The sequence below is a fragment of the Papaver somniferum genome, chromosome 5 (genome assembly GCF_003573695.1).
Source record: "Papaver somniferum cultivar HN1 chromosome 5, ASM357369v1, whole genome shotgun sequence".
Lineage (NCBI taxonomy): Eukaryota > Viridiplantae > Streptophyta > Magnoliopsida > Ranunculales > Papaveraceae > Papaver > Papaver somniferum.
The window spans coordinates 189332616-189404704 of NC_039362.1; the positions used below are offsets into that span (position 1 = coordinate 189332616).

The 72089-nt window shown below is 37.4% G+C and overlaps 2 protein-coding genes across 4 annotated transcripts; one reads left to right on the forward strand and one right to left on the reverse strand.

Moving 5' to 3' along the window:
* Positions 1-15156: 15156 nt before the first annotated feature.
* LOC113284022 (adenylylsulfatase HINT3-like) lies at positions 15157-18667 on the forward strand. 2 transcript variants are annotated; one of them, XM_026533412.1, is made up of 7 exons: positions 15157-15556; positions 16156-16211; positions 16660-16717; positions 16810-16876; positions 17417-17472; positions 17591-17647; positions 18211-18667. In XM_026533412.1, exons 1-7 carry the CDS (start codon positions 15350-15352, stop codon positions 18322-18324), a joined length of 615 nt encoding a protein of 204 aa, XP_026389197.1. In that variant the 5' UTR covers positions 15157-15349; the 3' UTR covers positions 18325-18667. The 2 variants fall into 2 exon arrangements, with proteins under 2 accessions (XP_026389197.1, XP_026389198.1); XM_026533413.1 differs by having other exon boundaries at positions 15159-15556; positions 17594-17647; positions 18211-18435.
* Positions 18668-21324: 2657 nt separating this feature from the next.
* On the reverse strand, positions 21325-24975 carry LOC113278357 (AP2-like ethylene-responsive transcription factor AIL1). 2 transcript variants are annotated; one of them, XM_026527219.1, is made up of 10 exons: positions 24603-24975; positions 24329-24494; positions 23798-24238; positions 23539-23621; positions 23397-23405; positions 23211-23299; positions 23048-23121; positions 22913-22963; positions 22516-22592; positions 21325-22425 (listed from the first exon to the last, which is right to left on the reverse strand). In XM_026527219.1, exons 1-10 carry the CDS (start codon positions 24844-24846, stop codon positions 21575-21577), a joined length of 2085 nt encoding a protein of 694 aa, XP_026383004.1. In that variant the 5' UTR covers positions 24847-24975; the 3' UTR covers positions 21325-21574. The 2 variants fall into 2 exon arrangements, with proteins under 2 accessions (XP_026383004.1, XP_026383003.1); XM_026527218.1 differs by having other exon boundaries at positions 23798-24494.
* Between the last annotated feature and the right edge of the window lie 47114 nt (positions 24976-72089).

Below are 72089 nucleotides of genomic sequence, written 5' to 3' on the forward strand. Positions count from 1 at the left end.
ATGCGTACTTGTATGCTAACTGTTGCAATTTATTCCAAGTCCGAGAACAATAGTATGCATACCCGTATGCGTACTGGTTGGTTATTTGAAAGTCCGAGAACTTAGTATGCATACCCGTATGCGTACCTTCGTGGAAGTTCACGTCCGGGAATTCAACTGAGTTTGGAGGTATGCGTACCCGTTCGCGTGCTGGCAAACCCAAACCAAGTACGGTCACTTAGGTATGCGTACCCATTTGCATACCTGAATAGGTTATGTTTTAAAATCGGTTTGTTCGTGAACTAATACATTTATATATTAAGGAATGCAATCTTTTGCAAACCGTGGCTATAATGTTCATGAATTGATTCGAGCGAATCAAAATCAATTTTGCTTCAATTGTGTCTTGTATACTTCTATGAGAATATAAACAATTGAACAACTCTAGAACTAGTTTCATTTGAGTCATTTGAACTAGTTATGGTTAAGATGAACAAGGTTGATATGAAAGTGTTCATATGGCTAACTTCGATTAACTATTGTTAAGCCAACAAGGTGTACACGTTTAGGTATGGTTACTCATATCTAAATGAAGCCACTTTTCATTTGTGTGTAACAAGCTAAGTTCGATCTAACAGTTGAAAGATATTAGCTTGAGTCTAATCAGGTTTTCATCTAACGATGAATATTGAATGCTTTGTTACCAAGGTAACATTGATTGCAAACCATGATTTGAAGACTATATAAGGGAGAACTCTAGAAACTGGGAAAACTAATCCCCACACCTCTTGTGTGATACTAGTTGTGACTAGAGTCGATTCTCCTTTAACCTTAGGTTTTTTCCAAAACCCTGTAGGTTAACGACTTAAAGACTTCATTGGGATTGTGAAACCAGACCCAACTATTTTCTCTGTAGTTGTTTGTTCTGATCTTGATGTATTCTATCATATTGAGTATTATCTTCTCTAATATTTTCTCGATATTTAATCTCCGATAGGCAAGATAAAAATTAGTCACAAACATCTTCGTCTCATCGTTTGTGATTCCACAATATCTTGTTTCGCTACCATACTATAAAGATTATTGTGAGGTGATTGATATTACTAGGCTGTTCTTCGGGAATACAAGTCCGGTGTATCAATTGGTTCCTGTTCGCCTTGATTTATTAAAAGACGGAACAAAACTTGTAGGTATTTCTGTGGGAGACAGATTTATCTATTCGATAGACTTTTTTGTGGGAGACAGATTGGTTTATCAAGTCTTCGACTTTGGGTTGTAGCAACTCTTAGTTGTGGGTGAGATCAGCTAAGGGAATCAAGTACGCAGAGTCCTACTGGTATTCAGAGGCATAAGGAACGCAACTATACCTTGATCAATGTGATATTAGTTAGAGCTCAACTACATTCCAGTCCGAAGTTAACTTGGAGTAGGCTAGTGTCTGTAGCGTCTTAATACAGTGTGGTGTTCAAATCTGGACTAGGTCCCGAGGTTTTTCTGTATTTGCGGTTTCCTTGTTAAAAGAATTTCTGGTGTCTGTGTTATTTATTTTTTCCGCATTATATTTGTTTTTTTAATTGAAATATCATAGGTTGTGCATAGTCCAATCAATTAGATAATCCAACCTTTGGTTGTTGAAATAGAACACTTGAACCTTGGTATTTGGTACCGTTCAAGTTGTTTCACATAATAATCAGGCTCGCGAATTTCTATCTGTTTGATTTTCTGATTAAATTGTGAAATAGAGATACTAGTCTTGGATATATATCAATTGATTGAGCCTGACTGTCTAGTTGCTTCTCTTGGAATTATATTGGAGTTTTTCCATATAGATTTCCTAAACGAAATATTGGGTGAGGTTATTAGACCCCTGCTTTTTCAGTTTTATTTGCTGATTGTATTGAGAAAGAGATATACACTCTTTGATATAATTCTTGATTGAGTCTCGCTTTTAAGTTGGTGCTCTCGGAATTAAATTGGAGTTTAGTCCATACAGATTTCCGAATGAATTATTAGGTGTGGTTGTTATACCCCTGCTTTTTCGGAGATGAATAAGGAAAGATAAAGTTCAGGACTTACCAAGGATGCCTCAATCAAGAACGAAGGATGAGTATCTACATCAGCAAACTCAAGATCATCAGTACTTAAGATAAATTTTATATCATCAGTTTGAAGATTAATATCGATCATTTTCAAAGACGAGCTATCGCCTAAGAAAATGAAGATGTTATCATCCAGAAACATTCATTCCATGATTAAAACTCAGGGATCAAAAATTAATTTCAAGCATCAAGTACGGGTTTCCAACAATGCCAATTCTATTTGAAACAGAAAGAGGAATTATACTCAAATAAGGAATTATAATGCAAGCGGAACTCGTGGAAGAAGGATAAACGGGCTTCCATACCTAGTGCACGCCAAATCGAGATGAAAAAAAAGTTCTTTTTTCAATTCTATCTCAAAAAGGAAGCCCCGAAGCAAAAAGCAAAAGAAATCAGAACTAAAAAAAAAAAAGAAAATTAAAGGAATTTGGCTCAAATAAGGAACCCTAGGGTTTTTTTCCTTCGAAAACTCCTCCAAGCCGTGGCCAAGCCCCTCCCACGCACATGGATGATCTCCGGGACGTCAATTATGCATTTTGTGTCTCGTGGTGTCAATAATCTTACTTGTTGTAAGTATTGATTATCAGTGTTTATTTCTAGGTCGTATCACAAAAAGTGGAAATGTGCAGTTGTATGGTTGGACATGCTTAAGGTCGTGTTTGGGCCCTTGGAAATGCCTATTTTAGGTTGGGTTATCGAGAAAATACATTTAAATTATGTTTGTCTTGTTCTAATTCTAGTTTAGGATATGAACAATTAAATCTTCCTTGATTTTAGGAAGCTAAAAAAGCAAGATTATGCTATTCTCCAAAATAGCCAGGATACAAATATCCTTGTCTGGGTTAGACGGTTATAGAGGTAGTTATTTTAATTAATCAAAATATTTTCAATTTTTTTAAATTTATTGTTATGTTTTTATTTTTTTCTCCGATAATTTTATCCATAATACATAATTATTTTATAAAAATACATATTTTAAATATGGAGAGACAAACATAATACATGATAAACCCGTGATGGATATAACGGAAAAACAAACATCATCTTTATTAATGCATCTTGAGATAATCCTGTTCAAGTTAGAGAAAAAAATTCCCTAACTAAGCTTTATGTAGTCAAAGCTCCCAAACACGGCCTAAGTTTATGAAGGAAACAAGTGTCCAAGAAGTGAAAGAATGCAACTGTTCTTGTGCTGAGCATATACATATAAGCTAGGTATAAGTGCTTAACACCCAAGTGAACCGCTTCTACATTTGACTTCCAAATTTAGAGAAAACTCGTCTTCTCCATTTTGCTTCACCCAAACGAACACCGACCACAGTACAATTCCTCTCTACTCCCAAACCACCATCATTAGCGACCACACTCTGCATCTCTCTATTGTTACCATCTCTCTTTCTCCATTGTACTTTCTCTGCCAAAACCATCATACAACCACCCCTCTTCTCTTGCTCTTGTGCCCATTTTTGACGTAACTCTATATTATATTAATTGGACAACAATAGGGTGGCTATGGTGAACACAAGCAGCAAGTGTTGTCAAATTAGGTTTGAATTTGATTTTCTTTCAACACCGACATCATCTGAAATGAGTGAAGACAATATAATGACAGTACATGATGAAGAAGTCTACATCGATAGTGAGTTTCAAGGATATCAATTTCCTAAATTTCTTCTTGTATAATTATTGTCAATGGGATTGAATAGTTGGGGGAGAATCTTGGATAAATAGGGTTGCAGTAGTATTTTGAAACCAAGCCCGGAGTAGCCGGTGCAAGTAGTAGTAATTAGGTTTAATTTCAAAACCAAGCTCGGAGTAGCCGGTGCAAGTAGTAGTAATTAGGTTTAATTTCAGTATTTTTCATGTTTTAGTTTTCTAATTTGGGTTAAGATGAAACCCCTAAAAGATTAGAATTTCTCGGTTTGATTTTACTTGTTCTCCATGAAATTTTATTGGAAAACATGATTTGATTTCTGAATACTAGAAAATTACTTTCACCTTGTATATGAAACATCTGTGGTAGTTAGAATAATCCTTTGTTATGTATTCAAGCATATTTAAACCGATTTAGTTCAATTTGTGATTAATGCCTTAATCATATAGGTAATTCTAGGAATTGACATATTTTGCTGAGATCAAGTCATCATACTTGTGCAAGTGATTATATCACATCTTCAAGGTAGTTAGAGGCCAGCGTCTCTATGTCTCCTTGATTAAAAAGAGAACCAACATATCAAACTAGGGAATTTCTATGCATTTAGGTGGTGAATTCGAAGCCCTTGTCTATTTTTTGTGTTTGTTTTAATCTTGCTTGTGTAGTGTAATCATTCATATCTAGTCGTATCGAGAAATCCCCTGTTTGATCTAAATTAGTAGAAGTAGAACTTAGAAGTTTATTTTACCAATACAACTAGGGTTGACCCATATTTTCCGTTATCTATGTTATAGACACTATGCGCTTCCGGTTTTATAATCGTAGGTTTCTAAACCTACCAAGTTTGTAGCACAACTGCCGGAGAGTTGACAAACGGTTTAGATTAATAGTTTTTGGTTTACTAGTTTGTAGTTAGGACTTAGGAATTATACATATTCTTTGTTTTCTTATATATATAAAAAAAAGATTTTTTGGGTACTGATCCAATCTGCATCTACGTTTTGCTTTATCTTTGTTTCGCAGTTAAGCTTGTTTGGTTCTGTAGCTTTGTTACTTTTTTAGCATTTCTGAACAAAGTTTTTACTATCTTGCAGTTAAGTGTTAAATTTGTGTTTTAGTTTACTTCCGTCCTGTAGCTTTGAATTTCGTTTTTAATATAGATTATTAATTATAACTAGTACTCCTTCCGTTTTTTTTAATAGGCTGGTTTTTATAAATAAATGTTTCAAAAAAATATGCTGGTTTCCTAATTGAGAAAGTCAAATATTACTTTAATTTTTTTAGGACCACTTTCTCTTAATTTTTTTTGATGACAAGTGTCATGTGGACCATTTCTCTTTACTTCTTTTGATGAGAAGTGTCATGGGGATCATTGCACTTCACTTCTTTTATTGATAAGTGTCATGAGGACCACTTTCAATAATTAATTCACTTAATTTTCTCTAAAAACAAAATCAGCCTATTAAAAAAGAACAGAGGGAGTATGATAATTGCATTTTGATTGTGTCTAAGAAAACAAAAAAAGATAACCAAAAAGATGTTTGTTGTTAGAGTAGGGATTGTTTTTCATTCTTTGCACATGTTTTGGTTTGCTCTTGTTTCATTAATATCCTATTCAGCTAGTGCAGAATTGCCTCTTCTTTTTCGGTGTTCTCTTTGTGTGCTTAGTTTCTTTTTGTTGGCGCTGATCATTTTTCGGTGTCCTGCAGCGGTTTGTATTGCGTTAGATAACTAGGCTGTCATTAAGTTTTTTTGTTAGTTTAGATAGATTTGTTGAGTCTTATTTGCATTCGTAGGTGTTAAGTAGCTTGTGTCCTTTAGATTTTGATACCTCTTGGTCATTTTTTTTTTGTTTAGATTTTTAGGTGTTTTTTTATACCCTCTTTCTTTGATTTTAGTATACTTTTTGCTACATTTTGAAATTTGTAGGTTTCGAGTAGGGCAGTGGTATTTGACTCCCTAATTTCCATCTCCCTATTCTTCTCCCTATAATCTAAACCCCACATTAAGGAAATTGTGATTCTTTATTTCATGTTTTCTATGTTTGATATCCGTAAAAAAATAAAATAAAATGAATTCTACGTAAATAATATCCCGCGAAGATAAGATAATGTTTCCATGAAATAAGTTAAAATCATATTTTAGGCCACTCGTTGTTTAAATATGATCTAAAATTTTAGATATGTAAACAAACTTATAATTAAAAGATGGAAAATATTTTTATATACATGGAAAGATGGTCAATTTCATGGAATTGACTGTTATAAAAAATAAGCTAATTAGATTTCCTTCGTAAAAATAAAAATAAAAACGTTGATCTTAATATGTTACGAGATCTAATGGGACTGGAAAACAAGCAGATTTCCCCATTTTACACCCACAGTAAAACTGACAAACAAGTAAAATGGATGGACAAACTCTCAAAAGTGTATGAGGGTTTTTCCATCGAGTCTCAGTTTGAGCCGACTGTCTCAAACTAAGCTGAGCAAATCAACTAGGGGTGGTCGGCCTTATGTGAGCCGAGCATCGGTTCAAGTGGAGACGACCTTCGTCTCACCTTGGCGTTCTTGATTGAGCCGGCAACGGATACAATCATCTAACGGCTCTAGTTCCTTTCCCTGTAAATTCAACCAATTTCAATTCCAAAATCACACCTTCTCCACGTTCTACACACCAACTTTCTTATAATTTCACTTCAATATTGATCTTTCAATCTCAAAATACTAACCTCAAAATTTGTAGAATACAAATTTCACAAACAAATGGTTCCCAGAGTTCGTGGTCCTAAATTTACTGAAGAAGAGGATTTAGCTCTTTGCACAACTTATATTTTTGCAAACAAGATATTTTATCCATAGTAATTGGGTTTTTTCTTAAACAGCTTTTTGGCATAACGTTTTTGCAATGTTTGTTGCACAATCGGGAAACCTGAAAAAACAGTGATGTTCATGGATTGTCGAGTCGTTTTCAAGCAATTAGTTGTGTTTTCAACCAATTTCTTGGTCGTCTAATGCAAATTAATTGAATAGATTTAACAGTGAAACTGAAGATGAAGTGATCCAAAGAACTCTAGCGGTATAGCAACAAAGTAACAACGAACCTTTTTTTTTACGAAGCTTGCTTCAACATCTTTAGAGATCTTTACAGGTTGAACCCCTTCTACCTTCTAGATGCTCCACCATCCGGTCCACCAGCCGCTCCATGATGAGGTTGTTTATTACCTCGCTTTTATGGTTTAATAGTAATAATTGAGTGTAATGTAATTTTATTTAATCTAATGTGCTTTGATTTAAAAGAAGAAATGTTCAAATTAGTTATGCTAGTACAAAGATGGTGCAAATATAAATATATTTCTATTAAGTAAACTCTGGACAACATAACGATGGTGAAATCAGTTCATACACTTAATCAGTCCACTCCAACATAAAAAACGATGGATATTTCCAGAAGTATTTTCCATATGCGTCTTCTTCAGTAGAAGTGCGCAAATGTAGTAAGTATAGCTTAAGAAAAATGAAAGTCTAATTTAAGGTCTAAATATTTTCATTAATTAATATTACTACCACTTCTTTTACAAGATATAAACTTAGGAAATAATAAGAACCTATATAATGACTTCATTAAAAATCTAATACAATCTTTGGCCGTTGGTTTTCTTCATTTGATGTATCTTCCATTCAACACGTTCATGAACTGTTTCTCTTTTGTTTTTGAAACATCATATGAAAACTTTCAAAATTGGAGCTTTTCTTTGCCTTTTAGCATAACAGTTTTCTGGATTAACATCTAAAACTTGCACATCTCTTTCCTTTTTACCATTTTCGATTTTCTTTTTTAAATTACTACATATGTTATTTACATTATCCTTAAATTTGGCTTCACAAAAAAGAGAAATGGCCTTATTAGTCATTTTCAAGAGAAAGGTTTATACTGGAAAAAATTCAAGAAAATATTAAAATTTGGTTTGAGGTGAATGTTTGGATGGATTGGTTATTTATAGGGGGGAAAGTATCCGTCGTAAAACGACCTTTGTCGGATCAATATGGGACGGTCGTCCCATATTCACCTCGGCTTAACCTGTTTCGTGGAACGTTTTCCCCACCGTCCAGAAGTTAGTTTGTCCATCCACCTAGAAAAGCAAGCAAACCAACAATTTGATGGTGTCTATTGGAGTTACCCTAAGAGATGTATATATTCAAAAAACCGAAAACTCTAGGGTTTCACGTGGGAAGCTCCGGTTTTTTCTCCCTCCCTTTTCTCTTTTGCGTTCTTTAGGTTTCTTTTGATTTTGCGCTCTAATGGCGCAAAATCAAGAAAATAATCCGCCTGTTTTGAACAATCGTCAAGATAATCAATCTAAAAGGATATGGAATCAATCTCGATCAAAAAGTATATATATATCCCTAGGAATAACACTGCAAACCCTAATTTTATGAGACCTAATTCATCCGAGTTTGGGAGGCAGCACGAAGATGGCAATCCTAACGCGTTTAGGAATCTGAAGGAAGATGGCAATCATAACACGTTTAGGAAACCGCATGAAGATGGCAATCAAGGCGTGCATATGGAAGGCTCTTATGCGGCTATATTAAAGAAGAGAACACATGTTTTATCAAGGATTGATGCTGAAACACTCTCTCATCCTCCAATTCGTTCTACAACAAACAATGATGTTTTGATTAAGATCCTGCGAGAGACTCACGCAAGGATTAAGGATGTGTGGAGATTTAGTTTGGTTGGCCGTTTGGTATTTTTCAAAACCCTAAAATTTGAAGATGTTAAAAGAGAGTTATTGAATCAATGGAAGTTATCCGGTTCTGTTCAATTTATTCCATGGAAGAAGGGATACTTTGTTATTAAGCTAGACAATGAAGATGATCGAAAACGTGTAAGCTACGATGGTCCGTGGAAGATTAAATTTGCAACAGGATTTCAGCAGCTTAAAATTCATCCATGGACGTCTATGTTTGATCCTGGGAAAGATAAGATTACTAGAGCTGCAGTTTGGGTTCGTTTCACGGATTTTCCAATGGAGTTTTGGGATGAAGAGACGATTTTTAAAATGGCAAGAGGGCTTGGTAAGACGGTTTCTGTTGATCCGCGTACTTTGCGCCATGAATATGGTTACTTTGCTGCTGCTTTGATTGACATAGATTTCTCTCAACCTATAGGAAGGATTTTGATTGATGGTGAAGAGAATGACGAAATCTTTGTCCAAGATTATGAAATTTTAAACAGGCCAAGTTTTTGTGATTACTGCAAATCTATCGGCCATAAAAAATATGATTGTAGAACAAAAAATTTTGATGATTTGAAGGACAAGGCTGATGTAGAAATTGATCCTGAGATCAAAAAATCAATTGAAGCTGATATGGATGATCTTAAGAATTTCTGGCAAAAAGAACGAATTCCTAAAGGTAAGAAGAACGTGCCAGATGATACTCCAATCTTGGAAAAAGACCAACCTAATAAGCCTGGAGATGATCCCAAAACTATGAAGACGAAGAATTCAATTATTGAGATGGCTACTGGTAAACGCACAATTTTTCCCGAGCATAGTGATAGTTCTGGTGGATAATTGGGTGAAGATGGTAATGACTCGGAGATGCATAATGATGGTGCAGCATCGTCCGTGCCGCATAATGATGGTACTTCATTAGCTGGAGTTCGCAATAAAAGTGTTGTCCATTCCGTGCAGCTCATTGATGGGGGTGGTCATCCCAAACAATGCAGAGATGATGCAAACGATGGTGGTGAGGCTTTGCCTGGGATGCATAATGATGATGCGGAATCTGTCCGCAATGAGGATGCTGAATCAGTTTTGCGTAGTGTTGGTGCGGAACTTGCGGAAACTGTGCACGATAATTTGTGCAAGGAGGATGATAACAATTTGGAGATGCAAGAGATGGAAGCTTATAGGAATTATGAGGCCATGAAAGAGACAGCCAGGCAACGTGAGGTTGATGCTGAGGTCGCCAAAATTCAACAAGATATTGCTAAAACAAGGCTAGAGAATTTGAGGAAGAAGGTTTTAGATTTTCAACATTTCCCAGTTAATAATCCGACTCCTATGGATGCTCATGATGAAGCTAGTTTTAGTGAAGCCACTAAAACTTCAAGAAGATCTACTCCAGCTAAATCTTTAGAGAACTTAACACTTTCTAATAGGTCTGAAACTGGGACCGAAGAAATTGATAATGTGGTTATTGAAACTGATGACGAAGTTGCAGATGCGGTGGATATGGTAGTAACAAACACTTCCAAGATAGTTGAAGAGGATGCAAGAAATTTGGAGTTACTTGCTGATAAAGAGCTAGATGAGCGTGAGAAGAAGGAATTGGCTGACAAAAAGAAAAAATCAAGAGTTCATAAGAAGAAGACAATTACTGTGGAAAATGTTAGTCAAGTTCAAACACGAGGCGGAAAATCTTCCAAACAGGGTTCGGCAAGCCCTTCGAAGAACAGAGTTAATTAATGCGTGTCTTTTATTGGAATGCTCAAGGCTTGGCTAAAGATGGTGCAAGGGCCAAGTTGAGTGAGTTATATAGCTTGCACAATCCTGATGTTATTTGTATTGCGGAGCCGCAGGTTCGTTGCACTACACGTTTTGTTAGGAACTTAAATTTGCTTGATTTTTGTGAAGATGTTATCACTAATGAGGTGCATGGTCAGAGAGGTAACATCTGGGTCTTTTGGAGGAATTCTCTAGCAAGGCCGAATGTTTTATCTTCTTCAAAACAGGCTATCACTTTAGATTTTTCTGGTAATTATATCACGGGTGTGCATGCTTCTTCTGATGCGGTGGCAAGGAGGTCTCTTTGGCGGCAACTGGGGCTGGGATTTATTTCCATTCCGTGGTTGGTGTTGGGTGATTTTAATTGTGTTTTGCATTTAGATGAAAAGAAGTGTGGAAGGCCGATCAAAGAAATTTTTATGAATGAATTTAGAAGCTGGATCTCTGACAATGGCTTGGTGGAAGCAGATGCTATTGGGAAGAAATATACTTGGTCTCATTTTCGGAGTGGAATCCATAGAATTATTTCTAAACATGATAGAGCTGTTATTAATGATGCTTGGTATGATAAGTTTGCTAACTGGAGGTGTAAAGCTATGCCAAGAATTTGCTCTGATCATTCCCCTCTTTTTGGTTTTGCTTTTGATAGTCCAAGGCCAAATATGGCTCCTTTTAGAATTCAGAAAAATGTGGATTTCTCACCCATATTTTTTGGATTTTGTAAAGGATAATTGGAGTGCCAGGCAGGATGGTGCGCCTCCTTTTGTTTTCACGTCTAAGCTGAGGAGACTGAAAGATGCGTTGAAGATTTGGAATAGAACGGTGTTTGGAGATGTTCGGTTTCGCTTAAAACAAGCGGAATTGAATCTTGATAAGGAGAATGATATTTTGGATCAGAATGTTAGTTGTGAGATGCAATTTTTGAAGGTTGCTGATGCTAGGAAAGCTGTTGATGAGGTGCGGACTGAGATGGCAGTTATGATTAAGCAAAAATCGAGAACTAGTTGGTTGGAAGATGGTGATCAAAACACTCGGTTTTTCCACAACTCCATTCGTATGAGGAGGAGACAAAATACAATCTCTGAATTGAAGATTTCTACTAACTCTACTTTGTTTTTTCATGATGAAATAAAAGATTACATTTTCGGTCACTACCGTGCAAAATTCAATGGTGGAGCTGTGCACATAGATCCAAAGTTGTTTGATTATGAACATGAAAGCATCTCCGCTGCTGAAAGTGATTTTATGGATGCTATTCCATCTTTGGATGAAGTTAAGGAAGCTGTTTTTGATCTGGGCGCTGATTCTGCTCCTGGACCTGATGGTTTTACAGGTTCTTTCTTTAGTGTCTGTTGGAACATTATTTCTAGAGATCTTTTTAATGCTATTGCAAACTGTTGGGCAATGCGGAAAATTCCTAACGACATTAACTCTAGTTTTATTGTTCTAATCCCCAAGAATAATAAATCTGATGCTATTAAGGATTATAGGCCAATTGGTTTAAGCAACTTCTTCTTCAAGATCATTACAAAGATTATGGCTACCAGACTTGGTACAGTGCTGAATAAATTGATTTCTGAAGAACAAGTGGCGTTTATGAAGGGAAGAAACATTCATGAAAACATAGCTTTGGCGTCGGAACTGATCAATGAGATTAGTGTGGAAAGGAAGCATGGTAATGTTGGCCTCAAACTGGATATATCCCAAGCTTTTGACACGGTTAGTTGGGAGTTTGTTGTTGAAGTTTTTCGTCAATATGGTTTTTCTGATGCATGGTGCTCGTGGCTGCTTAGTATTATTAACTCCGCTCGGATTTCTATTATGATTAATGGTAGTCCTGAAGGTTTTTTCAGTATCACTATAGGGCTGCGTCAAGGTGATCCTCTTTCACCTTTAATTTTTGTTCTTATTGAAGATGTCTTGAGCCGCAATCTCTCTAAGTTGTTTGCAGCAAGAAGTATGCACCATATGGTGAGCAAGAAAGGAGTGGCGCCAACTCACTTGCTCTTTGCGGATGATATTCTTATTTTCTGTAAAGGTAATCTTCACAGTTTGCAGCATTTGAAGGAGATGCTTGGTATGTATCAACTTGCCTCTGGGCAATATGTTAGTTATGCCAAAAGCAAATTCTATTATGGTGGAGACAGACATTCTAGTGCTGTTGCTATTGCAAATTTTATGGGCATGGAAAGGGCATTATTCCCAGATAAATATTTGGGAATCCAATTAAAACCTGGTATTGTGCGTCATATTCATGTTCGACAAGTAATTGAGAAGATTATGGATAAGCTGGCAGGTTGGAAGGGTAAGCTTTTGTCCTTTCAGGCTCGGCTAGTGTTGATTAAATCAGTGATTTCTAGTTATTTGCTTCATTCCATGGCTGTGTATAAATGGCCTTGCACGGCTATCAAGACAGTTGAACGAGCCATTCGAAATTCCTTGTGGTCTGGCGATGCTGAAAAGCGTAAATACTTTACGGTTCTTTATGATGATCTTTGCCGTTCTAGGCGTGAAGGTGGGCTTGGTATTAAGAAATTGATTGATGTTAATAGGGCCATGCTTATGAAGCTGTGGGTTTCGATTCGTGACTCGGATAAGACTTGGCAAGATTCTTGAAGCAAAGTATTTCAAGGTTAATGGCAACTTGATTGATTATAAGTTGGGTTCTTCGGTTTTTCCAGGAATCAGATTGGTGCATAATTTTGTGCAAAGGCATACACGCTCAATTATAGGTAATGGTGCTAATACTTCCTTATTTTTTGATAATTGGTGTGTTGATTTTTCAATTGCGCAAAGACTTGGCATCACTAATAAAAGGCACTAATGATTTTAAGGCCAAGGTTAGTGATATTATTGTTGATGGCTCATGGGTTATTCCTCCAAAGACTAAGGAATTGATGATAAGATGCAATATTGATGTTGATAACTTGCCTCTTATTGGTGGTGGAGATGATTACAAAATTTGGGAGTTGGACAGAAAGGGCGTGTTTTCTGTTAAGTCGGCTAAGGATGCCATCAGGGGGCCTGCAGAAATTTCGCCAGCTGCAGCTTTATTCTCGAGAAGTGTTGTGCATCCTACTTTAAGTGTTCAGTACTGGAAGTTATTTCATAAGCAATGTTGTGCTACTGATGATAATATTATGAGGAAGACAGGTAGGGAGATGCCTTCTATGTGTCGCTTGTGCAGGGAGATTGTGAAGATGTCAGCCATATTACTTGGCATTGCAAAATTGCTAAGAAGATTTGGAATTGGGCAGCTGATATTTTTAATCTTTAACCGAAAGAAGATCTTGTGGCCTCTTACAAGGTTGCAAAAGGGCGGAGTAGGATGATAAAGGATCTATGGCTTGTTGCAAATCTAGCAATAGTTACGGAATTATGGAAGTTGCGCAACAAGGCTTATTATGAGAACATGCGGGTCCGATGGCTTGAATTTAAGGGACGGGTTCATCAGGTAATTCGTGATAACTCAATTAGAATGAAGGGCCACATGTATAATGCCTTAGACGATTTGCGAATTTTGAATTTCTTTCAAGTGAAGCATAGGTCTTGCAAACACTTAGTTCCAATTGAAGCTACTTGGACGCCACCTAATCCAGGTGAGCTTATGATCAGTTGTGATGGTGCATCACTTGGCAACCCGGGCCAAGCTGGGTCTGGTATTGTCTTTCGTGATTCTAGCTCGGCAGTTTTGGGAGTTTTGTGCGTTGGGCTGGGCTGGCAGACCAACTTCTATGCGGAAGTTTGTGCGGTTATCTACGGTGCAGTTTATGCTCAAAGATGGAATGTCAAAAATCTTTGCGTCAGATCGGATTCGATGAGTTGCATTTTTTCTCTTCAAAAAGGAGAGTTGTCGTGGCAGCTAATGCAGAAGTGGAGAATGACGAAGAGTTTTTACAACAATATTAGTTATGTTCATAGCTACAGAGAGGCAAACTTTTCAGCTGATGAATCTGCCAAACAAGCTTGTTTGTTGGCTGAGGACATTTATGAGTTTTATGAGGGTAGGCCAGGCTTTATTCATTCTGTTGAATGGCCTGGAGAGGTTTACTTTCGTTTTAAATAGGTTCTATTAGCGTGCATCCTTTTGGCTTAGCGCTAATTTAACCTAGTCCCTGTACAGTTTCTCTTTTTTTTATTCTATTTTTGTTGACCGAGTAAAAAAAAAAATTCTATGTACCAGCTGTCGGCACCAAATTCTTCGTTAACAAGAAAAAGAGAAATTTATACCCAAGGTATAAAACTAGAGGATCATTTCTGATTCCCTAAAGAGAGAATGTTATAAATACCCTCCATTTTAGTTGACCTTGCACAAATATCCCCGAGGGATAAAAATTAATATTTTTTGGAGTCAATTTGAAACAGTTGTTTCGATTTTTGGAGTCAATTTGAGTCAATTGGAAAAACTTGTGCTAGTTGTTTCCACTTTTCGGAACAACTTGTGCTAGTTGCTTCCACTTTTATAAAGATAAGACTATTTTTAAAAATTCAGTAAGGATATTAAAAGTTGAATAAGGATATATTTTAAGAGGTGGGTTTTGATGGATATTTACTCCCCTGTATCACATATATAGGCGGAGTGGTCAAAATCTCTTAAATTAAGAAATTTCTTTGATTTTGTAAATTTCAATGTTTTTTTTTATTTTTTCCTTAATTATATTTCCAATATTAGGACATGCACTCAGTTGTAATGATTCCCAAACAAATAAATAATGGTAGTAGTAGTAAAAAATTGTGTTGCGAGCAAAAATGTAAATTCCTTAGGTAGGGAGGGAGTAAATAAGTTTTCCCGAAACCGGGGCGCTAAAACAGTTTCCTTTCAAAATAGGACCCCTTCTTCCACTTATCCATCCACCTCATTAACAATTATTCTTTTAAATTATTGAAATAATTTGCCATGGGAAAAAATTTGTGTCGTTTCAAACCCAACCAAACCCAACAAAAGCAGGTGACAAACGGCCATAAATCTCTGAACCTAATCTTCCCTTCTGCACCACCAGTTCTTACTCCCTCGTCGTGTCAACTCCATATTTTCATAAAAAAATCAAAAAAAATGCCCAGAAAAATATTAACAGTAAAATCATCATCAAATTAATTTGACAAATGGAATCAAGAAGACTAGCAATTCTCTGTTCTCATCTTCGTCCACAAAAAAGACCAGATTTTTCATGGGTTTCAGCTTCAAATTGTGTTTCTAATGGTTGTGTTGATGATGATAAGAAGAAAAGTATTAAAGAAATAGAGAAGGAGAAAGAGGAAAAAGATTGTATTTTTTGTAAGATTATTCGTGGTGAAGCCCCTGCATTCAAGGTATTATTGGATTATTATACCTCAGCAAAATTAAAATTTTGATCTTTTTTTCGTTTGGTTTATTTTAGTTATTAGATTGAACTTTTGAGGGGTTTAGTGTTGAATTTCTTGTTTGGGTTTGGTTGATTTTTTAGTGTAATTGGTTTTGGAAATGATTGACTTTGATTTTACATTCTGGGTTCTTCTCTGATTCACTAATAATCTGTTATTGATGGCAGAGTTTCAATTTCCATTGTGTTTGATGTTCAATTTTGAATAGATATGAGCTTACTTGGTGGTTTTTATGCCTATGAGTATGACGAATTTTGATTTTGTGTTGGATTATTAAAGTTAGTTCTTAAGAATTGAATGGTCAATTTATAGTTGTCATCCGAATAGTACATTTCGATGTCGAAGTATTGGGTATGAACACATTTTGTTTCAAGATAAGAGAGCAGCATGAATAAGATTAAGGAACTTCGAAGTTCGGTTTTCTTTCCTTTTTTGGTAATTTTGGTAGGTCAAGTGATACTTGCAACTTGTTTTCGTAGGATAAAAGTAGAAGTTGTTGTGTAACTAGTACATTGGTTGTCTAATGCCTATGTTTGATTATCATACAGCTTTACGAGGATGACGTATGCTTGTGCATATTGGATTTGAATCCTCTGAATCATGGGTAAGGGTACCTACAATTAGAAATGTGATTACTTTATGTGACAAGATGGTAGTTTCCTTATATTGGCTAATTGACAAATTAAAACCGTTGTTGAAGACTCTAAGTAGATAATTGATAATTCAGATTTATGTCATGGTGCACATACCACATAGGGAGAAATGAAAAGAAGAACAAATTTAAGTACTTAATAACGGTTTGAAAGCCTTTGAACTCCTTAAACTCCTTGAATTTCTGGAACTGTTTGTTGAACACCGTAGGTGCTTAAAAGCAAATCATGTTTGAAATGATGGGGCTCATCTAGTGAGCCATCTCATGTTGCTTGTAGGATAAAAGCATAAAATCTTTGAAGGCCAAGCTTGTTTTAGATTAACCGTTGAACCAGTCTCAAGTTTGCTGGCCTTAAATCATCTTTTATCATTTGCCTACTTATCTCTTCTTGTTTTTCTAGGCACTCCCTTGTCATTCCAAAATCTCATTATACATCCTTGGAAGCTACTCCACCCTCTGTAAGGTTCTTTTTGGTTGATAATCCATAAGCTGCCATCATGCTGTTGTTAAAAAATAAAGCTAATACCATTAACTTGTCAATGTCATGCAGGTTGTAGCCTCCATGAGTTCTAAAATACCATTTATGAGCAGTGCAATTATGAAAGCAACTCATTGTGGTAGGTTTTTCAATTCTCTACAAGATTCTTTCGCTATAATTCATCATATTGTATCAGCTGTCGACTTGGCTTTTGTTATTGTTGTCTCCTAGTTGAAGAGTGTTCTAATAATTATCGTCCTACTAATTTGTGAGTTGCCCATATTCAATAATTGTTCCATTAAATTACAAATCTATCATCCATGAAATAACTCATTTCATACGTCTAGTGAGATGAATTAGTTTTCTCTTCTTTTGGATTTAAATGTTGCCCATTTTCAACATCAAGTACCTGCAATTAACTAACAACATATGCTATTCTGCTTGATTTAGAAGCAAGATAAAAATGAGGAATGTGTAACTGATGATTTTTAATATTTTGTGAGAGAATCAAACAATGAAAAAAGAAGGCTTCCATAGGAAATAAAATGGTCCAATATTGCTTCTTTGTGACGTCTTCTTCTACTGTGAAAATGAATACGCTGATTTGGGTTTTCATTTGTTAAAACAAACAAACTGTACCTTATACTGACTGCTTACATGGGAAGTGTGAATACTGCAGACTCATTCAACTTGCTGGTTAATAGTGGTTCAGCAGCAGGACAAGTAATATTTCATGTAAGTCTCGTTCCTTATATTTTGTTCTAGATTCCAAAAGTTTCTCATTAGACCAAAAGATTTACCCCTTACTCGGTTACTTAAAGTGTCAAGTCTGATTTACTTTGAAATTTCATAGCAGACGCATCTCCATATAATTCCTCGTAAAGCAAGTGACCACTTGTGGACATCCAAGGTAAAACCAAAACTAACCCTTACCCCATGTAATCTTTCTAGACACCATTGTCGTATGTGTTATTATGGTGCTGTCAGTGACATGCACGAAATGCGTTACTCCCTCCATTTCAGAAAGGTAGGCTAGTTCCTAGAGTAAAAACACATGAAACAAGCCTATCTTTATGAACGGAGGTAGTATTAAGTTTCCGTATTTGCTGCATAACAGTTTTCATAATTGGATCTTATACATAATTGAGCCGTATCACTTCGAAGTTCCATGTATCTAGCGGCCACATAGATTGATTTCAGTGGAAGAGATATGGCGCCCACTTAGAATTTGAACGAAGGCCTGACTTATGTGAGGATGTTCTAGCCATTATCTAGGTCACTCGCCATAAGAAGCTTCTGTCTACTGCTTGTATTTAGTGTGGTGTTAATTAATTGAAAAGTCACATATGTTGGTTTCGGAATCCTTTCTTGATTCCAATCATGTTGGTGTTTCTATTTGGAATAGCATATGCAACAATATGAAATTTCTGTACTTTCTGAAACTGGTTTCTCTAAAACTATATTTTTCTGCAGGGAATTAAGCGGCTGCCCTTAAAACTAGACCAAGAAACAACTGATCTCATTGACAGCATTCGAGAACAATTGTCATCCAAGAACCACAGCTCTGAAGAAAAAACTGCTTCATAAGGACCTTGATTTGCATTTTGAGAATTGATGGGATCTCACTGGACCTGTTTGTTGTATCTTATGTCTATTATTGTACTAGAACTAAGTAGAGTTGCTTCTTGTAATACATTCAATTACAGATTGTAGAATGTACAGAAGATTCAATATTCTTAGGTGGTGTTTGTTTCCTTTAATGAAAATTGTGTCACCCTTGTTTGAATGTTCTCTGTCTCTGGGAAGAGTTAGAATTTCCAAAAATTGAAATCGGGTTCAAATGTAGAAATATTCTGTATGAGAGTCATGGATAATTTTGCTACATAATTCTAGCCTTTTAGATAATGGGTAATGCATGAGGATTTCAACACATGCATTATACTTTATAGAGTGATACTCATCCATAAATATGCATTCCAAAACCGTGATTTATTCTCTCTGTCTGTATAAAAGATGTAGCTCATTTTCAAATCATATTCATATTACAAGTTCAATTTTTCCAGAGTTCTTTTCTTGTTTTCTTCACTTGTTTGCAACTGAATCAATTATGGTGGCTGACAACTTTAGACTTGTTTGTATGTGTTGTGAGATGGTGGTGAAAACTAAACTAAATTTCGGTTGTTTGATTTACCTTATGAGCTTCATAGGAAGATACAATAAAGCAAGCAATGCTTTTAGGGTTGCTTGATTTACCTTATTAGCTTCATATGAAGATAAAATGAAAGTTAGCAATGCTTCTAGGTGTGATTCTTGAAAGACTCCCCAAGCAAGCAAAGCTTCTACTCCTAGGTTGCTTCTTGAAAGACTCCTAAATTTTTTTTCTAAAATTTGAAAGATTTATATAAATGATAGACGACAAACTTGTAAATGGCAGGAATAATTTTAAGAGGTGCCGAACATCATTTTTTTTATTTATAAATCGCCAAACCTTAGATCAAAATTACTAGTACTGCGAAAACAATCATCAAATTCGGCAATCCACACGAATAATACGGTGACTATTTATCAATATAGGCTTTGGTATTTAATTGACAAGTGAAGGTGACTGTCTCCGTATGTTCATACCTCGTATAATTCAGGTGCATGATTACACTAGATTAGTGAAATTTTGACGTTCACAGTTTGCAGGGGGGAAACATTTGTATCAAATTTTTTTGCATCCCAAGAAATAACGAGATTATTTAAGGTTCTATCAGAATACTGTGTGAGATAAGACTGACCCTGAAAAGAAGTGATTGATAGAGACGGGAGTGCTGTTTATCTCAGAGCTCGAAATACAGTGACCGTACAGACACCCTGAGGGACGTGTGGGACCTGCGTTATGTTGCATGCTGCTGCTCTTGCTGATGAGGTAAGAAAAATTCTTCAGACCAAGGTAGGACCGATAAGTGGGTCCATCAGCCGAAAACATGGGACCCACTGCAATGTGGTGATTGCAGAAGCTCTTTTAAGGGCCGTATGCCACGAGGCCAGGCCTTTTCTGATATGTACTAGCCAAAAATGAGTTAGATTCCACGATTCAGATCCTACAAATGAGTCAGAAAAGTCAAACCAAAAGTGAGCAAGTCTTCACTTCTACTATCTCTTGACACAACTTTCAATGTAAAAGATGTACGAATTTGGGAGGGGGTTAATTCAAAATTACGTTACCGAGGTGAGCGTGGTAACAATAAATACTACTCCTTGTCAGCTTCTGGTCACTTTGGCAAACATATGGAATCAACTTCGTAAATGTAACACTATAACTTATTTATTACCATCACCCACAAACCCTGTCTGTCTCACTTGCGATTCAATGCGGCCCTAATACTTCCCAAATGGTCCTCCTCTGACCCTAGTTTCTCCTCATAAAACCAACAAGGCCGATTCAACTCGATTGACTAGAAACCTGATTCTCATTTTTGAGGTCTGCGGATCGAGTTTCCACTCGGTAGTTTTAAGAATTTCATGGAAGCGTATTTTAGCTATAATGTCAAAATGATCAGTTTTGTTTCATACATTTGAAAGAGAAAGTGTAGTATTATGAAATCTGGGTTGAACCACGTAAAATTTCTGTCATTCCAGTATCTAAAACATATTTTGGGTGGCTTAGTGGAAATTCAAGTCAGGAAGATAGGGAATAATCAGAATAGGAAATTTTGAGAAATTCTTGGAATATTAACTCTGGCATAGTAAAAGAAAGAAAGGAGAATGGGATAAAATGTGCAAACTCTATGACGAAGAGGAATATGGTGACATTCTTGAGAATCGCCATATAGAAACTTGCATCTAAAATAGTACGTCCTTAATAGAATTTCTAAAAAAATTTATTCATAGGGATTAATTTTTCTCTCAAAATTAGGAACTAATAGATCTAAGTTTGTGATTTTTAGAAATTACATTGAGGGGATCCCCTGAACTAATCTAATATGGCCAAATTGTTTCCCTTTTGGGTATTATGTTTAGAGGAATATGTTGTTTTTCCTTCGCTGACAAAACAAAAACCTGCAGTAAGTACACACACTGCTTTTTTAGGTCTTACAACCCCTATTATTAGATCCACATATCAATGCACATAAACCAGTTAATAGGGTCCATGTAATCATTTTGGGACACATCAAACATTATAATAATCAACTACTAGGCACTAGCTCAGTTGTTAGCTATATTAGACTCCATTAACAGTTTTTCAAATAAACATGTGCTAAATTTGAATTCGTTCAGGCAGCTCGCAAGATCTGCCATGACTCAACTGTCCAAAGCCTAGCTAGAAGCAGGCTACACCTTCAAATCACTAACATGCCCGTTCTCTGTCTTTGAAATACTGAGTATTAATTTATCAAAGTTTTATTGTAATTAAAAATCTCTTACAAAGTGAAATTAACTTTGCTTGTACCATCTACCGATGATCTGGTAAGAGTTTGAATTTACAAAGCATGGCGTGATGTTAACAGACATAGTAAAAAGATAATGTACTAATTTCCGGAAAAGGATTCCATTCAACTAAAGTTCCTAAAATTAATAGCAAGTGATAATGAGAATTTGAAAAGAAAAAAAACTAACTTGAATTCTTCCTCTTATCACTCAATGCTATTACCTGAACTTCAGCTAAAAACCTTTAGACATAGACCCTAAACTTTTTCTAGATGATCAGAAAAAAGAAAAAAAAAATTAAAATCAGGAGTTAAGCTGCTGTATACATTCTTTTCTATTTCCCCTTTACCCTACTACCCCTCCTATTTCCTTACTTTCACTTCCACATTCTATTACCACTATCAACCTTTCATTATCATCCATATTATGCATCATTCCAAACCGTAAATGTCGACGGAGCACCATGACAAACAGCGAGATTATTAGACCTCGGTGCTAAAGCTTGAACTCCAGTAGGCATCCAGTTATTGCAAGCCGGAGGTGATTGTTGCGACATGTAATAAGCATTTCTTCCTTGACTATAAGGATCTGTACTGTTGGAAGACATAATACTATCATATCCCATTTGTTGTTTCAAGTCATTCTCCACGAAACTACTTCCAGTTGGATTGTTCTGATGCTCACTACTCATAACCATTCCCATTGGCAGATAGCCATTACTTCCACCCATTTGATAACTCCCATTACTTGCACCACTTCCAGTTCCACCTCCGCCATTATAAATAACAGAATTGGAACCAGAACTATGTTCCAGTGAAGAGGAATCTTGGCTCATGAGATTATGAAGAACAGAAGGTTGAAAAAAGTTATGATGGGTACTACCCAATTGAAGCTGATGAAGATCTTGAAAGCTATGAGCAGCAGCAGCCGCTTCTTGTTCCTGTTTACACCACCCAGATCTTTGTTGATTGTATGGATACAGCATGCTAATAGGCTGAGCTTGTTGGAAAGCAATAGTTGGCCATCCGTAGTTGTTGATTCCGTTGGTTAACTGTGAAGTAAGGTTATCACTCTCTGCTCTTCGAGCATCAACACTTGCTTCTGCAATTTGCTCAGCTTCTTTTAAACGTTTTGCAGCGCCTCCGATCGGCAATGTACTACTTTCCATGATGCTACTTACATCGTATCTGCTCATATCGAAATTTGTTACTGCATTCAAACCACGGAACTTAATCGCAGCTATGTCGTAGGCCTCAGCTGCTTCTTCTTGGGTACCTACAATAATAGAGATTAACAAAGTTAAGAATTTGGTATGTATGCTTGACTAGGGGTAGGTCTGCTTTTGCAAGGTAGAGAGTGACTTACTGAATGTGCCCAAGTACAAATCCTTGTTCCCTGCAACCCTTCCAATTCTTGCTTGCCATCTACCGTGCTGATGGTGCCTGTGACAAATCCAGACAAAACTATTACAAAAATCAAACAAGAATCCGTTGTTTCAGTATGGGTACATGAGAATGATTAGCCACACATAACAAACAACTAGATGAATTTCTAATTACATGCCCTTCCGGAGTACCGACGAGGAAGAGCTTCTGCAAATAACAACACATTTACCATGCCTATAAATATTTGGATAACTAATTTTGAATACCGTAACATTCATAAAATTAGCAATAAAAAGTGAAATTCTATTCTCTGACCAATTCATTTTCGCAGCGAAATTACATCCCTAAAGATTAACAAACATTAACCATGTCTATACCTGGTGACACCGCGATAAATTGATGCTCCACGAGAAAAACCACTGCTTTTCCTGTATATATAGAACCATTGAAAATGTTAATAATACATGGAGTTAGCATTAGAATTCAAAAAATTAGGAATAATGAGTTAGCACCTTCTAAGTGATGCTACATATTCCTGTCTAGTCATGTTCTTCATATCTTCCAACTCTTGCTCGTAATTAGCAATCTGAAAAAGAATTATCCAGTTAATCATATAATCTCATGGAAGTCTAATATTTTAAAGCTACTGATAGGATCGGAAAGTAATGTGCATACCGGAAAGTTTGTAGTGGTGGTTGATCCCCAATATTTCAAGGCAGCCAAATCATAAGCCCTAGCAGCCTTATCTTCTTTGTCATAACCACCTAAAGTAGCAAATACAAGAAAATATGAATGCAATATAAGATACAATATGATGACCAAATCAGAAATGAAAAGGAATACCGCAAAAAGGTAACTTACCCAAATAAACTGCAACAAGGTTGAAAGAGACGCACATCAAAACATACAAGGAATGCCACAAAAAGAAACCAGGTTAAAAATGAATCTAAAAAAATTGTAAATGCGCAACAGAAATAAGTAATGTAGTACATGCAATATATACCTTGTCTACCCTTTCTAGTCTGACCTTCTCTTCTGCAACTATTATCCCAAAGATGGGCTTCATATCTGCCTGTCCATCTATGCCTGCATGTATATCAAGACAAATCATAACTTATTTGTGCAAGTATACAATGAGTTGAAACCATTAAAACTCCTTATAATGTAACAGAGACGGAATGGTTTTCGATCATTAGGGGTTTTTATTTAATCGCCTCATTTTTCTCTATGAAATGAAAGGAATGATATTTAATTAAACTAACCTAGTTACACCTCTGTAGATAGAAGTTCTCTGTCCGAAAGTATCAATTGATTTCCTTGGAACTGCTTCTACTATTGCACCAGCAGTAGGACTATCCAGAGCCGTAGTAGTACCATTAGTCTTTTGCTTGTTATTCTCCGACGAAGAACTTTCAGCACCACCACTACCACCACCACCACCTGTAACAACCGTTGACGCGGTCGTTACAAGCGGCAAAGCTGGAGAACTAGATTGTGATCCTGTACTCATTGATAAGGATAGTGTTTGTCCATTACTTCCCACCACACCATCACCAACACCACCACCGCCACCACAAGTACTATTTCCAACCTCATCTTTGTTTTCTTGTTGGGGCGGTGCAGGTTGATTTCTTAACCAGGTTTTGATCATTGACAACCCCAGGGAACCATTGTTATTATTGTTGTTGTTGTTATTGGCAACACTGCCACCATAACCATTTGAGTTACTTACGGTCGCGGCCGGTAACTGCAATGAACAGTTTGAAAACATGTAATCACCACTATGATCATACCCGTGAAGTTTCTGTTGATCATGGTCAGAAAAAGAATGTCCTCCTAAGAAATCTTCTAACTTTGGTTCTTCTTGATGACTCAAATGATGCTGATGCTGATTATTATTAGATCCACCCATTAACATAGAAAGTTCAGAACTTGACTTGAAGTTATTGCCGCTCCAATCTGTTCAAAACAAGCATTAAAAACCAAGTTAGAAAATGAAAAGATCATCACTAAATGGATGCAGGGTTAGAGAGGAAGATGGATAGAGAGATAATGACAACGACTAACCATGTTGTTGCTGATGGTTTCTGTTAAAAGCTTCTAAGATGCCATAAGCACCGGTTGGACCTGAAGAATCGTGAGAACCAAGATCGAAACAATCACTAGATACAACTTCAGAACCAGAAACTTCATCAGAGTTAAACCCATGTCTCGAGACATTTGATGCATGATGATGAGTTTGTGATTGTGTTGGTACTACTTCTTGCGGAGATAATGAAAACCCTAACCAGTTGTTCATTGAAGAAGCCATTTTTTTGTTCTTTGTGTTCTTGTTTTTGATGATCAAACTTTGAAAATGATGATGATCAAAGGATATATAAAAACAAGTTTAGGGTTATAAGTTTGAGAGATCAAGAGTTACATTGGAGTTTGGACATAGTTTTTGGTAGATATGGAAACATTTCTTTCTATGCAACCACATGGTATATATATAAGTCTCTCAAATTCTTCTACTGGAGGGTGAAAACGTAAAACTGCTAAAAAAATTTAAAAAACTCTTGGCTTTAGTTTAAATATATTTGGTGACCCTTCAAAACTATCTTTTGAGAAACTTACAAGATTCATTGTCTTTAAGAGAGTAACCAAAACTTAATTGACTTCGAAAGAGAAAAAAGAGGGTAAAAGCCAAATAGTTACATTGTATGTGTTCATATAGATAAGGGTAATTAACAAACTTTGATTGAATCTTAAATGGAGGACTACCCTAAAAGTAATTACTACTTAACAAACTTTTTTTCTCTTGAAAATATAAATATGAAAATAGTTGAGGACTTTGCATTTTCAAAATGAATTTGAACATTAAGAATGATCATATTATTTCATGAATGTTATATTGTTTTATGAATGAGTGAATCTATCTTACGCAACAAATTTATATTTGGTGTTTTCTTTTGTTTGATTATAATTTTTTTTTTAAATTTTAGTAATTACCGGAACAAACACTTCTAAAGCATTCAGCTAAAATAGGATGCCAATTAATTTATTTAGTCACTATAATATTGTGAGGGTGAAATATCACCAACATTGATGATAAGCAGGGAAATGCAAGTATTACGGCAGAAAGAAACCCAAGAATCGCAGCATTTTCCTATTCGCTTCCAGGACTGTGTAATGTACACAAATAAAACATGTTGATATAAATTTCCTTTTGACGAATGGGTTATTTTTCATTTTTTAAGTTGTTAATCAACCTTAGAAACTAAAGATGAACTTATAGATTATATCATCATCTACGCTCTGTTATCTCTCTCATATTACAAGCAGCTACCTCTCTGTCTATGCCCCCACATACACATGCACAACTGAATGAGCTGATGGCTCTGACAAAATGTGACAAAAAACACACTAACATCAGCCCCCTCTCCACACCTATTTATTCACAAATCGGGAGAAGAGGAGGGTCTTTTCATTGTCAGTAATAATATCTCCCCTCTGCCCACACAATAACCAAACCCCCTTGTCATTGGTTTCTTCTATAGACGGACCCCTCACCCCTCTTCTTTTGGTGTAGCTGCTTTCTTTCTGATCAAAATCCTTAAACACCCATCACTTTCTCCCATTCCATCCATCATCTTATACACTTGTACCCCATTTTTATACTATTATTTCTGTAAACTCTAATCATCAACCTGCTCCCCTCCCGCGTTGCATCCGGGGGGTTTTCTCCCTCTTCTCACTGACTTTTTCATGATGTGCCCATCACTGTAATGCATTATGCAATACCAGTTTATATGCATGCATGATATATAACTTGAGAAAAAGAATACTTTAATAATGCACGGCATAGGGGTTGCTAACTTGTGATTTGCTTACTTTGAACCCCTATATGAGGACATGAACCCTTGTCTTACGGGTATTTAAGGCTCATTCTTAAGCATTTATAAGTTCTTTACCCTATTTAATTTAATAGCAACGAATTGGAAGAGGAAATCTAGTACAGTACTAACTAAAAATTTGAAATATTTAACTATAATTTGAATTAATATAGAAAATGAAAAGAGTGATTTTATTCTTGCATACTCCTGTAATTATATTCATCTAATCGTCTTGTCTCCGCCAACTCATGCAAGATAGGTTTGTAAGATCTGAGAACTATGGCCAACTCGATCAACCCACATGTACCTGACTCTGTGATCATATCTCCACAAATTACTTATACGTATAAATGAGTATTATATCGGATGAAAAAACTTAGTTTTTCCGATAACCGAAATTGTCATTGCTGTTGAAACTAGTCTATAAATGATTATTGTATTTGTTGCTCTAAGAAAATAGTTAGTATTAGAATATTAGAATGTTTTTGGTAAAAGAATGAAGAGAGAGGAGAGAAGAGGAGTTTAACCTCGGTGGAAGCGATAAGAGTTTGACCGTCAAGAAAGGAATCAAAGAAGGTAAAACACATGGCTCTTTCATTAAACCATTTTATACTTTAACTATTTGAAAGAAAGCCTGTACTTGCCCCCCTGCAAAATTTACCAAATGTTCTCTACTCTCTTCAACTCTCTTGGTAATGTAATCATATAATCATGGCTTATATTGCAAAAGATCCTAGAGAGAAAGAGAAAGTGGCCGGTGAGAAAACAAAACAGTATGTAGCTATAGTTGTAAAAGGAAGAATTTAGAGAGAGTGAAAGCAAGAAAAATGAAATTTCTAGGGGAGAAAGAGAGGGATGGTATTATGACTTTTGACCTTGGGAAACGTCTTTTGAGTTTTACTTAAACCTGCTTTTGTCGTGTGTCTTATCCTTGTAGAGTTAAAATTTTGGATTCTTTTTGGTTCAATGTTTACTGCTGGATTTTGCTCTAGTACTCTTCTACTTTTACCTTAAACAGTGTGGTAAGAGCTTCAAGTGAAAGAACTTTGTTGCTTAAAAGGAAAAAATCTGCTTTGTTCAGAAATTCGTTTAATTTTTTTTGAACTGACTGACTGATTGACTGGCTGGATCAAAGTATCAAACAAAATAATGTTGCAGGAAAAAAAATAAAAAATAAAAGCTAGCAACAAAGAAGAAAAGGTATAGTATGGTTTGGGTGCTTAATTATACAGAACTACTATTAGGTTAAACACTTTAAACAAAATACTTAGGTAGAAGAACAATAGAAAAATCATGTTAGTTTATAGTATAAGTGTTTTATCATCAACTTACTATTCTTAGTATAACAGTAACATTGGTCAAATGAAGATGGGAATCCAATAATCTTATGATCAACTGCAGGGAGGGAAGGTTCTTGATTTTTGAGTTCACATGTACCTAGCAATTAAATACAATGTGAAACCCCTGCTTATATATTCTTCTTTATGCAATCCCTGCAACAAATTTGGTGAACTGAATATATATATATATATATATATATATATATATATATGAATTCAGGCCTAACTTGACGTCCAAACTAACCAGGTCAAATGCTTACTGCAGCTCTAGCACTGAACTAAATACATATACCCCATTTTATTTATTTTATTTTTTCAAAAGGGAAAAATCAGAAAATAATTATAGTTTAACTACGCTATATATGTTGACAGTTATGCTAATACCATCCAATAAACCCTACATAATCCTGAATAAATGAAATAAAACAGTAGGTGCTAATAGTACTGCATGCGTCAACTTGCTGTAAAAATCTGTACGTGTTGTTCAACATGAAAGAAGCTGGAATTGTGGCAGTTTGTTTGATGCAATATATAGGCTGAGCGGCTGAGCCACCACTACATTCGGAATAGTAATAATGGTGGTGGTAGCTAGCTAGGGTCCTAGGGTTAAATATTGGGTGGTGAATAGCGGTAATAATGGTGGTTGCCGGATATCAAGCAGGTAACAAGCCAGATAAAATTAAGCATGATTTTGGGATTAATTAATATTAATAATATCACTGATAAATAAAAAAAAGAATCACTGGGTAACACCAACTAGTTACCGACTGGTGGTTGTTGGTCGGTTCATGGTCGTCTAATCTTCATTGTTAATGGCCAACCGAGTGTGCCTGGGAGATAACGACTCAAAGTGATCCAAAGTAAAACACAATCAAAGGTAAAATTAATTAATTAATCAAAAATGTTAAATAATTAGTTAAGTTATTTTACTATTATTATAATTCATATATATATATATATATATATATATATATATATATATATATATATATATATATATATATATATATATATATATATATATTCTGATGAAGAAGGACAGTCTTTTGTATGTAAAAACAACTGTACACATAGTGAGGATAAACGACACGACCTGCTTCAACAGAAATGACACGTTTTAAAAAACCCCACGTGTACTAGAAATTCTAATGATACGGTATGATTTCTGTCCTCGAAAAACACTGGTTGTCAATTCTATTGCCTAGGCTCTAGTCTAATACATGCAAGAAGTTAGGGCTCGTCGCTTGCCATGGACTCACTTACATGTCAGGTGCCAGAGTGGTGGAACTAATCCATTTGGTTGAACAAGAACAAACCAGTGTTTTGGTTCGATACTAGACTTACTCGAAGTTGACAAAGCTCACTTTAAAGAAGTTTACTTGACAAAAACGAAGTATGTACAACGTAGCAAGGATTTAATTATGTTCTCGGATCCAAACTAATTTGTTACTAGCTAGTAGGGCTCGGATCTGTTAATACAACTCGAAAACTAGATCATTTAGACATTTCTGAGCTTGGACATTGAGCCTTCCTCAGCTCACTACTCATATATTGATGACAGTTAAACCACATGAAGTACTGTAACATTTAGTATTGAAGTTCATAACTTGTCTGCAATTTTAACCCAAGCTCCAAATCAAAAAGAGAGATCATCCCATATTTGTCCTCCTTTAATTTTTTCTTTTTGTGAAGTTTTTCTTTTCTTCTTTGTCGTTAAACATTAGTATGAAATCGTATAAGCGTACGTATAAAGATGATAGTTTGAATATTAAAATGATAAAGTATTTAAAAATGGAACTAAAGTACTGATTAAGGTCCCTTTTGTAGTTACACGAGAAGAGAGAAAGCAATATTCAAAGGCTTTACCTAGGAGAAAACGGCGGAGTGCCCGTGCCTCCTCGGAAATAATATACGTAGAGAGTGAATATTGCCATGCACACAGATCGAGTGAGTTAAAAGGAAAAGTGTCAAAGACTGATGAGTGCACAGCAGGCAGAGAAAATAGAAAGAAGGATAGCTGAATGGTGGTGGATAGTGGTGGTTCTGGGGAATTACAAACACCATGCCAGGTTTTGTTGAATTATTTAAAAACACATTTGCATGGTCAAGCACAGTGTTAGAGAAATATGAGTATGCTGCTTAACTTTGGGATGTTCAAAAGATTTTTATTTTTGTTTGGTTGTTTTTCCTCATAAGCATCAAATGCAAAAACCTCTTGGGATGGTAAGTGCATTTGTTATGGGGTTACATAAATTAATACAGTAGGTTAAAAATTGGGATTCACAACCACTACCACTCCTAGCTAGCTCATAGTCACTACTAGAGATTAGACCAATAAATTCATTTTGATTGTCAAATAAGTAAGACCAAGGGAGAAGAAAGACTAGAAGAGAATAACCCTAAGTTCTTGAAACTTGTTCTGTGTTGATACTGATCATTCTATGCACACGTACGTGCCCATTTTTTTACACCTTCCCATGTATTGAATCTATTGATCAATTGTATTCATTTACTACATTAGCTCACCACAAAATATACATGTATGGGTTTGATATTTGTATCATTCTATTTAGTTATTATAAGCTCCATATATATTCGCTCTCCGTCACATTATCGTTTCATGTGCATAGACAAATACATAATCGACTAGACACGCAAGAATTTATCTCGGCAGAACATGACTAACTTAGCGAAGACTCAAACTCTTCTTTCTAGCCTTAGCTAGGCCCTGTCATTGGTTATTGGGTATTACAAGAGTTATGGTTCATGTTGATTCTATGCTCTTCTCAGATCGGCTATCGAAGCAAGAGTACGTGAAGGAAGGGTGGGGGTTGTTCTGTTTGTCTCAACAGAAGATGTTCTACTTATTTTTGTCCTTTAATCCTGATTCCGTCATCAGAGATACCAGCTGATTTCCTAAATTACGAAATCGTTATCCTGTAACAATAAACGTAAATAAATGAGCAAGAGGGGAGATAGTCTTTGAGTAGATGAGAATGCAAATACAATTTGCATGCTTTTCCCTTTTGTTTGCTTAATCATGATTATTGGTTTACTTTTTTTGTGTTTATTTGACCTTCCCTAAACCCTATCTTTGACTGATATTTCCCATTCTTAATATCATTTTTAATTCAATTTGATCAAATTGAAAAAGATACTAGAATAGATACAAGGGAAGAAGACAGTCACGTGACAACATTTCTTTCTTGTGAAGGTAGAAATTAGAAAAGGACAAAAGTGAAATTTAATAATAAGATAAGAAAGTAGATTTTTCAGATGAACCGGCTGGCATGCATACAAGATCTCTCTAATGAGTTTAAGTCTACAGAGATGCTCACTTATCATCTAAACTAAAGTTTTAGGGTTTTCATTAAACAATTGATCTATATACATATAGACCGTGGAGTACTAACTTATATGGCTTTGGCTTCTAGTCTACTTGTATGTTTTCATATGTTTGGATAAAGATGTCTAAAGCAATCCTTTATCTAAGGTTTGGGTGACAGAAAAAAAGATTTGTACACAAATGGGTTCCCCACTTCATTAACAACAATTATGTGTGCAAACAGTAAAATTTAGTATGCATGGCCAATGAAATTAAACTACTTGTAAATAACTAACGGAGGGTTTGAATTTAGAATTTTAAGTGTGGGATTTATGCATTTAGAGGATCCGGTGAAATTATGTTTCCTTCTATACGTTTGGTTATCAAAATCTCTGGATCACGTTTTCCAAGAAATTAGTTTTCCAGCAAATCTTCCGTATTTATCAAGGAATTTATGGACCCATTTTTTTAACTATAAATCTCATATATATATATATATATGTAATTTTAAGATTTAATGGGTAATGCCAAACTATTTATGTATTTTAAAACAAGATACTTCTATGAATTTTAGGAATTTTAATTGAGTTACCAAACACATAAGGGATTTACATGAATCCCAAATTTGTAATCCCATACAATTATGAATCCTCGAAATCATGAATTCTGCAAACAAACTTACCATAAAATACATTTAATTTTGAAAAACTACATCCAATTTGATGGTTAGATCGGTTTTCATCTAATTTGATTGACATTGGTCTGGATAGTTTAGCAAGATCAGTGCAAAGGCGGGAGTCATTATAGTACAGTGGCAATGACTTGTGGATAATGATATCATTCACCTGAATTTGAATTTCGCCACCATCAAAAAATTTATTGATCGAAAAATAAAGAAAAAAAAAGTTCAAATATTAACTCCAGTGTCCAGTACAAGACGAGGGAATATATATTTTGTTTGAAACTACAAGATATTAGCCTTAATGGGGATAATAAAAAAGAAAAGAAAAAGTTGATACGGAGTGTATATAATAGCATCACTAGAGATTACAAGTCCTAAAAGGTATAAATTGAATTCTAATTAACTATTCAATTTCGATGATTTCGTTTAATTGGAATTCTCACATAAAGTATTATGTTATCAAATTCGATTTTTTATAGATAACATCCAAATCGGTATTATTGAGAAGAAAGAAAAATCCAAATCAGTGCATAATCTAACTCGTCTAGTTTGGATGTTGTTGGATTGTTGGATCATTCAGTTTCGACTTGGATGATTTATGTATTATTTATTTGGAAAAGAGGTTAGATCTCACTCATTGATCTGAATTTTTAACTCCTCGAAAGAGAGGAGTAGAGTTAGTTACATTTTCATACCAAAATTGGTAATGAAGATTGTTCAACAGGACTCTACGATTATTTCCCGACCAAGTATTGTTAATAGCTAATCTATTACAATAGTCTGAAATAAGAGCTGCTTCGAAAATATTAAAATTGCTTTTCAAAATAAAATGCTATACTTTCAAATTGATTTAGTCTTTTGCATTGTTAAAAAAATCAATAATGAGATATCTATTTTCCCTTGCTCTTGTATACATTCCCATCAACAACAAGATCTAAGATTCAGAATCAATTTGAAAAGTGATATTGTGCCATTCTATTTTGTTGCCCATTTGGAAGCAGCTTCCACTCGTCTCAAGTCAAGCTCTTCCCTGGTACCACAATTGGCATAACTTCTTCTAGTTATTCTTGGTATATGTAACACCCTGTGTTTTTAGCATAGCGCATGCTAAAAGATGCACCATGGCCCGAGATGAAGCTTCTTCAAAAGCTTCCGTTGCGTAGGAAAAAGAAGCATTGTCCCTTGCCCAATGCGTTGACAATCCATCATGGCTTGACATCGAGTTGGCAGCGGACAACCATCATGACTGGACATCGGGGTGGCAACGGACAACCATCATGGCTGGACATCAGATTGGAAGCGGACAACCATCATGGCTCGACACCGGGTTGAAAATGTTCAGCCATCATGGCCGGACATTGGAACTTGCCTGTGAGCCAGAATGGAATGTACATCCATCTTGGCCGGTTATTTAGAAATATATAGCAACGACCATGAATAGTAAAAGTGACACTTGGTGAATGATTTTTCCTCCTTAATCAAAGTTGTAAAATGTCAAGTTAACATAGGGATGGGTACTTGGTTGAAGGTGCATATGCAGACCATGCACTAAGTAAGCTTCATAGCTTAGCCCGAACGGTGTAAATGATGCTTAGGCCTCATTTATAGCTGCGTAGCGTTGCCAATGGAGCATGTTAAGCATAGGAATTACTATGCCATGCAATGGGCTCGATGATGCATATCCTTTATGCATTTCGACAGAACGACCTATAAGGACTAGGCCATTACCATTATTGCTTGGCCAAGACCTTGCAAACGAGTTGGATTAAGTTTATGTCCCTTCGAGGATGAACTACGGTCTTTGCTTGATCCCTTTAGAGTAGGGAAAGTTACGTAAGCAGCCGCAATGAGTTGCACCATTTCCGGTCCAGCACGTTGTCTATTCATATCATCTAAGCTCGGTAGCTCGATGCAAGAGATGATTGCAGTCAAGCTTGATGAGGCTTAGTTGCATGCCAACAAAGAGATGCTCATACTTCCTATCAAGCTACACAGAGTTGGTAAGCGCAGTAGGGAAATGGCAATAGGATTAGGGTGGCCTATGCCTAAGTCCAAGGCTTATGCCTTATGCATGGAAAAGACTCGGCGGTATGACGATCACTCATCTAGATAGGAAATTCAGTGATGAATTCCCTATGTTGAGGCAGAGTAAGTGATGCATGTAAGAATACATTGGCCTTATACCCTTTCGCGGATAAGGGTAAGTTTGGAACGGTGTGGAAGACAAATTAGTTGCATCATGCTCCACGTGCATTCTTGTAAGGGAAAATGGATGCGCATTTTCTTATCTTCAATGCCTGGACTATAACTTCATCAGTAGCGCATCGGGGAAGTTATGGCCTACGCGCCCAGGCGCGCCGGGCGTAGTTTTCCGATCCGTCACAGCTGGTATCAGAGCAAGTTCCGAGATAACTCTACGGACTGTGAGAAATTGACTCGTCAACGAATAATTTTCCTTCAAAAAAGAAATAAAGTTGGAGAGTAGGCCAACTTTTGCGCCAAAAGGAGTTTGTAACTGCTATGTCAGTTACTATGCGAATCGAGTTGAGCTTGTTTGAGTGCTGTGAGTTTTCCTGACCTAAGTGGCACCCCACTTACCAGTGGATATCCGGAAGACCGACAGGGACGGTGGGTAGACAATGTAACTGATCATCCCCACACGTTGGAAACTGGAAAATGGTGTGCGTTTTCAGGCCCGACTAGCATCCCACTGTTTGAGGGTGCAAACAATTTCTGCTGATTTTGGTAATTTCGAGTGTGTGAGTGCGAAGTCTAAACCCTAAACAACGTACTACAAGGGAGTACTTTGATTCGAGAGATCAATCTGTACAAATACGGCATAAACCAGAAAATTCCCTTCCAGACTTGCTTCGGTCACAAAGAGGAGGATAAGGGTTGGTCTTGGGGAGGAAAGCGAAGAGAATGTTGAGACCAGAATAGTTGATTCTGGAAGAGTAGATGTTTGACGACTTGCATCAGAAAGTGTAAAGCTAACAGATGTGAAAGCTAACAGGTGATTTCTGAGTGTTGCATGTTCCTGACCAAAAATTGTGTTTGGTGGAAATAGGTGAGACCTATTTACACAAGTCGCAACGAAACGTACCCTGGTCTCGTAAGAAGTGGAAACGGTTGAGTAAATGGAAGAAAATGGTAACGAGTAACGCCTGGAATTGATGTTTCCATAATGAAGGAAACGTTTCACCATTACTTCTTGTATATACTAACCGCCTCACCCTTATGACACTTTCATGTAATGGGCGTAGTGTACGCCGCACGCTGTAGACCGCCATACCAATACCCTGATGAGCATCCCCCAGTTTATGACATGTTTTGATGTCTCGAGTGTTTTCGTGGAAAACGTGTAGCATGTTGCCTCATGTGGCGTGGACAAAGGATTTGGCATTTGTAGCCAAGTTGGTGCCGTGACAAAAGAATAGACATCGTAGCCAGGTTGGTGCCGTGACCAGAGACTTAGCATCGCACCCAAGTTGGTGCCGTGACCAAGAGTTAGCATCGCGGCCAAGACATTGCCATAGTCATTTGGTGGAAGGTTTGTATGGTTGAGATTCGTATCTCAGAAGGAAGGGTGGTTGTTGATTGTTGCAACCTTTTGTTTGGCAACCAACGGCATGGTTGCAGCGCTTGCATGCTCTTGGCACATCCAAATTAGGGTTTTGGTGTCGTGGACAAGAGATTGGCATAAATCGATTGTTGGAAAGTTTGTATGGCTGAGATTCGTATCTCAGGAGGAAGGGCGGCCGTTGATTGTTGCAACCCTTCGTTTGGAAGCCTATGTCATGTGGTAGGGCCGGCATGGCTTTGGCATGTTTTAGGCGCGGCCAAAATTAGGGTTTTGGCATAAACCGTGATGTTTGGCCTTGGGCCGGAAGTTTCCGTGCATTAGGTGGCGAACTTGTACGGCTGAGATCTACATCTCAGATGGAAAGGAAACCGTTGATTGTTGCAACCCTTCGTTTGGCAGCCAGCGGCATGGTGGTAGGGACGCATGGCTTTGACATGTTTTAGGCGCGGCCAAAATTAAGGTTTTGGCATAAACCGTGATTTTTGGCCTTGGGCCGGAAGTTTCCATGCATTAGGTGGGGAACTTGTACGGCTGAGATCTGCATCTCAGATGGAAGGGTAGCCGTTGATTGTTGTAACCCTTTGTTTGGCATCCAACGGCATGGTGGTAGGGCCGCATGGATTTGGCATGTTTTAGGCGCGGCCAAAATTAGGGTTTTGGCATAAACCGTGATGTTTGGACTTGGACCGGAAGTTTCCATGCGTTAGGTGGCGAACTTGTACGGCTGAGATCTGCATCTCAGATGGAAGGGTAACCGTTGATTGTTGCAACCCTTCGTTTGACAGCCAGCGACATGGTGGTAGGGCCGCATGGCTTTGGCATGTTTTAGGCGCGTCCAAAATTAGGGTTTTGGCATAAACCGTGATGTTTGACCTTGGGCCCGAAGTTTCCATGCGTTAGGTGGCGAACTTGTACGGCCGATATCTGCATCTCAGATGGAAGGGTAGTCGTTGATTGTTGCAACCCTTTGTTTGGCAGCCAGCGGCATGGTGGTAGGGCCGCATGACTTTGGCATAGTGGTGCGGCTGGCATGGTTAGAATGCCTTGGCGTGGAGATGTGGATGGAATGGCATTCCTTTGGCACAGTGGTGCAGCTGGCATGGTTGGCATGCCTTGGCGCGGAGATGTGGCTGGCATGGCATGCCTTTTGAACAGTGGTGCGGCTGACATGGTTGGCATACATTGGGGCGGAGATTTGGCTGGCATGGCATGCCATTGGCACTGTGGTGTGGCTTCCATGTCATGCCTTTGGCACAGTGATGCGGCTGGCATGGTTGGAATGCCTTGGCGCGGAGATGTGGCTGGCATGGCATTCCTTTGGCACAGTGGTGCGGCTGGCATGGTTGGCATTCCTTGGCGCGGAGATGTGACTGGCATGGAATTCCATTGGCACTATGGTGTGGCTGGCATGCCTTGGCACAGAGATGTGGCTGGCATGGTATGCCATTGGCACCGTTGTGCAGCTGACATGGTTGGCATGCCTTGGCGCGGAGATGTGGCCTACATGGTATTCCATTGGCATCGTGGTGTGGCCGGCATGGTTGGCATGCCTTGGCGTGGAAATGTGGCTTGCATGGTATTCCATTGGCACCGTGGTGCGCTGGCATGGTTGGCATGCCTTGGCGTGGAGATGTGTCTGGCATGGTATGCCATTGGCATCGTGGTGCGGACGACATGGTTGGCATGCCTTGGCGCGGAGATGTGGTTGGCATGGCATGCCCTTGGCACGATGGTGCGGCTGGCATGGTTGGCATGCCTTGGCGCGGAGATGTTTCCAGTCAGTATTTGAGGGTTCTACCGTAAAATATGGCGTATATATATATATATATATAAAAGGTACCCGAATAATTTTTATGTAGGCATGCTGAATGATTCAATAAATGCGTTAGTGGTCGTAGTGACGTCATGCCAGATGTAAGGTTTTACGATTTTAACCCCAAGCTAAAAACCACCATCAACATTAAGTCCCCTGCTTAGCTCGGAACAGGAGCGTTGTTGCGAGGTAAGTATAAGATGGTGACAGGCAAGAACAAGATCGAAATGGAAAGTCATGAAAAGATGCTCAGGAAGATCCGTCTAACCTTTTTCGTGAGTGTTTTGATAATCCGTGGTTCTTGACGGCCTTGCGTGAATCCTTCCCGTGGTGTTGCTGGCTAGACCGTGAAATGGTAGGGGCGGTTGCTGGTTGAGATGCAGAATGTTGGCTTGGTATGGAGCTCGCACGGCAGAGCGCGGACTCTTGGCACGGTGCTGGCATGGCATGGCGCGGACTGTTTGGGCACCGTGAGGAAGACTTGGACTGTTTGGGCACCGTAAGGAAGCCTTGGCGCGGATTGTTTGGGAACCGTGAGACATGGCATGGCGCGGACTTGTTGGGCACCGTGAGACTTGTTCTTATAGGGCCCAATTGCCTTTTCCCATTCGTGGCCTAAATAGGGAATCCTATCCTTATTCAAATTCCAAAAGTTTTACGCCTATAAAAGGGGTTGCTCCCCCCTTTAATTTGTACCTTTGTTTTCACGTCCTTGTGCTAGCGGCAGAGTGGTAGCGATAAAGTGAGCAATCATTCCAGGTATGTACTCCAGGGTTCCTCCTTCAATCTCTTTCCTTTTTTTTATTGGCGCAAACCCTAGCCATAGGTATATCTTCTATGAGCTTGTAGAAATATTTTAGCGTGAACACCGCAATAGCGTTAAACACCTCAATTATTATGCAATAGTAGGCATGCACGGGCAGGTGATTGCCACCAATTCTTTTCCCATGAAAACCTAGTTTTTAGGGTTTCCATTTTTCTTGGTGTAGCCGTGTGCATAGTTTCCGTGGTGGAGCGTGCTTTCTTGGTCGAGCGCGTACTTTCCGCTGCGAGGTACGGTTTTGGAAAGTAGTGTGCTTTCTGTGGCTACATAAGTGTTTGCTAATTTTCATTTCTTCGGTTATGTGTGTTATGACTTGTGGTTGAAAATAGAGTGGCTTTCAACCGAAATGAATTCTTCATTGCTGATAAAGTAATCTTCGTGTACCCTCCTTCCAGTAGTAATTTTTATACCCCTTTCTTTTGTTGTAAATGCTTTGAAAGTGAAAGCGGCTTAAGAAGGTTTCGTTAGGATGTCACTTGAGAAAAACCCTATCACGGCTTTGAAAAACATTGGCAGTTCTAAGCCAAACACGGATGATGAATTCCTTACAATGTCCGCCACAGCTAGGAGAAATCATCCCAAGTTTGTGCCCATCCTTCTGACTGGTTCAGAGGGTGAAGGAGACGTCTGGTCGGTTCGACCAGGTTGTGTAATACGGTTTTGCCTTCAGAGGAAAGAGTATCCTGCTTCTTCCATTGACTTCAGAGTCTGCCAGAGTCCGTTGCGTTCTTTCAACAAGTGGATGCAATTCATGATAACTCAGGACTCTATGAAAGCAAATTTGACCAAGGCGCAAATCATTGGTGCTGTCACCGCTTCTGCGGAGCTTCAAATCAGGAAAGATATCCAGGGCTTGCTGAACCTTCCCATAAAAGGGAATCTTGATATCACCTTGTCTGAAGATGAAGAACAAATGCACACTGCTCTCGTTGCGAAGTCGAAAGGTTTTTTTCGGAAGGAAAACGAGACGAGGTGTTTCTACAGCTGGTGGGTGTCTCAATGGTTCCCAGATGAGTTGGAGCCAGATCACAAGAATAGTACGCTTCATCTCGCAGCGTTCTTGGTTCTTTGGTTATCCAGGAACATTTTTGACGACGGCTCTGGTAAAAAGGAAATAAGACAGGGTCTCATTAAGTTTGCCATCAGATTGGCGAAAGGTGTTGTTCATCCCATTGGAAGATTGTTTCTCGGTTCTTTGTACACACATTTGGATCATCTGGTTGGGGACATTCGTGCTTCGAACGGTTACATGAAAGTAGACTCGTATGTACATGTTGCTTTTATCCAAGCGTGGTTGTGGGAGCATTTCGATAAGTACGCTCCTAAACCGATGGCTTCACTTCCTGAGTCTTGGGGTGGTTCTAGGATACTTAATTCGTTGGGTGAACATGCGCTCAAGATCTGTCTCGAACCTAGTTGACTTCCTGGTAGGACTTGAAAGAATGCCTACGACTATGTCTAACTGCAAGTGCACAGTGTCACAATGTAACACAGGGAAAGCACAGGTCGATCCACAGGGACAAGGTGGGTATAGATTTGAAACTATGGTCTCACTTAAACTGATTCTAAACAAGAAAGAGTAACCAAAATTGGGGTTGTTTTGATGTGTCGATACGACAAGGTGTTGGTAAGGATTACAACAGAAAATAAATAAAACTAAAAGATGCAAATAACAAAGGGAGTAAACAACGAGAATGAAGGTACTAGGATTGTCGAATCCACCATTAACTCATACTATGTATTCAACTGATTATGATACTCTTGTCCTTTTAACAGATAAGATAGAGGTGTCAAGTCTATTACTTACCTAAGGTGTTTCACCAATGGATGATTCAATCACAACTAAAATATCAATCCGGAGCACTAACTGTCTAATTAAGCACAACTAGTCAAGGGATTAACAATAGTCTCTAAAGCATGAGCTGCAGCATAGTCAACACAGTTTTATCCTGACTACAATGGATACATGGCATACACTGTGAAAGCAAAGCATTGACGTACTAAGATTGAAACTATCCTAACAAGTTAAGCATTCAAGAGCAACACAATTAGTATGAATAACACAGCAGAAAGCTAAGGTTTCATCTAAACCCTAGTTATTGAATTAGAACATAATAAAACTACTGATAACAAACATAAATTACTACAGCTTGGTGCACCGTATAATCCGGGCATACCCACACACACACAATACCATGTTCTATTTATACCCAAAATTAGGGTTCTTAACAGTTTCCCCCAAAATTACCAATTTAGGGTTTACATTGAAAATTAAAATTAAAGCTCACCCGTCTCTGCTTTTTTTGTCTCCCCCTCGACCCATGTCTTGTCTTCCTTCTCTGCAACTTCTCCTGCTCCAATTGCCTCTTACATCGCCTCTGCTACAAACCCTAGTTCTCTCTTTATTGGTTGTAGCGTCTTTGCGAGAAGCTAAAACTAAGCTAGAGAGAGTCTAGGGTTTAGGGTTAGTCTGCTATGGTGTCAGGTGAAGTTAGTGATGGTGAAGCTCGAGAAGAAGGGGAAGAATGGTGTTGCAGTTCTGTTGGTCGGGGAAGAAGGAGAAATTTGGGAAGAAGAGGAGAAGTCGATGGTTTTGGGGAGAAGATATTTGGTGCTAGGGTGTTGAGCGGGTGTAGCAAATTCGATGTCCAGCAAAGATGATACGTTGGATGATCACATCTGGATTGAATCGAACGACTAAGATGGAACAAGCTTGCAGCGACCATTGGATGCGTGATACAACAATTCTGACGGCTTAGATTGGAGTTAGGTACTATGATGTTTGACAGGAGCTTCAAGATTTGATGCTCGGTGATGAGGCGAACGTTGGATGATGTGATGGATCCAATCTGACGGCTCTCATGGAAATGGGTATGGATATTGGAAATGGATTTGGGTAAGGGTTTTGGGCCTTGGGTATGCCAAGCCCATATCTTCTTTAAGGACAATTCTTCCTCTTCAAGCCCACTTCTAGTTGATCCGGCTCTTGCAAACATCATTCTTCGCTGCCTTTCTGCGGGAGTCTTTGCCGTTTCTTTGCTCTTTTCGCTCCATGAGTTAACCAGGCTTTATTTAGTACCTAAAAATGCAAAATTAATTGAGAAAAGTATTTATTCTTGAAAACAACGAAAACACGGAATATGGGATAAAATGGAGCGTTAGTGCACAAATGATGAGTTAAATGCCAATAAAAAGGTGCAAATATATACAATATTTGGCACTCATCAAATACCCTCAAACCTGAATTTTACTTGTCCTCAAGTAAAACAAAACTAAGGAAATCCTACCTATACCACTATCGCTGGTCTCTTTATTGCATTTAGCGAATGCAATAAGCCTTTTAAACCACTAAGTGTCCCTAGTGGACGAGTTGAAGTCTCGTGAAGGTTTGCTTAGAACGTACCTACAAAGTTCTAGGACAAAATATAAGCTCAGATTCCATGAAATGTGACATGTGCAAGACAGTAGAAGCTCACAGCAAAATTGAGATGTCAATCTAGCTATCAAAGGCCCAATCCTAACACTGATAACAAATAAAGACATGTGATAAGAGTGTAAAGTGTATCTACACATGTGTGAAGAAAGATCGGATGTTATGACTACTAATCACCAAGAGATAGTTTCTCAGGCTAAGAACCGAGGTCGAAATCTAGCTAGCTGTCCGGACTTTACGAGAATTGTGAATGAGTTGGAGGTATTTCACAATTACTCGCGTTGTACATCAATGGCATACACCCTTCCTTGCTTATAACACAAAAACACAAAAGATGACTCTTTACATGACTCTTATTTACATTGACTACTCTCTTTTATTTTTGGAACAAGAGAGGATGAAATTGATAAATACTTGATTTTTTTTTTTTGATTTTTTTTTTGAAAAAAATTATATACAACATGGTAACTCTTTTGATACATAAGCAAAAAGAAACAAAAAATTACATGACACTTTGCAAGAGGTAGCCCTTTTTGATGCACCCAGTTAAATTCGATGGTTGTCTTTCTTAATGTAACCTCCACCTTCTATCCCAACCAACCAAAGAACAAGCTAGTCAAGTTTCGTTCAGTATTCTAAAGTGATTGGCAATCGTGACTTCCGATAGAACACCTCAAGGATGAGGCTATACATGTATTGGTAGATCGTACGCGTGCAAGTTTCTTATCACTATATGAATTGTGCTAGAATCAGGGTGCCTAAATATCTAGACTGAGAATCCTTATGTTTACATACATGCACAAGATTCAACATTTCAAGGTAAATGAGCTCCATTTTTATGTTTTTTTTCGAATTTTTTAATTTTCTTTTTTGATTTTTTGATTTTTTTTTCCAAAAAGAAAGAGTTTTGTTTTCAATTATAACATGTTATCAAAGTATCTACTTTTCACCCCCAAACCTAAACTAAACATTGTCCTCAATGTTTCAAAAGATAAACATGATTATAACACATACCATGAGAACGATGCTAAGTGTAGAAAAAGGAAAGAGATTACCGGATATTGGCGAAAGAAAGTTTTGAACTCCATTATTCAAGGCAAAACCCAACAGTAACTCAACTGAATTCACATTGGGTTAGCACAATATATACAAGAAACATATGATTCCACTAAACATTACCTACCAGATTATATACAAACAATTCACTATATACATACAGTCTAAAGAGTTGAGGATCAACCCAAAAGAAAAAGTGTTGAAACATAGACAATTTCAAACAACTATAGTTGGACTGAAATGCGAGTGAGAGTGAAAAACCAAATGAGCTACCCCTAAACCTGGATTTTACACTAGATATACTATTGGATACAAAATCTCGCAGTTTTGGGGGTTCGTCATGCACAAGGTCTAACTCGAAATGGACTTTGCTAGGGACGGGCAAACATGCATATTCCAACTATGGCTCCTTAAAGGTGTTATATTTAGATGCAAAATAGTCCAAGAGGACTTGGGAAGCACACAGTTCCAATACTAGATTAGGGACTCTCAGAATAGTTGGTTTAAAATTTTTGTGACAAACCAAATCTAGGTTGGGTGGAATAATCTCAATCTGTGACTTAGGAAAGAAAGTAGGTACTTCTAAGTTATTTTCATGTATAGGACCAATAGTACCATCACATACTTTCCATAAATCAGAAATAGGTGAATCATGCTCACATTCATTGAATAAAATATCAAGACCTAGCTCGGTATCATGATTGTCCGAAGTACTCAAATCAACATCAGAAGAAATAACATATTGTGACTTAGGTATGGAATCAGACACAACTAATTCATTTTCAATTATAGGAACATTAGTGTCTACAGAAGATTCAACTTTTTCTATGTCATGCTCATCTTCACAGAACAATTGTACAAGCCCCATATCAGTATCAAAATCATTTGAATTGCAATGAATATTAGAAATAGAAGAAACAACATTCATGAAGGTCGAGGGCGAGAAGCCATATGTTATTGAACCAAGAGGTTCCACACTATTTTCATGTTCTTCTAACATAACATCATTATCATCATAATCTTCATAATCATCATCATGGTAACATGCATATTGGTCCTCATTAACAGTGGTGGTGTCATTAGTCGATTCATGTTCCTATAAATTAGGTTCATATTCAACATCATTTACATGAATGGGACTAGATACTTCATTAGGGACAACATACATTTCCTCATGAATTTCCTCCTTTTGTAGGTGAAGCAAAATATGATCTAAATATGCCTGAATTCGTGATGTAGATCTAGCAAAGTTTTGCTCACTGAGTCTGAAAGCTTCTGTGGTGGAGTCTAAATTCATGGGAGTACAAAATTCTTCATGTTCAAATTATGGTGAATGGTACATGTGTGCATGGTCATTAGGGTTTATAAAAGATTGATCGCAACCCTTGGTAGGATCACCTCTTCAGTGGCAGTAAGCTAGCTCACAGCCCACAGCAGCAAATTTCATGCATTCAAGATGACACTGCTAACTCAGCATACAACTCATGCATTCACAACATTAAATTTCAGCAAATTTCACAGTTGACAGCACCACACCACATTCACAGCAACAGATTTCAGGCATTCAAGATGACAGCAGCACATTCAAGAATTCACAGTATGTTAAGCTTCACAGTTGCACTTGTTATACAACCAAAAATGACCCAATGGTCAATATGCAGACTTAATGCTCAAGTACTCCAAGAAAATGCAGTAACAGATGCAGTTGTGGCAAGGCCAAGACTGGGAAGCAGGCAGTTACAGGGCATGGCAAAGCTACAGACGATGACAAAATGAGCAAAGCCACATATAATGGGCAAAGCCACAGATGCAGTGATGCTTTTCAGGTATGCAGGTGACAGAACAAATAGAAAGCTAACACATATATACACAAGGTTACTGTTTGCTAAGTATGCAAATGAGGCAGACTATGTTACATGGCAGACTAAGCTAACACATGGAAGGCTAAGCTAACATATATATACAAACAGTAAGCCAAGATGAAGTGGAATGCAGGGAAAATGAAAGTGCAGTGAAAATGAAAATGCAGTGATGCTAAGTTAACAACTACAAAATGGCAGATAAACTACAGCTAAGATGAAGTGGAACGATGATGTTATTAAACTATTACAAAATGGCAGATCAAATAAACTAGTTACATCTAACACTATTAACAACAGAAAAACCAAAAATCTAACACATATATACAAGCAGTATATTAAAAGTCAGTAAAGTGGAATAAAAGAAACAATCACACCGCTACCGAGTCCCCGGCAGCGGCGCCAAAAACTTGGTAGGACTTGAAAGAATGCCTACGACTATGTTTAACTGCAAGTGCACAGTGTCACAATGTAACACAGGGCAAGCATAGGTCGATCCACAGGGACAAGTTGGGTGTAGATTTGAAACTATGGTCTCACTTAAACTGATTCTAAACAAGAAAGAGTAACCAAAATGGGGGTTGTTTTGATGTGTCGATACGACAAGGTGTTGGTGAGGATTACAACAAAAAATAAATAAAACTAAAAGATGCAAATAATACAGGGAGTAAACACTGAGAATGAAGGTACTAGGATTGTCGAATCCACCATTAACTCATACTATGTATTCAACTGATTATGATACTCTTGTCCTTTTAACAGATAAGGTAGAGGTGTCAAGTCTATTACTTACCTAAGGTGTTTCACCAATGGATGATTCAATCACAACTAAAATATCAATCCGGGGCACTAACTGTCTAATTAAGCACAACTAGTCAAGGGATTAACAATAGTCTCTAAAGCATGAGCTGCAGCATAGTCAACACAATTTTATCCTGACTACAATGGATACATGGCATACACTGTGAAAGCAAAGCATTGACGTACTAAGATTGAAACTATCCTAACAGTTTAAGCATTCAATAGCAACACAATTAGTATGAATAACACAGCAGAAAGCTAAGGTTTCATCTAAACCCTAGTTATTTAATTAGAACATAATAACACTACTGAAAACAAACATAAATTACTACAGCTTGGTGCACCGGCTAATCCGGGCATACCCACACACACACAATACCATGTTCTATTTATACCCAAAATTAGGGTTCTTAACAGTTTCCCCAAAAATTCCCAATTTAGGGTTTACATTGAAAATTAAAATTAAAGCTCACCCGTCTCTGCTTTTGTTGTCTCCCCCTCGACCCATGTCTTGTCTTCCTTCTCTGCTACTCCTCCTGCTCCAATTGTATCTTACATCGCCTCTGCTACAAACCCTAGTTCTCTCTTTTTTGGTTGTAGCGTCTCTGCGAGAAGCTAAAACTAATCTAGAGAGAGTCTAGGGTTTAGGGTTAGTCTGTTGTGGTTTCGGGTGAAGGTAGTGATGGTGAATCTCGAGAAGAAGGGGAAGAATGGTGTTGCAGATCTGTTGGTCGGGGAAGAAGGAGAAATTTGGGAAGAAGAGGAGAAGTCGATTGTTTTGGGGAGAAGATATTTGGTGCTAGGGTGTTGAGCGGGTGTAGTAAATTCGATGTCCGGCAAAGTTGATACGTTGGATGATCACATATGGATTGAATCGAACGGCTAAGATGGAACAAGCTTGCAGCGTCCGTTGGATGCGTGATACAACAATTCTGACGGCTTAGATTGGAGTTAGGTACTATGATGTTTGACAGGAGCTTCAAGATTTGATGCTCGGTGATGAGGCGAACGTTGGATGATGTGATGGATCCAATCCGACGGCTCTCATGGAAATGGGTATGGATATTGGAAATGGATTTGGGTAAGGGTTTTGGGCCTTGGGTATGCCAAGCCCATATCTTCTTTAAAGACAATTCTTCCTATTCAAGCCCACTTCTAGTTGATCCGGCTCTTGCAAACATCATTCTTCGCTGCCTTTCTGCGGGAGTCTTTGCCGTTTCTTTGCTCTTTTCGCTCCGTGAGTTAACCAAGCTTTATTTAGTACCTAAAAATGCAAAATTAATTGAGAAAAGTATTTATTCTTGAAAACGAAAACACGGAATATGGGATAAAATTGAGCGTTAGTGCACAAATGATGAGTTAAATGCCAATAAAAAGGTGCAAATATATACAATATTTGGCACTCATCACTTCCTTGACAACTACTACACAATCAACTTTCGTCCATGGGCTCCGGTGCATGGTTCCATAGTTCAAATAGACACTTTTTCCTCTGCTCTACATCTTTGTTTTCTGAAAAGAACACGAGCGTGGGGAGGTTGTGTTCATGCGAATTTGCACGCCTGGTTATGTACCGTCTTTCTTTCGAGGATCTTGTCAGGCAGTCTCTTATAACATTGATAGGGCGCAACGACATATGGTATTTGACCAAGTGGTCCCGCTCTCTCGTCAGTCGGTTGTTCCAGAAAAATTTTTGCCAGCTGCTCTTGATGCTAGTTCTCTTGCGCCAGGTATAAGTCTTCCCTTCTTGCTTCCTGCACGAAATACGACAACCACTTCCAAGTATAACATATTTTGGCAGGACGAGTTCCTTGCCATTCATGGATTCGTGAATGACGTAGTAAAGAATACATGTGGTAGGCCTTCCGATGGAACTTTAGAAAGACATCCATTGTTAAGGGATCCTTCCTCGCCCAAGAGGAAATCTCCTAACACGGACACGAACAGTCCCCAAAAGAAGGATCGAAGGTCGAAAGATCGCGCGGGTGGTTTTCGATCATATTCAACGGCCCTTGTGACTTTCAGTTCTTCCAACGTTCGGGTATGTATTATTTTTCTTGCCCACTCAGTCGGATTGCACAGTTCTTTCGTTATTGAAAATATTCCCTTATTCCTTAACCAGGGTGTGAATGCCTTTGCCCAGCTTGCACGTAGTCAGGAAACGGCGGCTCCCGCATCAGAGAGTGGTAATGCTGAGCCTCAGAGAACGGCGGCTCTCGGGGCATAGGATGACAATGCCGAGCCTTCTTGCGGTGAAGAAGAGCTCTAAAAGGAGGAAAGCTCGGAAACTAGTGATAATGAAATCAACTCTTCCGACAGCAGCGCTGAGTCTTCTTCTAGTCAGTCTGGAAGTGAATCAGTGAGTTTTCCACGCATTCTTCTTTTTCCTTTATCTCTCTCTTTTTTTTTTTGAAAAAAGTCTAAAACCACGATATCACAGGGAGAACCCGCTCCTGAAGATGGCCCCGAGGCGGAAAACCGTGGAGATACAGCTTTGCCTCCAACCGTGGAAACTGCGCCTGGTAACCCGGAAATGGAGGTCGATCAAGATGAATATATTGTTGCGGTTCAGGTATCGGAGAGTGCTCCAGCGACCGCTTGTGCAATTGTAGTTAAGAATCCCTTGCCAGTTGCCGGTTCGGTTGCGGGCGCCATTTTCGCTCCTCCATACTTATTTCCTTATCCAGATCAGGTGTTGATCGGCGGCTTCTGCATGCCAGCCAAATACGAGGCGTTATATACCAAGATATGGGAAAAGTATGGACACATCGCCACAACCAAAAAGGTTGATAGTCGATTTGCGCTGGTCAAGCGTGTGGAGAAAGCTTTATCTTCGATTGACGATATGTGCAAAGTGACTGGCCATACCGTTTCTGAGGACGTGGTCTCAAGATGGAAGTTTCATCGTGATGTGTGCGTAGACCACGGGTTCAACGTTCCCTGGTTTGTTGAAGGTTTCTTTGAGATCGAAAGGTTGCAGACCATGGCGGCTGAAGGCCCTTCCGCGGATGAGGTCACACAACAGGAGGCGGAGATCGAAAGGTTGTCCACGGAGCTGAAGCTGAAACGGGCGGCTCTCGCAAGCACGAAGGAGGCTTTCTCTAAGAAGAGCAAGCTATTACTAGATGGTTTTCCTTGAATGTACTCTTGTCTTCTGAACATCTTTATTTAGGTTTTTTTTTTTTTTTTTGAAAGGCAAAAACGCCTAGTTTGTGGTTCGATTTTTGAAAGGTGAACTGAACGCCTGGTTTATGGTTTGATATTTTGTTTTTGGGGTTTTTGAATTGGTAGATAATTGTCACCTATGAGTATTTTGGATTATGATTTTTTTTTTTAGAATAACACGGGTTTGATCATGACCATAAATGACACGAAATACTCCAGGAATGCTATGGAATCGTGTGACAGTAGAAAGTATGGGATGAAACATAGGGATAGCATGGATATCAGTTTCTACCATCTATATGAAAATTCTAGGTAGTAGAACATGCAACTCGTTTTTCAAGACTTACTTGCTTTTTAGAGTCTCCCAACAAAATGGATCTCCCGGGCGTAAATAGTTTCTGTGGACGGCGGCGCCACGACTATGAAAAGTCCCCAATCACTCCTAAGTCCCCAGTCGTTCCAGAATCATCTGATAACCGAGGAGGCGGCTAGTATACTTCCATCATCTCGATATCTGGGTTGAAAAGATGGAATCGAAAATCGGGAATTGATATTGTGACCGATAGATTAATCTCCCCTGTGGTCGCCAATTTTTTGAGGGTGAAAACAGTTTCTGCTGATTTTGGTAATTTCGAGTGTGTGGGTGCGAAACGAGTCTAAACCCTAAACAATGTACTGCAAGGGAGTACTTTGATTCAAGAGATAAATATGTACAAATCCGGCTTAAACCAATAAATGGTCATTCCATACTTGCTTCGGTCACAAAGAGCAGGAGAAGGTTTGGTCTTGGGGAGGGAAGCGAAGAGAGTGTTGATACCAGAATAGTTGATTCTGGAAGAGTAGATGTTTGAAGACTTGCATCAGAAAGTGTAAAGCTAACATATGTGAAAGCTAACATGTAATTTCTGAGTGTTGTATGTTCCTGACCAAAACTTGTGTTTGGTGGAAATAGGTGAGACCTATTTATACAAGTCGCAACGAAACGTGCCCTGGTCTCGTAAGAAGTGGAAACGGTTGAGTAAATGGAAGAAAATAGTAACGGGTGACGTCAGGAATTGATGTTTCGATAATGAAGGAAACGTTTCACCATTAATTTTTGTATTTACAAACCTCCTCACCCTTATGACACTTTTCTGTAACGGGCGTAGTGTACGCGGCACGTTGTAGACCGCCATACCAATACCCTGATGAGCATCCCCCAGTTTATGACATGTTTTGATGTCTCGAGTGTTTTCGTGGATAATGTGTAGCATGTTGCCACGTGTGGCGAGGCCAAAGTATTTGGCGTTTGTAGCCAAGTTGGTATCGTGACCAAAGAATAAGCATCGTAGCCAGGTTGGTGCCATGACCAGAGAGTTAGCATCGCAACCAAGTTGGTGTCGTGACCAAGAGTTAGCATCGCAGGCAAGACATTTCCACGAGTCATTTGATGGTAGGTTTGTATGGCTGAGATGCGTATCTCAGGAGAAAGGGTGGCCGTTGATTGTTGCAACCCTTTATTTGAAAACCAGCGGCATGGTTGCAGCGCTTGCATGTTCTTGGCAAGACCAAATTAGGGTTTTGGCGTCGTGGCCAAGAGATTTCCATAAATCGTTTGTTGGCAAGTTTATATGGCTGAGATTCGTATCTCAAGAGGAAGGGTGGCCGTTTATTGTTGCAATCCTTCGTTTGGCAGACAGTGGCATGTGGTAGGGCCGGCATGGCTTTGGAATGTTTTAGGCGCGGCCAAAATTAGGGTTTTGGCATAAACCGTGATGTTTGGCATTGGGCCGGAAGTTGCCATGCGTAAGGTGGCGAACTTGTACGGCTGAGATCTGCATCTCAGATGGAAGGGTAGCCGTTGATTGTTGCAACCCTTCGTTTGGGAGCCAGCGGCATGGTGGTAGGGCCGCATTGCTTTGGCATGTTTTAGGCGCGGCCAAAATTAGGGTTTTGGCATAAACCGTGATGTTTGGCCTTGGGCCGGAAGTTGCCATGCGTTAGATGGCGAACTTGTACGGCTGAGATCTGCATCTCATATGGAAGGGTAGCCGTTGATTGTTGCAACCCTTCGTTTGGCGGCTAGAGGCATGGTGATAAGGTCGCATGGGTTTGGCATGTTTTAGGCGCGGCCAAAAGTAGGGTTTTGGCATAAACCGTGATATTTGGCCTTGGGACGGAAGTTGCCATGAGTTAGGTGGCGAACTTGTATGCCGAGATCTGCATCTCAGACGGAAGGGTAGCCGTTGATTGTTACAATCCTTCGTTTGGCAGCCAGCGGCATGGTGGTAGGGCTGCATGGCTTTGGCATGTTATAGGCGCGGCCAAAATTAGGGTTTTGGCATAAACCGTGATGTTTGAACTAGGGCCGAAAGTTGCCATGCGTTAGGTGGCGAACTTGTACGATTGAGATCTGCATCTCAGATGGAAGGGTAGCCGTTGATTTTTGCAACCCTTCGTTTGGCAGCCAGCGGCACGGTGGTAGGGCCGCATTTTTTTGGCATAGTGGTGCGGCTGGCATGGTTGGCATGCCTTGGCGCGGAGATGTGGCTGGCATGGCATGCCTTTGGCAAAGTGGTGCGGTTGGCATGGTTGGCGTGCCTTGGCGCGGAGATGTGGCTGGCGTGGAATGCTATTGGCACTGTGGTGTGGCTGCCATGGCATGCCTTTGGCACAGTGTTGCGGCTGGCGTGGCATGCCATTGGCACTGTGGTGTGGCTGCCATGGCATGCCTTTGGCACAGTGTTGCGGCTGGCATGGCATGCTTTTGGCACAGTGGTGCGGCTGGCATGGTTGGCATGCCTTGGCGCGGAGATGTGGCTGACATGGCATGCCATTGGCACTGTGGTGTTGCTGGCATGGTTGGCATTCCTTGGCGCGGAGATGTGGCTGGTATGGTTGGCATGCCTTGGCGCGGAGATGTTTCCAGTCAGTATTTGAGGGTTATGCCGTGGAATATAGCGTATATATATTAAAAAAAAAAGGTACCCCAGTAATTTTTACGTAGGTATGTTGAATGATTCAATAAATGCGTTAGTGGTCGTAGTGACGTCATGTCAGATGCAAGGTTTTACGATTTTAACCCTAAGATAAAAACCACCATCAACACCCACTTACAAATGACAACCTGGATAACCGTCTGGGACGGTGGGCAACTAGATCCTGTTCCACAGAGTACTACAGTTTGTTGGCACCAACTTTGTGAACTTTAGGGGCTTCTGAGTGTGTAGTATGGGGTGCACATTTAGGATACCTTGTCGAGATATCCTTTTGGAAAATGGCCAGTTGAGATTCTTGGTAAAGTTGTGGAATATTTTTGGATTCCTGAGTATGCGGTATGGGACGTTTGTTCAAAAGGTCATAATTGATGCTCCATGACAAAATGAAGAAACCCATGATTTCTGAGCATCTGGTATGAGACTTTTGCTCAGGAAATCCAAACCGAAGAGTTAGTCTATAATAGTTTTCTTTTGAATTTCAGGGACAAAATTCTTTAAAGGGGTGAATATTGTAACACCCCGTGTTTTTAGCATGGCGCATGCAAAAAATTCCCCATGGCCCGAGAGGAATCTTTATCCAAAGCTTCCATTGCGTAGGAAAAAGAAAAATTGTCCCTTGGCCAGCGTTGACAATGTTCATCCACCACAGATGGATATCGGGTTGGCAGCGGAAAGCCATCATGGCTGGACATCGGGTTGGAAATGTTCAGCCATCATGTCCGGACATTGGAACTGGCTTGTGAGCTAGAACTGAATGTACATCCATCTTGGACGATTATTCATAAATATATGGCAACGACCATGAATAATAAAAGTGGAACTTGGTGAATGATTTTTCATTCCCTAATCAAAGTTGTAAAAATGTCAAGTTAACATATATAGGGAGGGGTACTTGGTTGAAGGTGCATATGCGTACCATGCACCAAGTAAGCTTCATAGCTTAGCCGGAACGGTGTAAATGATTCTTAGGCCTCATTTGTTGCTGCGTAGCCTCGCCAATGGAGCATGTTACGCATAGGGATTACCGTGACATGCCATGGGCTCGATGATGCATATCCTTTATGCATTTCGACGGAACGACCTATACACACTAAGCCATTACATTATTGCTTGGCCACGACCTTGCAAACGAGTTTGATTAAGTTTCTGTCCCTTCGAGGATGAACTACGGTCTGTGCTTGATCCCTTTAGAATAGGGAAGATTACGTAGGCAGCTGTGAGTTGCAGCATTGCCGGTCCAGTACGTTGGCCCCTCATATCATCTAATCTCGGTAGCTCGATGCAAGAGATCATGATCGCGGCCAAGATTGATGAGGCTTAGTTGCATGGCAGCAAAGGGATGCTCATACTTACTATCAAGCTACAGAGAGTTGGTAAGCGCAGTAGGGAAATGGCAATAGGATTGGGACATCCTATGCCTAAGTCCAATGTTTATTCCTTATGCATGGACAAGACTCGGCGGTATGACGATCGCTCAGCTAGATAGGAAATTCAGTGACGAATTCTCTATGTTGAGGCAGCGCCAGTGATGCATGCAAGAATGCATTGGCCTTGGCCTAATAGCCTTATACCCTTTAGCGGATAAGGGTAAGTTTGGAATGGTATGGAAGCCAAGTTAGCTACATCATGCTCCACGAGCATGCTTGCATGGGCAAATGGACATGCATTTGCCTATCTTTAAGGACCGAACTTTAGCTTCATCAATGGCGCATTAGGGAAGTTATGGCCTGCGCGCTCAGGCTCGCCGGACGTAATTTTCAGGTCCTCCACAGTATACCTGCTAGTCAGCGATTGTCATGCCTATTCCGGATCTAGTTATTGGCTCATGCATAGAAGTATCTATATTAGTCATAACAGTTATGGACACTTTGTCATATCTTCAGGTTCTGCATATGTAATTTCTAAAGCAGCATCATTTATAGGGCTATAGTAAAATGTTTAATGATGTCATAGTCTTTTTTTCTTATGTTCGTGTAGCTATTTATAAACTTGACTATTTCCCTGGCAGTTTGGGTACTAATTTTCTTTTATTTTCTAATGACATGCATATAAACATCTAGCTTTCCAAACATGCCATATGACTATACTGCAAAAAAACAACCAATCCATAGCTCCCCCATTTCTATTATGATTCCTAAACCTGGAATCGAGCTATTCAAGAAACTCCTTTCTACAATTTGTGACATATTGCATATCAAAATTCAAGTGTATCCGTACCTAAGATATAAAGTTACAGTATAAGATTTGGTAGGATTTCATTAATATTACTGCACAATGTATTAGTATCTATATTTGGAAGTATTTCTGCTACCCTCGTATTACTTGAAAGTATGGAGTGAGCAGCTTTCCAGGCAATTTTTTTTATTAATTGAGGGAGTTACCTTGTGACTCCAAATTCTGTTCCACTCCTTGAAAATGCTAGCAGTTGAACTATTATTATTAATAGAGTTCTACAAGGATTTAACTGAAAACATACATGTATCATTTATAGTACAATGTGGCTTATCCTCTATTTTACGATTCGTATTCGAATATTCAGAATCTTATCTATGGTAATTTGGTTTTAAAAAAAAATCTAGTCTTGTTTTGTCCTAAGTATAAGTATTTGTTATCAACTGAATTATTTTTGTGAATTCTTCAGAGTTTGTTGTGTGTTTTACTAAATGAGGTTTTATCTCTGGGATCCACTGGTCATCCTAGATGTCAATCACGTTACCATTTCCTAAATCCCCAAACAAGTGATGTTCCATATGTTGGATGCCAGTTAAAATGCCTTTCTAAATCCAACTAAATTTTGACACAAATTTATCAGATCAAATATTATTTTTGACAAAAATTTAATGAATTATATACAAAAATAGGTTTATTTTGGGACATGCTTTTCATATCTAAGCCAGTTTTTTATTTCTTACAAATCTAAGACAATCGAACGGATTACATCTAAATCCATTATGTCAGTCAATATCTCGTGCTGACTGGTCAATATCTCGCCAAAATCTCGTATAGAGAGATCTCGTGAACTGGCTGAGATACTAAAATTCCCTCTTTGTACATGTGTCAATAGCATAGTTGTTGTCGTCCACGTGTTTCGATCTGAACCCCTAATCCAAAATCAGGCAATCTCGAAGATTTTTGAACGGCTATGATTTCCAATATACATCATTACCCTGAAATCCCTTTATTCAGTTTCTCTCTTCCATCTATGTTCTTCTTCCCATCTTTTTTTTTTTACCAGCCATTTTCGAAAACAAGAGACACTAGAACCAGTGAACAAACTATGGCGGTTCCTATTTCCCAATAGCGCAAAAAGAAGATCGATGTTGATTTTGGTTCTAATTAATGAAATAGAAAATAGGTTTGGTTCAGTGGAGATGAATAAGAACAAACAATTGAAGGAATGAGCAACAATTGAAGTTAAGATAAAGTTCAAATCAGAGAAGGAGTAATGAATTTTTTTGTTGTTAGTTGTGATGAATAATAGAAGAATTAGGGTTTGGTGTGTTTATATTTAATATAATTGAGAGATTCTACTGATAAAACAAATTAAGAAGAATTTGAGGGTTTAAAAGAATGGGTTCAACTGATATTTGAGTTTGGATCGATTTTACTGAGATAGATTGGATAAATCAATTCAAGGAAGAACACATGTTGTTAATACCATTGGTGCTTGATAATTAATGAAGAAGGAAGATATGAAAGCAACCAGGGTTTGTGAGAAGAACAAGGAAATGAATGGGTTTGATTAAAATTCATGAAGAGGCTAATTATGTTTAATACTGCGGCTAGAATTAGTATCGAAGATGATGTGTTAACAGGTTGGATGTGTTCAGAAGGTTTCGTTTAATTCGAATCAATGATGGTGGTAAGAATTTTGGGTTGGTGTGGTCAGAAAATTGAGAGAAAGAGGTAATTTATGTTGTAGATTATGGTGGCTAGCATGGAAGAAAAAAATGCATTTTTTAGCTCATTATTGAAAAAGAGGGGGCATAACAACCACACCCAATAATTCTTTCGGCAGTCTGTATAGATTAAACTCTAATATAATTCCGAGAGCACCAACTTAGAAGTGATACTCAATCAAGAAATATATCAAAGAGCTTTATCTATCTTTCTCAATACAATCAGCAATTCGAACAGATAGAGATCCGTGAGCCTGATTGATATAAGTGTTAGAGTACTGCTCGGTCGAACTCGCAAGCGTTGCTATCTCAAGATTGTTTGTCAAGTTCCGGTGATCAAAACTATAACAGTATATGAACGGTTTTAACTGTTAAAGTCCGGGAACCAAGTATATATGCATACCAGTATGTGAACGGTTTTACCTGAGTTAGATCCAGAACGACAGTATGCGTACCCTTTTGCGAACTGTCGGACAAGACCAAAGTCCGGAACTTAAGTTTGCGTACCCGTTTGCAAACTGAGTTGGTTTAAGTTCTAAAACCGGTTTAGTATGATTTCATACTCATGAAAAAATACATTAATAAATAAGGAATGCAATCTTTCCAAACCGTGTCTTAATGTTCATGAATTGATTCTTGAATAAGTACTTTGTGCAATCATGAATCAAATCCGATTTTGTTTCAATTGTGTCTTGTATACTTCTATGAAAATATAAAAAATTGAACAACTCTATGAGTAACACAATTAGATTCATTTAATTATTATTTGATCTACAAGTGTTAGATGAATGTGGTTAATACAAAAGTGTTCAAATGGCTAACTTCGGTTAACTGTTATTGAGCCAACTCAATATATACGTTTAGGTACGGTTACCCATATCTAAATGAAGGTATATTTCATTTGTGTGTAACAAGCTAAAACCATCTAACGGTGGACAAATATTTCTTTGGTTTTAAGCAAACTTAGCTTGAATCTTAAATCAGGATTTCATCTATCGGTGACTATTGATTGCTTTGTTTTAAATCTATCAAACCCTGATTTGAAGACTATATAAGGGAGAAATCTAGAAACTGGAAAACCTAATCCCCACACCTTCTGTGTGATACTAGTTGCGACTAGATTCGATTCTCCTCTAACCTAGATTTTTCCTAAAACCATTATAGGTAATCGACTTAATGACTTCATTGGGATTCTGAAGCCAAACCCAACTATTTTCTCTGTAGTTGGGTGTTCTGAACTTACTTGTTCTATCGTATTGAGTATTATCTTCTCTAAGACTGTCTCGAGATTTATCTCTGATAGGTAAGATATAAAAAGTAATCACAAAGCTTTTCGCCTCATTCTTTGTGATTCCACAATAACTTGTTCTACTACTATATAGTTAAGTTATTGTGAGGTGATTGATATTTCTAGGTTGTTCTTCGGGAATATAAGACCGGATTATCAATTGGTTCATGTTCATCTTAATTTATCAAAAGACGGAACAAAACTTTGTAGGTACTTTTGTGGGAGACATATTTATCTATCAGAATAGATTTTTTTGTGGGAGACGGATTTGTTTATAAAGTCTTCGACTTTGGGTCGTAGCAACTCTTAGTTGTGTGTGAGATTAGCTAAGGGATCAAATGTGTAGAGTCCTGTTGGGATTCAGAGGCGTAAGGAACGCGACTGTAACTTAATCGTTGTTAGACTTGGTTAGGGCTCAACTACATTCCAGTCCAAAGTTAACTTGTGGTAGGCTAGTGTCTGTAGCGGCTTAATACAGTGTGATGTTTAAATCTGGACTAGGTCCCATGGTTTTTCTGCATTTTCGGTTTCCTCGTTAACAAAACTTTTGTTGTCTGTGTTATTTATTTTCCGCATTATATTTGTTTATATAATTAAAATATCACAGGTTGTGCATAGTTCAATCAATTGGTAAATCCAACCTTTGGTTGTGATTGAAATTGATTGACACTTGAACATTGGTCGTTGGTACCGTTCAAGTTGTTTCTTATAATAATCAATCTCACGAATTCCTATCTGTTTGATTTGCTGATTACATTGAGAAACACAAATATAACTCTTAGATATATTTCCTTAATTGAGTCTAACTGTCTAGTTGATTCTCTTAGAATTATATTGGAGTTAGTCCATACAGATTGTCGAACGAAATATTGGGTGTGTTTGTTAGACCCCCGCTTTTGAAATTGGTATCATCAGGGGCGGAACTATGTAATGACTAAAAGATGGTTCAAAGTCAATAAAAAACTTAAATTTTATAGTGTAATTGTGTTGGGTTAAAAAAAATTTAAGCCTAAACAATAGGCTTAAGCCAGCCCAAGTCAGGCCCATTTGTTTTCAAGCCACCCCATCATTTATTTTCTAGTTCCGCCACTGGGTTTCATAGCAGGCAAACACGTTAAAAACCTCATAATTCTATGTTTGTAGCAATCTGATTCTGTGGACAAAAACTTATCTCAAACTATCACATATAGAAATGCCTTCAAAATATTTCGATAATTCCAAGTTTCTTGGTCTTACCTCAAAGGATAACTCCTTAGTAGATTTTTCCGAATCCCGAGATAGAAAGTTTGTGTTATCATACTCTGATAACATTCTCTCTAATGTGACAGTTGACACTATGTTAGAGTCTGAAATGAAGCTCACCAGAACCTTAAAAAATGCTTCTGAGATTTTTTATGTTCAAGTGTATAAAGTTAGTTCTCTTGAAAACAAAATTGCTCAGCTTACTGATGAACTTAAGAAGTCTCTTGATAGAGAACGTGGACTCTATAGCATTATTGAGTCCTTTTCTAACAATATCGAAAATCTTGTTCGAGAAACTACTCTATAGAGAGAAAATATTAGTATGCTTGAAGATAGTGTTAAAGATGACTCAATTAGAGAAGAACGTTTAATCAAAACTCATTCATCAGAATTGAACAATTTTCGTGTTGAAAGGGAGAAACTTGTTACATCTCTTTCACTAGCCCAGGAACAGTACAACTCCTTAGAAAGGGAAAACTCTGTTATGATAAGTAATTTTTCTTCGGTGCCTATCTTTAGTACTCATGTGGTATTACCTGGCATGGAGAAATTTTCTTCTAAGGAATTTCCTGCTAAGAAACAGTTTCGTGTCTTACAGAATTCCAAAAAGGCAATGAATCTGAAACGATATGTTCCTAACGTTTCTTATCCACGATCTTGTTCATTCTATTGAAAAAGGAATCACAATGTTTTACATTGTTTTCCTAGAAAGAAACAGATTTTTGATCTTCAAAATCTACTTCTTTTTACTATCGACAGAGTAAATTGTCTGAAGGCATCTACAATGGATTTCATTCATGCAGAAAACCAGAACTCTCATAAAAGGGGTTTCCATGGTCACTCATCTAGAGATCTCTACAGGAATTTTGTCACTCATGCGTGTGCATTCGCCACAAATATACACATTCCAAGTGTTTATGAGAATAAGTCTGGTAAACCTAATTCTAGGAGATGTAACTCTCACAATTCTGATCCTTTGGAACCAATCTCTAGAGGTCTTAGACTTAATCCTTAGAAAAATCCTTCTGATGGACATTTAAAAGGGTTTATGTCTAATCTCCTGGAATGAGATATAACCATAGGAAGGTAAATAATACACAGCAGAGACACTCAAAAGGTATTTACAACTCTTCCCTCAATCTTCGTAGTGGGATTACTTCTCACTCTGCTACATATTCATCCTTGAAACTAGATTGAGGGTTATAAGGATGAATTTTTGTGGGATACTCAAGTTTTTTGTATGATACCATCTGATCTTGTGTTTGTTATCTTTGAAATAAATATTTTTATCTTCGTAAGTCATGTATCTTGTTTTTCTGTACTCTATTTGTTTGGAGAATATTCTAATTGTCGAACTATGAAAATATATGATATATCTGAAAACAGGGTGTATTTCCTTATCTTGGATCTGTTCTGACCGATTAACTTTCTGAAACCGGTCTACGAACATCCGTGTCTTCTTCTTGAGAGTTTATAAGGGTTTCCATAACAAAGTTTCTTTCTCTTGTTCACGAACATATATATATATATATATATATATATAAATGTTCTAAGGAAAGGTGGTGTGTATGTATCTAGGTCAAAGAGCGGCCAAGATCGTCCGTAATTTCGAACGGTAGAGATTAATGTTTTGTCCCAACCACGACCATGGCTCTGCCCGACTATCCATGTCTCTTCCCCAGCTAAGCTTATTCTTTTCTCACCTTTGTTTGGTACAAGTACTCTTCTTATTCGCCTAACCATAATCCAGGCTCTACGCCCTCTATGCTTAACTCTATTCATATGGCTAACTTCAGATAGCTGTTATTAAGCCAACCCAATATACACGTTTAGGTATGGTTACCCTTATCTAAATATAAGTATATGGGTAACCGTACATAAATGTGTATATCGAGTTGGCTCAATAATAGTTAACTGAAGTTAGCCATTTGAACACTTTTGTATTAACCACATTCATCTAACACTTCTAGATCAAATGATAATCAAATGAATCTAATTGTGTTACTCAGAGAGTTGTTCAATTGTTTATATTCTCATAGAAGTATACAAGACACAGTTGAAACAACATCGAATTTGATTCATGATTGTACAAAGTACTTAGTCTAGAATCAATTCATGAACATTAAGCCACGGTTTGCAAAGATTCAATTCCTTAATTTATTAATGTATTTTTTCATGAGTATGAAATCATGCTAAACCGATTTTAGAACTTAAACCAACTCAGTTTGCAAACGGGTATGCAAACTTAAGTTCCGTACTTTGGTCTTGTCCGACAGTTCGCAAACGAGTACATACAGTCGTTCTGGACCTAACTCAAGTAAAACCTTTCATATACTGGTATGCATACTTGGTTCCTGGAATTTAACATTTGAAACTATTCGCATATTGGTATGCAAACTTGGTTTCATACTACGATAGTTTGCATACTGGTATGCATACTGCGGTATATCCAGACAATGGTTAATTGTTCTTAACTCATATTTCAATCATTGAAACATCTTTAGAAGACGACAATACCTGTCTCACTCAAACTATTATCTTCTAAGTAATTTTCAAGTGATCGAATGATCAATAAGGAACGTTCCGGGTCGACATGAAATGACTGTCTCACACAAATCATGTAAGATGTTTCAAGGCAATTTTCGCATGATCATCTTTTGACTCATTATTTAATTTACAACAAATAAATTATTTTCCAACTAAACTTCAAGAATACGTAGCTAAATCAAAAGCTTCCAACACATATTTCGAGAAAGATATAAGCGAGTTAAACTCAGCTCGAAATATCAAATTTGTATGATGTAAAAGTCTATATAGATATACGACTTAGTCTCAATAGGAGATAAAATAGAATAGACTTATGAGTGATAGATAAGTTTTAGTCTCCACATACCTTTTGTTGATGAAGTTCCTCCAAGCTCTCCTCAGTAGATCTTCGTCTTCAGTCGATGAACGTCGTGAAGTATAAATCTCAAGTACACATTCTATCCTAATATGAGACATAGCTATAAGTAGATTAGATATAAAGACTTATAGTTTTTATCACCTAAATCTAACAAACAAGCTTGAGATAGCAACCCTTGAGAGTTCGACCGAGCAGTGCTCTAAAAATCCCCCCTTTTTCAATTTTAGTGACAAAACTATCAATATATATGGATTACAAAATAAATAAACTTTGTAGCTTCTCATCCATCATGCTTGATTTCCTTGTCTATTCAACTTTCCTTGAATTCTTATCTACTCCAAGTACTCCAACGATTCTGAACGTGTTCAATTCCACATCATTGTTGTTGAAGATCCGTATCCATAACAATAAGAAAACGGATGTTCTCAATCATTGTTATATAGTGTCATAGTATTATTACACAGAATCAAATTCCAATTGCATCATAACTTTGAAATAATACTATGGTGATATGTATCACTCCCCCTTAGTCAATACTTTCATCTTACAATGAAAACTATTCCCCCTTACATAATGATCCGTAAACCATATGTATGTAGTGTGAACTACCAAATAATTCTCCTCCTTTTTGTAAATATAAATTGGCAAATGTACGAAAACTACGGGATCATAATGAAATTCTCAAAGAGATAATTCATGACTAAAACAGAACATATCAACTTTGTTTCGATGATTTCACATAGTCGAAACTTAGTGTATTTATCAATAATATAAAACAGAAGGGGTTTTTAAGATTGGACAGTCGGATAACATTTTGAGAGACAAACTTTCCATCCGACCATCCCAGTCGCATCTCAGTCAAAGACATCCGACGGATGTAAGATTTGTAACCCCCTTCAATTATAGATATGATGATTAGATTTCTGCATCATTATGATCATAAAAAAAACATTAAATGTGACAAAAAAATAAATAAAGACCATCATTTATATCTCTTGGAGTTAAAAACATGCATAGTTAATGTTGGTAATAAATTAAACATATTTCATCAAACTATAAAGAAAGAACAACATTAGAATCTTTATCAGTATAAAAAAAGAAAAAAAAATCATTTGGGAATCAGTTAAATATGATAAGGTACCATCAAGAGAAAATTCGAACAATAATGTGTATGCATGTTAATTCTAATAGAGTCTAATGTTGACCAAGTGTGTAAACTAACCGTACTTCTGAAATAAAAGTGCACAAAGATTACAGTTGAGAACCTTTTTTTGTTCCAGTGTGGATTTTTATTTGAAAAACTCATATATTCAATGTCTAGTGAAAACTTTTGAGGAACTTTTGGGTGTCATAATTACCGTGCAATCATCCTAGAGTAGATGAGTTCATATTAAACCCAAAGGGTTTTGTTAGTACTAAAATTTTAAACCTTGCCAAGTTCCAGATTGTTAGCTGTTTTATAAAATAATAATTGCTGAGAGTAAACTTTTTTTAAATTATATGTGGTAAATAAAACCCAAATTATGTTCTTATCAAAGCTACATCTAGGGACTTCAAACGGAGGAGGATACATATGGTAGTTTTTTTCCTGAAAGTGCACCACCAACAATATAGAAAACTCGGATAATGTAACAAACACTTATACATTTATCACATATCAGATCAAGGCAGTACCAAAATTCATAGTTATTTGGATGACAAATATTTAAGATTTTCATAACTACAAGTTCTCATGGGTCAAAATAATTATTATAGTTTATAGTATTTATTTAAATCATTATGACCAAAAATTATATCATCTCATGCCATGGCGTTACGGCACGGGTTATTTCTAGTAAAGATACAAGATAACTCCTACAATATTCCTCAACCACACTCCCCACAGAGATATGGTAATTAAGCACAAGTTCATTTAAGAACTCTCCCTCATTTGATGTGATTCCCAAGAAAACAACATGAGTGACCTTAATTTTACAAGAAAATAAGGAATTCTTTGGAAATTAATAAATCACATGGATTTGTATATCCAGTAAACTCGAATAAATTAACCACTAGAAGATCTTATTAATTAATTTAATCGCAAACTCTCAACATAAGAAAACTTACGGAGCCATACAATACTTTCACATAAAAGTGGATCAGAGAAAGATCAATACTACGGAATTTTCAAAAGTTCATTCTATCTTTTATCAATATTTGCATAAAGACATAATAAACTTAACTTTTGAGCATTTATGAGATACTAGCATAGTTCATGAACATAAAGGCATACATCTCATAAGCAATTGCAATACATAAAATCAAAAAGATTAAATACTGCAAAAATCATCTTCCAAATTTTTTATTTAAAAAACAAATCCAAATGGAATTTCTTTATATGGAAAAACTTAAAAATGAAAATTACAAACTTTTGGTTGGTAACCTAGCAACAAGCTGGGCTCCAACTCCTTTTTGAATAGAAATACCTAATCTATGAAAAATAAAACTATCAACACCACTACTAGCATCATTACTAACTAACCAATTCTTCAGACGCTTGAAAAAACATAAAGTATCCTCCCACAGTTCCTCTAAGGTAGATAAAGATGAACACCAAGACCATAGCCAAGTGATACACACTTATCCAAGTATTTAGTGTGTTTATGCGCAACAACACTAGAAATAGCTTTGCCAGGAACAAAAGAGCGAATACCTTCACCTGTGAGGGGAGAGACCCCTGTAACATCCATGCAAACATCCTTACCATTTTCACCTTTAAGAATGAGGATATCAGCAGGCCGTAAATCTTTGTCATCATCTGACAGAAACCCAAGAGAAACTTCCTTGTACGCAGGCACACCAGCTTTGTAACAAATGTTAGCGATTATACTGCGTACAAAGTCATGTCGAAACTTAATTCCAACATCCTTAGCACAATGAAGCGCGTGATCTCCATAAATATCCATATATTTGTTACAACTGGAGCATAAACCATTCTCAACAAACAATGGGATACCTAGGCGGTAGCAAAGGACAACTCTGAACTGTCTCGGCCCTAGGCTTGATTAAGCCCACTAATAGGTACATCTAATAAATAATATTGTGCATGCTTAACTCGGTTACATTTCCACAAAATGGAATCTCTAGCAGACATAGAAAATTGGTCTGAGATTTGCCTCTTAATTGCATCAAAATAAGTAACTGCCAGGGAATGCATAGAGGGGGGGGGGGAGTATCATCGATGCAATAATAAGAAAGTATTCCATAAACCTGAATGAAGTTATGAAGAGACAAATGATAAGCATAACCTTTGTTTGTCGAGGATAAGTAACCAAGGATCACCTTTTGCACTGAAGCCTTCTGACTCTGAGAAGGAAGATAACAGCAGGCGCCGGTGTCTGCCATGGTATAAATGCCTAAGCCACCATGTTTGATAGGCAAGGTAGCTAATCTCTGCTGTAAATGGCCAAAACCCGATTCATCGCCAATGATAAGGAGTCTCATGTACTTGATCAAATGTTCATCGAAAAGCTCAGTAGCTTGTTGAAGGGCTACATGATTGGTAGTACTGAAAAAACGAGGGTACCAAATATACCTCAATCTAAAACTTTTCCACCTATAAGTCCTTTGTCCGAAAGTGATTGTCTATGGACTGAGTCGAGACAATACAAATAATCGGTTCACACTTCATGTGATCATCTATAGATACGAGATCGAGACAATACGACAAAAAGATAACTTGTGTGATTGACTATGGATACAAGATCGAGACAATACAACAACGAAGTATGATTACTTGATAATAGGTTCGGACTTAACCAAAAAAAATATGATTGCTATCAAGTAATAGGTTCAGACTTAACCAAACACAATATTAACGAGGAAATTGCAAATGCAGAAAACCCCGGGACCTTGTCCAGAATTGAATACTCTCAGAATTAAGACGTTACACAATCTAAACCAACTTCATATAGTTGAGACCAATCAACTAAACCTATAGTTCACCTAGTTCCTTTTGTATCCCAGCGCCTCCAACTTGTAATAAATCACGCACTTGGAACAATTCCTTTGGTTCGTATTCCAAACAGTAAAGGAACAACAAATCTGTTCGGTAACAACTCTTTTCAAACAAGTGATATGAGTTTGAAAAAAGGCTCTTCCTTTAATCCCAATAAACTCCTTTGTCGGGTTCTTAGATCTATCTCTTAACAGCTACCAAGTAATTGTCTAGACTATGCAATCAATACTCTTAATCACAAAGAATTGTATGCTGATCTACTCAAATAATCAATCAAGGTTATCACAAAGATAAACTGATTATAGTTGGATCCCCAGCCGATCAAGTTTTGTGCACACCAAAGATTATGAACTCAAATAATAAATCTTCTTTGTTTTCAAATCTTCTTAGATCTTCAATAAACACCTGCACACAAACAACTTGAATCTCTTGTGATCAATCACACACGGAACGGAGTCTGTTAACAATGGATTATCACAAGACGTCTTTAAATCTACAAACAGTTCTAAAGATCCACGTCGATACTTCGATCTAGTTTGAGTGAATCTTATTCTCAAGCATAAACAAACTAGGTGCAATCAAAGTTCAACAACCGTTAGTCAATCAAATCAATCGAAAACTAATAATAGACTGCAATTATCTAGTTTCCCACCAACGGTACTAGTAGAGCTTCCTAATCCCAAAAAAGTCTTTAAAACGAGCGGTCGTAAGAGATTTCGCCTAATTAGGGTATTTTCCTCTCCGAATAGACGGCTCCACCAGTAATAACACAACTAGGTAGTTTTGCTGGATCTAAGGATTAGTTTGCTTGAAATGCAAACTTCAATATTTATAGACCAAGGAAGTTTGGACACCAAGGAATTTCCAAAACCGAATATTCTCAAAGATATGCAGTAAGGGCAAATACGGTTTTCATAATTCTTAGAAATGCTCTGTCCAAATATTGACCGAAATCTCAGTAGATAATCTCCAATTAGTAAATGCACATTACCAATTTTTATTTTTTAAAGATATGCATTTAATTGATGGAAATAAAAAGCATATAAAAACTAAGAACCTTAATTAAAAGATTCTCAATTTATTTCGATCCGGGATTCTCCTTTAGTTATTAAGGAATATCTTTGAACAATAAAAGATAAGAGTTACTGCACATGTTAAAAGTATGTCGACATCTTTATATTTCCACATTAACCAAATATATTTTTTTCGGTATCTCTAAGAAGTCTAGGAAATCCGAAAAGTTAATTTTGATTAAGTTTTTTGTGTTATAACTGAGTGCACCTCTCACTAGGATCGGTTACACCAATCACTAGGGTCTGTTGCACCTCTCACTAGGATCGGTTACCATATGCTTATGGTATTGCTTGTGGTCGGTTACACAAGTCACTAGGATCGGTTACCAATTACCAAGACTTGTTGTACCTCTTACAAGGATCAATTCCATATACTTGTGATCGGTTGCACCTCTTACTAGGATCGGTTCCCCAATGTCTAGAGTTGGTCATACCAATTACAACATATCGATCATACCATCTCAGGTAATTACTTAAGATTGGTTTCACTAATAAAAGTTATACCAATACAAAAGTCAGGCATTGTGAATAGTTTTACCAAGATACATAAACAAGTTATGAGCGGTTATACTAAACACACATATTGGTAATCCAAGGATTTGCAATGAATAACAATACCAATAAGCCTAGCGATTTCCCTTTCGATTCACAAAATAAGTTTATGAACTGTACTTCCTTTAGAAAAATGTAAAACATTGTTTCCTAGGACTAAATTTTCACCCATACCCATACATAATCACAATAGCATTCATACGATTATGTCGATGTCTTATATACGAAGTTCAAAAGATAGACGTTATACTTCGTATTGTAATTCCTTAATACTATGTCTAACTAGAGTATAATCATTCACAGCTTCGCAGTTATGTTTTCAATATGCACGACTTGAAAGATACGCTAGGAATGAAATTGTTCAAGTCAAATATTACTAACCTCAAGTGGAAGGATGATGTCATCGATGTATCTCTTTACTTCTTCACATTCTTCAAGTCTTCACATAATAATTGTAAGTCTCATATCCTAGTAACTTTCTAGCTTACCTATACGAAGTTGACTCTAATAAATAATCAATTGACTCTTTAAATGAGTTTTGATTCACAAAAATATGACAACCAAACTTGACATACCAACTCTTGGTGGGTTCAACCGAGAAGTGCTCTAACAAGTATGCAATGCAAAATATAATCTGGAAACACCGGTGCAATTGCGAAGTAATAGCATCTCGCTTTGACGATCCTTGAGATTTTTGATGGCAGTCATAAGTTGAACAGTCTTGTTCACTCTACTCAGCATCATATCGCTAATAAAGTTCAAATCCAGTCTCACAGAACCACCCAATTATTTAACACCATTAGACAGTCTACCAATATCAGGCACAATCGACAATGCTTGTGGGATCAATAGAAGGCCAGAATACTTACGTTTTCTTTACATTGAGATGTAAACCTCTAAATGGTCCTTCGGTTTCAATTATACGCAAGGATTTGGACACCTCAAGTGTATCACCAATGATTGTACCATCATCAAGGTACCAGGCGTGCAAATCGAGTTTGCAACTGGAAGCAATAGTCTTCACTAGAGGGTGAAGAGTTAAAGCAATAGTCTTCCAAATAACTTAGAATTTAAATAAATAAATCTAAAAAAATTGGAAGATAAAAATCGTTGGAAATAGGTATGTGTAATCACAATAACTGCTATACCAAACCCTAGTTATCCTTCTTAAACATAAGAATAAATTCTCAAAAGAAGTTTCCTATACATGATAGATCATACTTCTTTGATAACTTCATACCTCTCCATGAATCCATCATAAAAGGTATCGTTGATGTCCTTGATTCTTTTGACCTTAGAAACTCCATGTTCATGAATTAGAACATTCACCTTCCAATCAATCGTGTGAGAAAGTTGCACGGCCTTGATGAAATCATAGAGGAACTTCTTCTGGTTCTGTATCAAGACTTTTTGTTTTTCAAGGATTTTGGTCTGACCATCAATTAAATGATTTATTTGCAGTCGAAAATTTGCAAATTCGACATTTGAGTCATTTTGATAACGAATTAAAACCTTGACAGATTCAACAATCCAGGAGTTGTACTCTTTTCTTGCAATCATCATTTTCAAAACAAGTTCTTAAACCGAGTTGCATCCTTTGATGTCTTCTTCCATATCAAGATCCACAACTTCCTGAGATTTTGAACAGTTCTTCATATATTTTTTTGATGGGGATGGAACACAATATAATATATATATGGAGACAGAGAGAAAAAAAGAGAAAAAAATGAATCCCTTGTTATAGAAACCCTATAAAAACTCTTAGGAAGAAGAGTACACGGACGTTCGCAAACCGGTTACGGGAAGTAAATGGGTCAGCTAAGATCCAAAATAAGGAAATACACTATTTGTTGTCAGACATCTCATAGATTTTTATATCTCGATAATTAGAAGTTTCACTTTAAATTAGAGAACATGAAAAACACAAAAAGATACATAAGTTACTAGGAGTCGAGATATGACTCAACATCCACATATGAAGAAAAAAATTATAAAAAAAACACGATCAGATAATAACATATAACTGACTTGAGTCTCCCACAAATATGATTCTTGCAACTCTCAAGTTAGTTTCAAGGATGAATTTACCTAGAGATTAGGTAACATAATGAGATGTAATCCCATTATGTATATTGAGGGAAGAGTTGTAAATATCTCCTGAGTGTTTGAATCGTGTATTCCTCACCTTCTTCGGTTGAATATTTCAGAAGATCTTGACAACTACCTTTTTGAATCTCCATCAGAAGGATTTCTCTGAGGATTAAGTCTCGGACCTCTTGAAATACGTTCCAGAGAATAAAGATCACGAGAATCTCATCTTCTAGACTGAAACCTGCCAGACTTATTATCATAAACACTGGGAGCGTGTACATAAGAGGTGTCGGAAGTCGCACCATTATGAAAAAAACGATTCTTATAAATATTTTTAGAGGAGTGACCTTGGAAACCTTTTTTATGAGATTTCTGGTTCTCTGCAGGAATATCATCCATTGTATATGTCAGACTATTTACTCTGTCGACTGTAAAAACAAGCAAATTTTGAAGATCAAAAATTTATTTTCTTCTAGCAAAACAATGTAGATCATTATGATTCCTTTTCCTGCAGAAAGAACGGGATCGTGGATAAGAAACCTTTGATGAATCCTGTTTTTGACTCAAAGCCTTTTCAGATATCCACAAGTTACGCAAACGTTTCTTAGTGTATAATTACTTAGGAGTAATTTTCTCCATGCTAGGTAATACCACATGAGTATACTCACTAAAACGGAGTTTTCTCTTTTCAAGGAGTTACACGGTTCCTGGGATAGTAAAAGAGATGCAATAAGTTTCTGTTTTTCAACAAGACAACTGTTCAATTCCGAAGAATGAGACTTGATTAAACGTTCTTCTCTAGTTGAGTCTTCTTTAACAGTATCTTCAAGCATACTAATCTTTTCGCGTTGTAGAGTAGTTTCTTGAACGAGGTTTTCGATATTGTTAGAAAATGACTGAACGATACCATAGAGTTCCCATTCTCTATTAAGATACTTCTTGAGTTCATCAGTGATCTGAGCATATTTTTCTTCAAGAGATCTGATTTTAGAAGCTTGAACATCAATAATATCAGCAGCCTTTTTTAAGGTTCTGGTGAAATTCATCTCAGATTCTGACATAGTGTCAACTGTCACTTTATAGGTAATGTTATCAGAATCAGATAGCATAAGTTTTCTACCTCGGGATTCAGAAGAATCTGCTGAGGAGTTATCCTTTGAGGTAAGCCCAAGATATTTGGCATAATCAAAAACTTTGGAAGACATTTCTATGTGCGTCAGAATGAAGTAAACTTCTATCCACATAAATCAGATAGCTACAAACACATACTTATGAGGTCTTACCGTGTTTGCCTTCTCTTATGTATGCGAAATAACTTTGAAGGTACCAAATCCCAATGCCCAAGTGTCAATCAATTTATATCCAACAAACAAGATCGGATTTATCAACTGTGATTGAACTACGCACAACCTGTGATATTTCAATTATATAAACATATATAATGTGTAAAATAAATAACACAGACACCAGAAATTTTTTTAACGGGGAAATCGCAAATTCAGAAAATCTACAGGACCTAGTCCAGCTTTGAAAACCACATTGCATTAAGCCGCTACAGAAACTAACCTACCACAAGTTAACTTCGGACTGGAATGTAGTTGAGACCTAACCAAGTATCACACCGATTAAGGTACATTCGCGCTCCTTGCTCCTCTAGAACCACGCCGGATTCTATGCACTTGATTTCCTTAGATGATCTCACCTAAAACTAAGAGTTGCTACGACCCAAAGTCGAAGACTTATAAACAAATCTGTCTCCCACAGATATGTCTATCCTTTATTCTTTTTGTTCTGTATTTTGATACAAAGATCAATGTGAATAGGAACTAACTAATAAGCTGGTCTTATACTCCCGAAGAGCATCCTAGAAATATTAGTCACCTCACAATAATCTAAATGATTAATATAAGAAGTTATTGCGGAATCACAAGAGTCTGAGACGAAGAACTGTTGTGATTACTTTTTATATCTTACCTATTGGAGATAAATCTCAAGTAAATCTTAGAGAATATAAAACTCAATATGATAGAACAAGTAAAATCAGAATACGCAACGATAGAGAAAATAGTTGGATCTGGCTTCACGAATCCCAAATGAAGTCTTCAAGTCGTTAACCTGATAATGGTTTTGGAAAACCTAGGTTAAAGGAGAATCGACTCTAGTTTGCAACTAGGAAACATGAAATTTCCGGGATTAGGTTTTCTAGTTGCTAGAATTCTTATATAACCTTTCAAATCAGGTTTTCTTACAATCAAAGCATTCAAATCACCGTTATATGAACTCCTGACTTAAAATTCAAGCTAAATCTGCTTAGAAATTAAGCAATCAATCTCCACTGTTAGATGGTCTTAGCTTGTTACACATAAATGAAATATACTTATATTTAGATACGGGTAACCGTACCTAAACGTGTATGTTGGGCTGGCTCAATAACAGTTAACCGAAGTTGGCCATATGAATACTTTTGTCTTATCCATATTCATCCAACACTTCTAGATCAAATATGATGAACAATCAATCATGATAGATACTGAAATGAATCTACTTCTGTTTCAAATAGAGTTGTTCAATTTTTCACTATCTCATAGAAATATTCATGAACAAATTGAAACGAAATCCGATTGATTCGTAATCGTACAAAGTACTTATATAAGAATTAATTCATGAACATTAATCCAGGGTTTGCAAAGTTAATTTGCATTCCTTAAATCATAAATGTTTTAGTTCATGAGTATGAGAATCATACATAACCGATTTTAGAACTTAATGTTAGAGCATTGCTCGGTTGAACCCACCAAGCATTGGTATGTCAAGTTTGGTTGTCATATTTTAGTGAATCAAAACTCATTTAAAGAGTCGCTTGATTATTTACTAGATTCAACTTTGTATAGGTTAGCTAAAAAGTTGTTAGGATATGAGACTTACAAGTATTACTCGAAGACTTGAAGAATGTGAAGAAGTAAAGAGCTACATCGACGACATCATCCTTCCTCTTGAGGTTAGTAATATTTTGACTTGAACTGTTTCATTCCTAACATATCTTTCAAGTCGTTCTATATTGAAAACATAACTTCGAAGCTCTGAATGATTATATTCTAGTTAGACGTAGTATTAAGGAATTATAATACGAAGTATAACGTCTATCTTTTGAACTTCGTATATAAGACATCAACATAATCGTATGAATGCTATTGTGATTATGTATGGGTATGGGTGAAGATTTCGTCCTAGGAAAAAATGTTTTACATTCGTTTAAAGGAAGTACAATTCATAAAATTGTTTTGTGAACCGAAAGGGAAATCGCTAGGATTATTGGTATTGTTATTCATTGCAAATCTTTGGATTACCAATATGTGTGTTTAGTATAAGATCTCATAACTTGTTTATGTATCTTGGTAAAACTATTCAAAATGCATGACTTATGTATCGGTATGACTTTTATTAGTGAAACCAATCTTAAGTAGTCACGTGAGATGGTATGATCGATATTTGTAATTGGTGTGACCATTCCTAGTCATTGGGTAACCGATGTTAGAATTTGGTAGGACTAATCACAATATGTGTGATCGATCCTTGTAGTAGGTTAACAAGTTTTAGTAATTGGTGTAACCGATCCTATAACTTGTGCAACCGATCACAAGTAAGTACCATAAATAAGTGGTAACCGATCCTGGTACTTAGTTAGCCATTTTATGGAAACTAGTTTAACAGATCCTATTAGCCACTTGGAGGTAGAACCGAACTTTGTGTTTGGTAGAACTGTTAGACCCATGA

Excerpts from the sequence above, each read along its gene's own strand:
- LOC113284022 (XM_026533412.1), top strand. The coding sequence starts at position 15,350 with ATGGAATCAAGAAGACTAGCAATTCTCTGTTCTCATCTTCGTCCACAA. Across the intron at positions 15,557-16,155 it reads GTGAAGCCCCTGCATTCAAG|CTTTACGAGGATGACGTATG; the intron begins GTATTATTGGAT and ends ATTATCATACAG. Across the intron at positions 17,648-18,210 it reads ACCACTTGTGGACATCCAAG|GGAATTAAGCGGCTGCCCTT; the intron begins GTAAAACCAAAA and ends ATTTTTCTGCAG.
- LOC113278357 (XM_026527218.1), bottom strand. The coding sequence starts at position 24,846 with ATGGCTTCTTCAATGAACAACTGGTTAGGGTTTTCATTATCTCCGCAA. Across the intron at positions 23,622-23,797 it reads ATCTACAGAGGTGTAACTAG|GCATAGATGGACAGGCAGAT; the intron begins GTTAGTTTAATT and ends ATATACATGCAG. Across the intron at positions 22,593-22,912 it reads ATTTATCGCGGTGTCACCAG|GCACCATCAGCACGGTAGAT; the intron begins GTATAGACATGG and ends GATTTGTCACAG.